At 39.2% G+C, this 72,089-nt stretch overlaps 2 protein-coding genes across 2 annotated transcripts; one reads left to right on the top strand and one right to left on the bottom strand.

Annotated features, from left to right (window-relative positions):
• Positions 1-33,140: 33,140 nt before the first annotated feature.
• Positions 33,141-34,943, top strand: LOC106091637 (uncharacterized). The gene has a single exon (XM_013258224.2). It carries the CDS (start codon positions 33,141-33,143, stop codon positions 34,941-34,943), a length of 1,803 nt encoding a protein of 600 aa, XP_013113678.2.
• Positions 34,944-39,271: 4,328 nt separating this feature from the next.
• LOC131994804 (uncharacterized) lies at positions 39,272-41,110 on the bottom strand. Its single transcript, XM_059361691.1, has one exon. It carries the CDS (start codon positions 41,108-41,110, stop codon positions 39,272-39,274), a length of 1,839 nt encoding a protein of 612 aa, XP_059217674.1.
• Positions 41,111-72,089: the final 30,979 nt, after the last annotated feature.

The raw sequence follows: 72,089 nt of genomic DNA, 5'->3' as shown, positions 1-72,089 counted from the left end.
AATAATGCAATTTGAGTACATTTTCTCAAAAACAGAACATTTGTACAGCCTACGATATTACATTGGCGTGATAGAACTTTTTGGTATAGAAACTAAAATTTGTTGGCTCGGTAAGGTATTTGTTAGCATTAAGCTTTAGACATACACCATTAAGCACTTGACACTTCATTGCTCTGCAAATAATAGCCTGACTGGCGAATTCGCTTGCCTAACTTTTAATAACAATGATATAAATCCGGAAAAAGATACATATTATCAAAAGGAAAAATAACCAATTTTAATCCAAAACCTATAAGGCTGGACTAAATTAGACCAAAAACGGTCTTATGATATCCTAAAACTAAGTGGCTGTTAATTCAAGGTTGTTTTAACAAGTAAAAACGAGCTAAGTATGCCGGGACCAAATATTGGGAACCCACCACCATGGATTCTGCGTTCGTGATTTCCACTGATAGACGGACATGTCTCGATCGACTTACAATGTCAAGACTATCAAGAATTTATATACTTATTGGGGTCACATATCAATATGCCCATTGGACATATTGTCATTCAAAAACAAGTAAAAAGGCGATAAGTTCGGCCGGGCCTCGGGTATATATGTAAACCACCTTCAATCAAAATCCGGGGAAAATTGCATACCTTATGTCTCATAGCAGTTAGATCGAAATATATGCCGATTTGGACCAAATACTAATGAGGACAACTCATTGTTCAATTGTGTATAACAAAATATTGATCTTTTTAGTAGCTATATCTAAAAATAAATGGATCTGAATCATATACTTCAGAGATGTCGAAAAGCCTAACATAAGTCACTGTGTCAATTTTCAGTGAAATCGGACAATAAATGCGCCTTTCATGGGCCCAAAACTTTAAACCGAGAGTTCGGTCTATATGGCAGCTATATCCAACTCTAAACCGATAAGGTTCTAATTGAAAAACAAGTAAGAAGGCGTTAAGTTCGGCCGGGCCGAACTTTGGATACCCACCACCTCGGGTATATATGTGAACCACATTTCGTCAAAATCCAGTGAAAAATGCATGCCTTATGCCCCATAGCAGCTCTATAGATATCATCCGATTTAGACCAAATGCTTATAAGTACAAGTCATTGTTCAACCGAGAGATCGGTTTATATGGCAGCTATATCCAAATCGGGGCCGATCTGAGCCAAATTGAAGACAAATATCGAAGGGCCCAACACAAGTCATTGTCCCAAATTTCGGCGACATCGGACAATAAATGCGCTTTTTATGGGCCAAAAACCTTAAATCGAGAGATCGGTCTATATGGCAGCTATATCCAAATCTGAACCGATCAGGGCCAAATAGAAGAAAGATGTCGAAGGGCCTAAGGCAAATCACAGTCCCAAATTTCATCAAAATCGGATAATAAATGTGGCTTATATGGGCCTAAGGCCCTAAATCGGAGGATCGGTCTATATGGCAGCTATATCCAAATTTGGACCGATCTGGGCCAAATTGACGAAGGATGTCGAAGGGCTCAACGCAACTCACTGTCTCAAATTTCAGCAAAATCGGATAATAAATGTGGCTTTTATGGGCCTAAGACCATAAATCGGAGGATCGGTCTATATGGCAGCTATATCCAAATCTGAACCGATCTAGGCCAAATTGACAAATGATGTCGAAGTGCCTAACACAACTCACTGTCCCGAATTTCAGCGGAATCAGAAAAAAAATTTGGCTTTTATGGCCCTTAGACCCTAAATCGGAGGGTCGGTCTATATGGCAGCTATATCCAAATCTCAACCGATCTGGGCCAAATTGACGAAGGTTGTCGAAGGGTTCAACGCAACTCACTGTGCCAAATTTCAGCAAAATCGGATAATAAATGTGGCTTTTATGGGCCTAAGACCCTAAATCGGATGATCGGTCTATATGGTAGCTATATCAAGATATAGTCCGATATAGCCCATCTTCGAACTTAACCTGCTTATGGATAAAAAAAGAATCTGTGCAAAATTTCAGCTCAATATCTCAATTTTTAAAGACTGTAGCGTGATTTCAACAGACAGACGGACAGACGGACGGACATGTCTAGATCGTCTTAGATTTTTACGCTGATCAAGAATATATATACTTTATAGGGTCGGAAATGGATATTTCGATGTGTTGCAAACGGAATGACAAAATGAATATACCCCCATCCTTCGGTGGTGGGTATAATAATGTCGAAGGGTGTAAGACAACTCACTATCCCAAATTTCAGCAAGATCGGATAATAAATGTGGCTTTTATGGGTCTAAGACCCTAAATCGGAGGATCGGTATATATGGCAGCTATATCCAAATCTGGACCGATCTGGGCCAAATTGACAAAAAATGTCGAAGGGCTCAACACCACTCACTGTCTCAAATTTCAGCAAAATCGGATAATAAATGTGGCTTTTATGGGCCTAAGACCCTAAATCGGAAGATCGGTCTAGATGGTAGCTATATCCAAATCTGAGCCGATCGCGGCAAAACTAATGGAGGATATCGAAGGGCCTATCACAACTCACTGTCCGAAATTTCAGAAAAATCGGATAATAAATGTGGCTTTTATGGGCCTAAGACCATAAATCGGCAGATCCGTCTATATGACAGCTATATCTAAATCTGGACCGATCAACACCAAATTGATGAAGAATATCAAAGGGCTTAACACAACTCACTGTCCCAAATTTCAGCGAAATCGGATAATAAATGTGGCTTTTATGGGCCTAAGACCCTAAATCGGAAGATCGGTCTATATGGCAGGTATATCCAAATCTGCACCGATCTGGGCAAAATTGATGAAGGATGTCGAAGGGCCTAATACAACTCACTGTCCCAAATTTCAGCGAAATCGGATAATAAATGTGGCTTTTATGGACCTAAGACCCCAAATCGGCGGATCGGTCTATATGGAGGCTACATCAAGATATAGTCCGATATAGCCCATCTTCAAACTTAACTTGTTTAAAAACAAAACAAGAATCTGTGCAAAGTTTCAGCTCAATATAGCTATTTTTAAAGACTGTAGCGTGATTTCAACAGGCAGACGAACGGACTAGATGGTCTAAGATTTCTACGCTGATCAAGAACATATATACTTTATGTGGTCGTTAAGGGATATTTCGATGTGTTGCAAACGGAATGACAAAATGAATATACCCCATCCTTCGGTGGTGGGTATAAAAATAGAAAAACCACGTTCTCGAGGCGATTGGTCACATGGACTGTAACGGCCTTGCTCAGCGAAAGGATCTTCAAAAAATCGCCACTTCTATTGGGTTGCCCAAAAAGTAATTGCGAACTTTTCATATAGTATAGGCTCTGTATTTGCATTCTTTCTTCTGTCAGTTATCAGCTGTTAATTTTAGCTTGCTTTAGAAAAAAAGTGTAAAAAAGTATATTTGATTAAAGTGAATTCTAAGTTTTATTAAAAATGCATTTACTTTCTTTCAAAAAATCCGCAATTACTTTTTAGGTAACCCAATATATGGCAATACGTGGTTTTAACAACGACAACAATATCTCTTGCATTAGAAGGTTAATTTGGTTCTTAAATAGACTTCTGTACGGATGGTTCTAGATAAGACGACCAAGTGTGCTTTGGCTGTATGCTAAAGATCTACTACTGGTTATATCGGAGATTCTTGAAAATAAAGAAGTGGTGTATTGGCTAAGTCATATCGACGATTGGCATAAACATCTTCTCAAACAGCAAGGCGGGCACAAAATCTCTGGGGAACGGATTTCTAAATTCAAGGGCAGCCCTCTCTCAACAAAATTCAGAGGAATCTGTAAATGGGCCATATCGGTCCATGTTTTGATATAGCTGCCATATAAATCGGTCTTGAGTCTTGACTTCTTGAGCCTCCAGAGGGCGCAATTCTTATCCGATTGGAAAAAATTTGTGCATGACGTGTTTTGTTATAATATCCAACAACTGTGTCAAGTATGGTTCAAATGGATCCATAACCTGATATAGCAGTCATATAAGCCGATCCGGGAACATGACTTCTTAAGCTTCTAGAGAGCGCAATTCCTATCCGATTTGGCTGAAATTTTGCATGACGTATTTCATTATAACCAATGAGCCAGATAGTTGAGCCAGATATGGTTTAATTTGGTTCATATCTTGATATAGCTGCCATATAAACCGATTTGGGATCTTGACTTCTGGAACCTGTACATGTCGCAATTTTAATCCGATTTGGCTAAAATTTTGTACAACGACTTCTCTCATAAATCGGTCTATAGCCTGGTAAAGCTCCCATATAAATCGATCTCCCTCTTTTACTTCTTGAGCCTCAAAAGGGCGCAATTTTAATTCGAATTGGCTGAAATTTTACACAATGACTTCTACATTCAGTTTAATTATGGTCCGGAACATCGGACCGTAAGTTTATATACAATATCATAGCAATATTTATACCCGCCACCGAAGGATGGGGGTATATTAATTTTGTCATATCATTTGCAACACATCGAAATATCCATTTCCGACTCCGTAAAGTATATATATTCTTGATCAGCGTAAAAATTTAAGACGATCTAGACATGTCCGTCCGTCTGCCTGTTGAAATCACGCTACAGTCTTTAAAAATAGAGATATTGAGCTGAAACTTTGCACAGATTCTTTTTTTGTTCATAAGCAGGTTAAGTTCGAAGAAGGGCTATATCGGATTATACTTGATATAGCACCCATATAGACCGATCTGCCGATTTAGGGTCTTAGGCCAATAAAAGCCACATTTATTATCCGATTTTGCTGAAATTTGGGACAGTGAGTTGTCTTAGGCCCTTCGATATTCTTCATCAATTTGGTGTTGATCGGTCCAGATTTAGATATAGCTGTCATATAGACGGATCTGCCGATTTATGGTCTTAGGCCCATAAAAGCCACATTTATTATCCGATTTTTCTGAAATTTCGGACAGTGAGTTGTGTTAGGCCCTTCGATATCCTACATCAATTTTGCCGCGATCGGTCCAGATTTGGATATAGCTGCCATATAGACCGATCCTCCGATTTAGGGTTTTAGGCCCATAAAAGCCACATTTATTATCCGATTTTGCTGAGATTTGGGATAGTGAGTTTTCTTAGGCCCTTTGATATCTTTCTTCAGTTTGGCCCAGATTGGTCCAGATTTGGATATAGCTGCCATATAGACCGATCCTCCGATTTAGGGTCGTAGGCCCATAAACGCCACATTTATCATCCGATTTTGCTGAAATTTTGCACAGTAAGTTGTGTTAGGCCCTTCGATATTCTTCGTCAATTTGGCCCAGATCGGTCCAGATTTGGATATAGCTGCCATTTGGACCGATCTCTCGATTTAAGGTTTTGGGCCCATAAAAAGCCCATTTGTTTTCCGATGTTGCCGAAATTTGGGACAGTGGGTTGTGTTAGGACCTTCGACTTTTTTACAATTTGGCTCAGATCGGTCCAGATTTTAATATAGCTGCCATATAGACCGATCTCTCGATTTAAAGTTTTGGGCCCATTAAAGGCGCATTTATTGTCCGATGACACTGAAATTAGGGACAGTGAGTTGTGTTAGGCTCTTCGACATTTCTCTGCAACGTGGCCCAAATCGGTCCATATTTGGATATAGCTGCCATGTAGACCGATCTCTCGATTTAAAGTCTTGGCCCCATAAAAGGCGCATTTATAATCCAATTTCTCTGAAATTTGACACAGTGCCTTATGTTAGGCTTTTCGACATCTGTGTCGTATATGTTTCAGATCGGTTTATTTTTAGATATAGCTACTAAAAAGACCAATATTTTGTTATACACAATTGAACAATGGCTTGAACTTATAAGTATTTGGTCCAAATTGGAACCTATTTTTGGATATAACTGCTATGGGACATATGGTACGCATTTTTCACCGGATTTTGATGAAAGGTGGTTAACATATATACCCGAGGTGATGGGTATCCAAAGTTCGGCCCGGCCGAACTTAACGCCTTTTTACTAGTTTCTTTTATCATATGTTTCCCTAAAAGGAGATAGCGGGAAAAGAACTAGACAGATGCGATCCGTGGTGGAGGGTATATACGATTCGGCCCGGCCGAGCTTAGCACGCTTTTACCTGTTTAACGATCTGAATGGTTCAACAAAAATAAGAAGAAGGCATTTACGTTCTCCTGTTCCTGTGGTATCGCAATGGACGAAACTCTCTAAGTGAGTCGGATGATATCTTAAATATAATTTAACCTATTTTCCAAATCGGCGAATAGTCTGATATATAACTGATATAAAACGATCTCTCCATTTGATCTCTTGAGCCCCTGGAAGCCTTCATTTGTAACCGATTGTGCTAAAATATTCAAAGTAGTATCCTGTTTTAACAACCGTGCTATGTACTGTCCAAATAAGTCTATAACCTGTCAACCTACTTTATGTAACGGTACGACCATGGTCTACGAGCATACTGTTTGCATGGCCACGGCTCCTAGGCAGCTTCCGAAATCTTTTCTCGATTATAAGTCGTATTTATTTTGAAGCCAGGCTCAAACACAGTTGCCCATTTTATCACTTGAGATGGAAAATTACTTCGGTTGGCCGTTAGTAGGCCAATATATTTATATTCCTTGGGATCATAATGGCTCCAGTCGCCTTATGTTGACTCCACCTAAAGAACTAAGATTTATATTTTATGAATATATAAAGAACATCATTCAGCGGTTTGTAAATCTTTCAACCCAAAACTTTAAGCGTCGTCTCAAATCAGCGCTGCTACAAGTGGCAAGAAAATACTTCTGGCTGTTGCCAGTAAAACGAAATACATGATGCACACTGCCTAGTTCCAACGTGGGAGTTTTTTTTTTCGTTTTCTTCCTATTGCTCACTAACTGCAAGTATAGCTGTGTGTAACACAACAAAGAAGCTGTAGCTTTTGTAACAAATTTGGCTAAAATAGACTTTTAGCAAATGCATACTTGTCTCATTTGCTCATGTTGAGTTTTTTTTTTGGCAAATAATGGAATTTATTTAGCAGTTAAATTAAACATTAAATTAAATAATAATAACAATAACATGCTAAATAAAAATTAATTATTTGCAGTCATACACTCAAAGTTGGGTGTCTGTCTCTCTGTGTAACTAGCTGTCTAGTCTTGAATATTACTACGATGAAGACTATGGTAGCATCAGTTAAAGTTTTAGCTGCATACAGCAGTGTGTCGGAACTTTAAGATTAATTATTGGTCTTTACATGATGAAATAAAGTTTAAAGTTAATTTTGCCTATAACAAATTACATTCGTTTGTCCTAAATGATTAATTTGTAAATTTGTTTTCTAAGTCTTTGTTTTTTTTTTTTACTGTGCCTGTGCGGTGCTATGGTTTAGGGTACACTTCTCATAAATGTTATTGTTGATAACTTTTAATGCAATTATTTCAATGCTATTTTAAATTGAAAAATTTGTTATAGCTCAGGTTCGTAATATGCAATTTTATTTGTTTCTATTGAAAATTTTGACGATGTAAAATATTCCTGCTCAACTTTACATGAATTTTAGGGGAAATTTGTTTAAGCAAAGTATAGAAATTGAAAATGAGTTATATTTTTAAATGAATTTGTTATAAAAATTGAAGACCCTAGTTGAACGCAACATGCTAATTTCTAACGAATGGGTCATATTTCATTTACTTGAATTACTGAAACGACTTCTGCAAGGAAGTGTGTACAAAAATTTCCTATTCACTGTTGTTACCAAATTTGAACTTTCTTCTTTTTTTCTGCCCATATATTGTATTGTTTATGTTTAATTTGACGTCACAAAACGTGTGCAAAATTTCATAGAATTCGGTCCAGATTTAGATATACTCCATTTATCTTTCATCCGATACGGCCTTTTAAGGTTGTTAGTATCCACAATTTTGGTCCGATCTTTAAAAAATGTAGCACAACATAAATTATATCATGTCCCATCACGTGTGCATTTCTTCCACCATTGGGAATCTCTTCCACCAGCATATATTCGATATTGCATGAACACATTGCCTTGAAACAGTTTTGATCTCGTTGACAATCGTTGACCACTTTGACAATCGCTCAAAAAAAGGCTTTTGTTAATTAATGCAAAGATATGTGGAACAAGTAAAAAGGCGTTAAGTTCGGCCGGGCCGAACTTTGGATACCCACCACCTCGGGTATATATGTAAACCACCTTTCATAAATATTCAGTGAAAATTTCATACCTTATACTCATATACCTCATACCGATCTGAAAAGCCGAACATAAGTCACTGTGTCAAATTTCAGTGAAATCGGATTATAAAGGGTGATTTTTTTGAGGTTAGGATTTTCATGCATTAGTATTTGACAGATCACGTGGGATTTCAGACATGGTGTCAAAGAGAAAGATGCTCAGTATGCTTTGACATTTCATCATGAATAGACTTACTAACGAGCAACGCTTGCAAATCATTGAATTTTATTACCAAAATCAGTGTTCGGTTCGAAATGTGTTCATTCACCGTTCAGCGATGAGGCTCATTTCTGGTTGAATGGCTACGTAAATAAGCAAAATTGCCGCAATTGGAGTGAAGAGCAACCAGAAGCCGTTCAAGAACTGCCCATGCATCCCGAAAAATGCACTGTTTGGTGTGGTTTGTACGCTGGTGGAATCATTGGACCGTATTTTTTCAAAGATGCTGTTGGACGCAACGTTACGGTGAATGAACACATTTCGAACCGAACACTGATTTTGGTAATAAAATTCAATGATTTGCAAGCGTTGCTCGTTAGTAAGTCTATTCATGATGAAATGTCAAAGCATACTGAGCATCTTTCTCTTTGACACCATGTCTGAAATCCCACGTGATCTGTCAAATACGAATGCATGAAAATCCTAACCTCAAAAAAATCACCCTTTAAATGCGCCTTTTATGGGGCCAAGACTTTAAATCGAGATATCGGTCTACATGGCAGCTATATCCAAATCTGGACCGATTTGGGCCAAGTTGCATAAACATGTCGAGGAGCCTAACACTAAGCACTGTCCCAAATTTCGGCGAAATCGGACAATAAATGCCTCTTTTATGGGCCCTAAACCTTAAATCCAGAGATCGGTCTATATGGCAGCTATATTCAAATTTGGACCGATCTGGGCAAAATTGAAGAAGGACGTCGAAGAGCCTAACCAAACTCACTGTCTCAAATTTCAGCGACATCGGACAATAAATGCGTCTTTTATGGCCCCAAAACCTAAAACCTAGATATCGGTCTATATGGCAGCTATATCCAAATCTGGACCGATCTGTGCGATATTGCAGAAGTATGTCAAGGGGCTTAACTTAACTCACTGTTCCAAATTTCGGGGACATCGGGCAATAAATGAGCATTTTATGGGCCCAAAACCATAAATCAAGAAATCGGTCTATATGGCAGCTATATCCAAATTTGAACCGATCTGGACCAAATTGAAGAAATATGTCAAAGTGCCTAACACATCTCACTGTCCCAAATTTCAGCAAAATCGGATAATGAATGTGGCTATTATGGGCCTTACACCATAAATCGGAGGATCGATCTATATGGCAGCTATATCCAAATCTGGACCGATCTGGACCAAATTTAAGAAACATGTCAAGGGGCCTAAGGCAACTCACTGTCCCAAATTTCAGCGAAATCGGACCATAAATGTGGCTTTTATGGGCCTTAGACCCTAAATCGGAGGATCGGTCTATATGGCAGCTATATCCAAATCTGGACCGATCTGAGCCAAATTGACAAAGGATGTCAAAAACTTAAGACAACTCACTGTCCCAAATTTCAGCGAAATCGGACCATAAATGAGGCTTTTATGGGCCTTAGACCCTAAATCGGAGGATCGGTCTATATGGCAGCTATATCCAAATCTGCACCGATCTGAGCCAAATTGACAAAGGATGTCAAAAACCTAAGACAACTCACTGTCCCAAATTTCAGCGAAATCGGACCATAAATGAGGCTTTTATGGGCCTTAGACCCTAAATCGGAGGATCGGTCTATATGGCAGCTATATCCAAATCTGGACCGATCCGGGCCAAGTTAGCAAAGGATGTCGAAGCGCCTAACACAACTCACTGTCCCAAATTTCAACAAAATCGGATAATAAATGTGGCTTTTATGGGCCTAAGACCCTAAATCGGGGGATCGGTCTATATGGAGGCTATATCAAGATATAGTCCGATATAGCCCATCTTCGAACTTAACCTGCTTATGGACAAAAAAAGAATCTGTGCAAAATTTCAGCTCAATATCTCTATTTTTAAAGACTGTAGCGTGATTTCAACAGACAGACGGACAGACGGACGGACATGGCTAGATCGTCTTAGATTTTTACGCTGATCAAGAATATATATACTTTATAGGGTCGGAAATGGATATTTCGATGTGTTGCAAACGGAATGACAAAATGAATATACCCCCATCCTTCGGTGGTGGGTATAAAAAGGCGTTAAGTTCGGCCGGGCCGAACTTTGGATACCCACCACCTCGGGTTTAAATGTAAACCACCTTTTATCAAAATCCGGTGAAAAAAGTATACCTTATGTCCCATAGCAATTATATCGAAATATGATCCGATTTGGACCAAATACTAATAAGCACAAGTCACTGTGCTTATAACAAAATATTTGTCTTTTTAGTAGCTATATCTAAAAATAAACCGATCTGAACCATATACAACATGGATGTCGAAAAGCCTAATATAAGTCAATGTATCAAATTTTAGTTAAATCGGATTATAAATGCTCATTTTTTGGGGCCAAGATTATAAATCGAGATATCGGTCTATATGGCAGCAATATGCAAATCTGGATCGATCTAGACCAAATTGCAGAAATATGTGGAGGGGCTTAACTTAACTCTCTGTCCCAAATTTCTGCAACATCGGAAAATAAATGCGCCTTTTATGGGACTAAGCCCTAAATCGGAGGATCAATCTATATAGCAGCTATATCCAAATCTGGACCGATCTGTGCCATAATGCAGAATAATGTCATGGGGCCTAACTTAACTCACTGTCCCAAATTTCGGCGACATCGGACAATAAATGCGCATTTTATGGGACTAAACCCTAAATCGGAGGATTGATCTATATGGCAGCTATATTCAAATCTGAATTGATCTGAGCCAAATTGGCGAAGGATATCTAAAGGCCTATCACACTTCACTATCCCAAATTTCAGAAAAATCGGATAATAAATGTGGTTTTTATGGGCCTAAAACCCGAAATCGGAGGCTCGGCCTATATGGCAGCTATATCCGAATCTGAATTGATCTGGGCCAAATTGACAGTTGATGTCGAAGGGCCTAACACGACTCACTGTCCCCAAATTTCAGCAAGATCGGATAATAAATGTGGCTTTTATGGGCCAAAGACCCTAAATCGGCCGATCGGTCTATATAGAGGCTATATCAAGATAAGTCCATCTTCGAACTTAACCTGCTTATGGAAAAAAAAGTATCTGTGCAAAGTTTCAGCTCCATATCTCTATTTTTGAAGACTGTAGCATGATTTCAACAGACAGACGGACGGACATGTCTAGATCGTCTTTGATTTTTACGCTGATCAAGAATATATATACTTTATAGGGTCAGAAAAGGATATTTCGATGTGTTGCAAACGGAATGACAAAATGAATATACCCCCATCCTTTGGTGATGGGTATAAAAATTGGGTATTTGCCACATATGCAAATGCAAATTTGCCCATGAACATTCCATAAGGAACAGGCGCAAATTTTTCACATATGAATGAGTGCTATCCGATTCGTTTCTGGTTGCTGGTTTCGACAGGAGTTTGGTGTTAAGAATAAAATTATGCCCTTCAACAAAATTTAGTTTGTATAAATTTTTAGCAGTATTCATGTGGTGAGTTCTCAAAATTTGGACCTGCCGCGTTTACTTCGACAAGCCTTGTGTGGTTAGTTCATCCGGTTGGACTGGGCTCAAGGTGTGTGCTAGCGAGGAAGCACGAAACTCAATAAGTAATTCGACAGCAGCATCTAATGAATCATCTAAAAAAGAATCGTCCACACTGCAAGTGTACAATGTCCTGAGGAAGAGTGGTTCCACTGCTTTCTCACCTGCCCCTGGATGCCTTCGGAAGCTCATCATGAAAAGATCGAACGTATCTTATGAGGATGAACTCCTGCCAAACTCAGAAGATGAGGCTAACGCAACAGTGGATAAGATAAATCTTCACGTTTGTAGGCCGCTTCGACGGCACAATAGGTCATTCTGATGGCAGGAGGATTTCACGTGGTTCTTATTAAGGAGCCATGGGTGTGTGGAGAAATGGTTCGTGGACTAAGAATTCCGGGATTTACACTACTCAAGGGTATGGGGAATGGGATACACAGAGCCTGTGTCTGTGAGGATATAGATATAGTGGGCAAGCGGATCACGAAGACCCTGAATGACTCTCTTGTGTTAGCATGCCCTAGTGTTAAGGCAAGGGGCAAACAGCGACCGCCATGGTGGACCCCAGAGCTGGTTGGTCTAAAGAAGGACTACAGAAACCTCTTCAACAGAACAAAAGCCACAAGAGCACCAAATGATTGGGACATCTATAAGGCTGAACTAAAAAAATATAAGGTAAGCTAAGAAAGGATCAGAACAAATACACCTGCTGCCGAATTATACCAAGGGGCCTCAGATGTATCCATGGTTACATGGATACATCCATGTACCCATGGATACATCTGAGGCCCCTAGGCTAATGAAGATTCTGTCCTCGAAACCTATTACTGTGGGTTATATTCAGAAGTCAGAGAATGTATGGACAATGTCTAGTGAGGAAACACTAGAACTACTCGTTGATACACATTTCCCGGGAAATTCTGCAACTGACAACGTGGTGCAGAAGAGGTTGTCACTGGTATGCATTCGTCGGAGGCTATTAGTGAAATTGTGTCTGAGCCGAAGATCCTTTGGGCGATTTCTTTCGATTCCTTTAAGTCACCAGGCCCTGCTGACGTGGCTATTGCCGTTAGGGGAAAGTTTCCCAGCATTCTAAGAGGTATAATTTAGGAAGCTCGAAATAGGCTGCCGAAAGTGGTGAACGCTACCTATACAAAGCATAGGTAGTTCTTTTTAGCAGGAAATACAAGTTACCTACAGTGGCACCTGTCTCCTTCGGATGAGAGAATGTTTCATTTCCTGAAAGTTCAAAATACATTGGTAGTTTGTTAGACGGGAAATTGAACTACAAATCCAACATTTTTAAAAGGGAAAGAAAGGCAACATTTGCCAAAAACATCTGCAAGAGAGCTATTGGCAAAATATAGAGGCTAAAACCACTTACTGTTCAATACCAACCGGATCCGAAGGATGGCTTTTTTGTGCATCACAGGCGCACTCAGGACGACACCACCTGATGCATTTAATGCTACATCTCTGTCTATGGACAATTTGGCTAGAAAAGTTGCTGCGACCACTACCGTGTGACTAAGGGAACTTTCTCTTTTGTCATGTGGCCGCTACGGACACTGTGTTATCCTTGGTACAATGTCCGATGTTCCAGGCAGTGTGGATTACACCCTACCTGAGCCGCTTTTTGATAAAATAAAGTACTGTATTTGATAACTACGATAGAAGTTACAAAGACTTATATAAGGATGGTTCCAAACTTGACGACCAGGTGGGTTTTATGATGTACTCTAAAGATCTAGAACTGAGATGGCTGAACAGTTCAAAATTCACCTGTTCTGGGTGCCGAGCCACAGAGATATGCCTGGGAAATGAAATGCGGACGTGCTTGCGAGACTAGGAACCACCATACACATTTTAGGAGAACTGGACTTTGTTGGTATGCCTCTAGCGACATATAATTTAAATTTTCAGAACCAGGCCCAAGGGGTCAGGTCACTGTCTTATCGGAAAACATACTGACAGACTAAAAGTTGCTTTTGCATAAGCTGTGAGGACATCGAAGATGAAGAGACTATAGAACACCATCTGTGTGTGTTTAAGCGATCTGGATGATTCAACGGTAGGAACTAGAAGGCATCTTACTTCTTCTGTTTCTGTGATATTACTATGGACGAAAACGTCTGAGTGAGTCTGATGGCAGACTGCTACTTAAATCTAAACTAACCTACTAGTGTTTAACTTTTTACGATTTGAAAACAGCAGAAGGTGTGTGCTGTTTTAGCAAAAAATTACTGCTGTCGCATTTTCAGCTGACTTTCTGCTGTGACAGTAAACATATTTTGCTATTTTTGAGTATCATGCTTCTGTGAGTGAGAACTATAGAACATCTGCTGTGTGGGTGTCCCGCACTGGCAGTTAGAAGGAGTTCCACTCTCATAGGTTCTCATTTCTTTTAAAATTTGTCCGATTTTGCGGGGGTGAACTTTCGCAAGTTGTTTGGAAACGATCTGGATGATTCAACGTTAGGATCTAGAAGAAAACGTCGAAGTGAGTCTGATGGCAGACTCCCACATAACCTAACCATGCCCACATTTAGTCCGATCTAGAGCACAGATGTGAAAATATTTATTAGACCACCCTGATCCTACTCTATGTTGAAGCTACATCCAACTATGGACCAATCTAAACCATATTCACCATGGATGACGTTGGATCTGAGATAAGACATTGTTCCACATTTAAGTGATATTGGATGATGGATGCGACTTTTAAAGGCGCAAGACCTAAAATCGGAGGATGCGTATTTATGGCACATTAACTGATAATTGTTGCCCAATATTTCAGTTTTTAAGTACTGTAGAGTGGTCGGACAGACACACCAACATCGTCCAATATAGAATAGCGAAGCCCACTCTCTCTCTATCCCCTTTTATTCGCTAAGTATATTTAATTCCCACGACCGATTCTCAATAGCCTTTCCAAAAATGTTATTTTGACAACAGTTGAAAATATTTCATGCAATATGACCAAACCCTAAAATATGTTTTCCTTCAATTTACCACAAAAAAAAATGTTTTCCCCTAACTTAGTATTATTTTTAGATATTTGGCCAAGCTACTTCACAGTATGGCCATTTAATAAGATCGATTTCTAATTAACAATTAGTTTTTAATGTTATAATTATATTTTCTAGCTACAGCTTGCTGCCTAAAAACGTGTTTGGAATTAAGCCAATTATTGCAGCTTTATTTCCAACAAAACAAAATTCCTACCAAATAGAACCAAATTACAGCCAATATGTTTGCACGTTTATTAAATTTGGAGTTTTCTTACAAATTAGTTTGTTTGGATTAATAAGCGCTGCAACATGATAACTTGAACAAGTAAAAGCGTGCTAAGTTCGGCCGGGCCGAATCTTATATACCCTCCACCATGGATCGCATTTGTCGAGTTCTTTTCCCGGCATCTCTTCTTAGGCAAAAAAAGGATATAAGAAAAGAGTTCCTCTGCGATATCAAGATATGGTCCAGTTTGGATTACAATTAAATTATATGTTGGAGACCTGTGTAAAATGTCAGCCAATTCGAATAAGATTTGCGCCCTTTGTGGGCTCAAGAAGTAAAATAGAGAGATCGATTTATATGGGAGCTGTATCGGGCTATAGACCGATTCAGACCATAATAAACAGGTATATTAATGGTCATGAGAGAATCCGTCGTACAAAATTTCAGGCAAATCGGATAATAATTGCGACCTCTAGAGGCTCAAGAAGTCAAGATCCCAGATCGGTTTATATGGCAGCAATATCAGGTTATGAACCGACTTGTACTTTATTTGACATAGTTGTTGAAAGTAACAATAAAAAACGTCTTGCGAAATTTCAGGCAAATCGGATGATAATTGCGACCTCTACAGGCTCAAGAAATCAAGATCCCAGATCGGTTTATATGGCAGCTATATCAGGTTATGGACCGATTTAAACCATACTCGGCACGGTTGTTGGATATCATAACAAAACACGTCGTGCAAAATTTCATTTCAATCGGATAAGAATTGCGCACTCTAGAGGCACAGGAAGTCAAGACCCAAGATCGGTTTATATGGCAGCTATATCAGGTTATAAACCGATTGGAACCATACTTAACACAGTTGTTGGATATCGTAACAAAACACGTCGTGCAAAATTTCATTTCAATCGGATAAGAATTGCGCACGCTAGAGGCTCAAGAAGTCAAGACCCAAGATCGGTTTATATGGCAGCTATATCAGGTTATGAACCGATTTGAACCATACTTGGCACAGTTGTTGGATATAATAACAAAACACGTCGTGCAAAATTTCATTTCAATCGGATAAGAATTGCGCACTCTAGAGGCTCAAGAAGTCAAGACCCAAGATCGGTTTATATGGCAGCTATATCAAAACATGGACCGATATGGCCCATTTACAATACCAACCGACCTACACTAATAAGAAGTATTTGTGCAAAATTTCAAGCGGCTAGCTTTACTCCTTCGGAAGTTAGCGTGCTTTCGACAGACAGACGGACGGACGGACGGACGGACAGACGGACGGACATGGCTAGATCGACATAAAATGTCGCGACGATCAAGAATATATATACTTTATGGGGTCTCAGACGAATATTTCGAGTAGTTACAAACAGAATGACGAAATAAGTGTACCCCCCATCTTATGGTGGAGGGTATAAAAATGCCAATGGAAAAAAATAGGAAATTCAATAACGACTACCTACCAAAAGTACACCAACACACTCTAAATGTCAAAACAAATCTTTTCAACCCAAAAATGAGAAGGCAAAAAAAATAATAAAAGGCTGGCAAGACTCTTACACACGTTCGTTACCATTTTCGAAATGAGTTTATAGCTCATGGCTTGGCACAGCACCAAATAAGTCGGCAGAAATGCATTTAGGAGCTAGAATTTTGCTATTCATGGGAATTCGAAGCTAATGGACATCATGTAAGCGATAAACGCTTCAAAATTTCATAATGAAATATTAGTGAAAACCCAACGGACCATTTAGGCATAACGTATGAAATATTGATGGCATATTGGACCGCTACACATCGGTTAAAGTTCAACCAAATATACACTCAGTCTATATGTGCTTAGAAAAGTTCATAAATGCAGATTAAGATTCTATTGAGATGACCTGCAAAGAATCTTCCATGGTCAAACGAAGTAAGTTTTTGATAGCACTTACGTCAATATTTGCTCAGAATACCACAAATTTTGCTGGGCTAGACAAAAATCAATCCAATCCATACAAATATTTAACGTTCTGTATTCATCACACTTGCTATGTTACTGGCAAGCGTGATTGGTCTAAATTTCCACACAATAAGGTGTGACTTTAGATGCGATACACAAAACTGACAGGCATCGACATAAATTGCACTAAGCATGACTTTAATGAGCGGTCTATTTGCAAGTATTCAAATAATGTTGCAAGACTGAGCGACAGCCGTGAGATAAAGGCTTTGTCACTCACAATGGAGCGAACACTCATTAAGTCACGTAACAAGTTTATTAGCAGCGACATGAACTAAACATGCCAATTAATGACACGAGCGATAGACGTTATGGACGAACATACTCCTTGAGAGAACTTTAGAGAAAAAACAATAAGGATGAATAGAGAATTTCGGCACAATCATTTAGACAGTTGCCATCAACAATATACACCATAATATAAGAATAAGTAACAAGTAAAAAAGCGTTAAGATCGACCGGGCCGAACTTTGGGTACCCACCACCTCGGATATATATGCAAACCACCTTTCATCAAAATCCGGTGAAAATTGCATACATTTTAACGAGATCCGATTAAAAATGCGCCTTTTAGGGGGCCAAGACTTTAAATCGAGATATCGGTCTATAGGGCAGCTATATGCAAATCTTGATCGATCTATACCAAACTGCAGAAATATGTCTAGGGGCTTAACTCAACTCTCTGTCCCAAATTTCGACAACATCGGACAATAAATGCGCCTTTCATAGGCCAAGAACATTAAATAGAGAGATCGCTCTATTTGGCAGCTATATCCAAATCTGGACCAATATGAGTGAAATTGAAGAGGAATGTCGAAGGGCCTAACACACCTCACTGCCCCAAATTGCGGCGAAATCGGACAATAAATGTGCTTTGTATGGCCCCACAACCTAAAACCGAGAGATCCGTCTATATGGCAACTATATCCAAATATGTTCCGATCAGGGCCAAATTAAAGAAAAGTGTCGAAGGGCCTAAGATAAATCACTATCCCAAATTTCAGCAAAATCGGATAATAAATGTGGCTTTTATGGGCCAAAGACCCGAAATCGGAGGATCGGTCTATATACCAGCTATATCCAAATCTGATCCGATCAGGGCCCAATAAACGAAAGATGTCGACTGGCCTAACACACCTTACTGTCCCAAATTTCAGCAACATCGGATAATAAATGTGGCTTTTATGGGCCCTAGACCATGAATCGGCGGATCGGTCTATATAGGGGCTATATCAAGATATAGTCCGATATAGCCCATCTTCGAGCTTAACCTGCTTATGGACAAAAAAGAATCTGTGCAAAATTTCAGCTCAATATCTCTATTTTTAAAGGCTGTAGCGTGATTTCAACAGACAGACGGACGGACATGGCTAGATCGTCTTAGATTTTTACGCTGATCAAGAATATCTTTATTTTATAGGGTCGGAAATGGATATTTCGATGTGCTGCAAACGGAATAACAAAATGAATATACCCCCATCCTCCCGTGGGGTATAAAAACAAGCTATTGATCGATTCAAACATATTAGACACGTATGTTAAAGGTCATGACAGAAGCCGTTGTACAAATTTTTAGCTAAATCGGATCAGAAGTGCGCCTTCTAAAGGCTCAATAAGTCAAGATACCGGATCGGTTTATATGGTAGCTATATCAGGTTCTATACCGATTAACGCCATACTTAGCACAGTTATTGGAAGTCATAAAAAACTTCATGCGCGGTGTATTGACTCAAGAAGTCAAGATCCAAGATCGGTTTATATGACATCTATACCAGTTAAATCGGACGACAATCGCGCCCTCTAGAGGCTCAAGAAGTCAAGACCCAAGATCGGTTTATATGGCAGCTATATTAGGTTATGTACCGATTTGAACCATACTTACCGCAGTTGTTGGAGGTGATACCAAAACACAAGGTGCAAAATTTCAGTCAAATCAGACGAGAATTGAGCCCTCTAGGGGCTCAAGAAGTCAAGACCCAAGATCGGTTTATATGGCAGCTATATCAGGTTATGTATCGATTTGAACCATACTTAGCGCAGTTGTTGGAAGTGATACCAAAACACCAAATGCAATATTTTAGTCAAATCAGACGAGAATTACGCCCTCTAGAGGCTCAGGAAGTCAGGACCCAATATTGGTCTATATGGCAGCTATATCAAAAAATGAACCGATTTGGCCCATTTACAATACCAACCGACCTACACTAATAAAATGTATTTGTGTAAAATTTCAAAATTTCAAGCTTTATTCCTTCGAAAGTTAGTGTGCTATCGACGGACAGACGGACGGACAAACGGACGGACGGACAGACGGACGGACAGACGGACGGACGGACAAACGGACGGACAAAGCTAGTTCGACTTAAAATGAAGTGACGATCAAGAATATATATACTCTATGAGGTCTTTGACGAATATTTCGAGGAGTTACAAACAGAATGACGAAATTAGTATACCCCCATCCTATGGTGGAGGGTATAAAAACAGTAAGGCATTGCACGCTTTCTCTTGCACTTTTATGAATCTAAGCGCAGCTTGAAACATCTATCATACCAGTTTGTCTCAAAAAATTACATTCAGTGGGCCATTTGACTCCAAAGTGAGTGGAAGAAATTTCAGCGAATTCGGATAATACATTCTCCCTTTATGGGCTCAAACCCTTAAATCCAAACTTGGTTTAATATTTCAGCTATATCTAAATATATCCATTCAAGAGCTTAACCTGCATATGGAAAATGGAATTTGTACAAATTGGATTGCAAATAACAAGCATATGGACTTTGTCTTGAAAGATATACACCTACACTGTTGTAATAAGGACTGGCTAAAAGAATATACCCTCACAACAACAAAAGCTATCAACATTTGTTCTTCCTTTCCTCAACAAAAAATGGCTATACAACTTTGACAAGAAATTAGAAAACCTACATACACACTTACATCTTTTAATATCCAGTCAACAATTTGAACGATGGAGAAACATCAAAAATAGTTGCTCTTTTTTAAGACGGTTGTTAACTCATATAACGTGACAGCTGCAGGCTTTAATGTGAAAATGAAAATGCCGCCCAAAGACCGAAAAAAATGAACTGGAAAAATGTTACATCGAAATACATGGAATTTGATAACGAGGGTGGAGTCATAAAGTCGCAGCCTTGTTTATGGTGTGTTCAATACAATTTTTTAAGTTCTTTGCAAGATTTCTCTAACTAAACTGAACTAGTAAAGACACGTAAAGCTTGGCCGAGTCCAACTGTGGGTCGTTTATAAACCCAAAGAAGGCTATAGAAGAAAAGTGTACAAGGGCTGCTATATAATATTCTGGCCTAATAATTCAAATGCTAATTTTTATAATAAAAAACGGTTTTATTTTATTTCAAAGTATCCTCCAGCTTGATTTCCAGATTTTTCCATATGCTCCAACCAATTGTCGAAGCACTTTTCACACTCCGATTGAGACACAGCCAAAACATGCTTATTAAACGCTTCAACAATATTTTCTGTCTACAAAAATCACTGATCACGCATTCTTATCTTAATGTGCGGGAAGAAAAAGAAGTCATTGGGTGCTAAGTCAGGGCGGATAACCCATCAATTCGTTTTAGTCGGTCAAAAACGTGCTGTTTTGAGCTGATGTGTGAGAGGTCACATTGTCATGGTGAACAATGGTTCTTCTTCTTTCCTTCGTTTTTCGAACTCCTCCCAAGACTTCTGGCAATCAAATTGTCATGTACCACTCAGAATTGACCGTGCAACGTTGCTCAAGTGGAATAGTCGCCACATGACCTGTTTTGCCGAGGAAACAAGTGTCCATTTGCTTCGAAGTACTGCATCCCCTAAAATCTTTCGTTGACTCTTCTTGGAAGACCCATGGTCGATTGTTGTTTTGTTTTGGGCTAATGCGCATAGATCCACGATTCGCCACCTGTGACGATCTTACGTGTCATAAAGCACTGCGAATTTTTCTACAATTCTTCGCACTAATCGACTGGAACCTTTTGTTGAGCGATTATCAAATTGTGCGAAATTCAACGAGAACAAACCTTTATTATGGCAAGGCGTTCATGCAATATCGAATGCATGCTGGAGAAAGAATCCATTCTACTTTTTTTTCAAATTAATTTTTTAAAGTCACTGTAAAAAACACAAATGATGGTTGTATGTCAAAAAGTTCTTAGTATGATTACGCTACAAAATGACAAATTTGCCAATGGAATTGTTAGATTGCACATGACTACACTTAGTGTTACCTAGGCTGGAAATATATATAGCAGCCCTCGTGATAAAGTCCAACAATCTCTCTTTTTATACCCTCCACCATAAGATTGGGGGTGTACTAATTTCGTCATTCCATTTGTAACATCCCGAAATATGCGTCTAAGACCCCATAAAGTATGTATATTCTTGATCGTCATGACATTTTAAGTCGATCTAGCCATGTTCGTCCGTCTGTCCGTCCATCTGTCGGATGCACACTAACTTTCGAAGAAGTCAAGTTTAGCGCTTGAAACTTTGCAAAAATACTTCTTATTAGTGTAGGTCGGTTAGGATTATAAATGGGCCAAATCGGCCCATGTTTTTATTTACAGAGCTGCCATATAAACCGACCCTGGGTCTTGATTTCTAGAGCTTCCAGAGGGCGCAATTCTTTTCCGATTGGAATGAAATTTTGCACGACGTGTTTTGTTATGATATCCAACAACTGTGCCAAATATGGTTCAAATCGGTACATAACCTGATATAGCTGTCATATAAACCGATCTTGGGTCTTGACTTCTTGAACCTATAGGGGGCGCCATTCTTATCCGATTTCAATGAATTTTTGCACGAAGTATTTTGTTATGATATCCAACAACTGTGCCAAGTATGGTTCAAATCGGTTCATGTTTGTAACTACAGAATGACGAAATTAGTATACCCCCCCATCCTATGGTGGAGGGTATAAAAATCAATTTGTGTTGTTTGTACGGTCCAAAACGGTCAAGAACATGATATAGTTTCCATGTGAATCGATCTCCCGATTAGATTTCTTGAGCCCTTACAAGCTGCGATGTTTAGCCGATTTGGTTGAAATTCGCATATAGTTTTCTGTTATGACTCTCAACAACTGTGCCAGGTACGGTCCAAATCGGTCTATAACCAAATATAGCTCCCATATTTTAGCAGAATCCATTGTGGTGGGTTCCCAAGATTCGGCCCGGCCAAACTTAGCACGCTTTCTCTGGTCATTAAGGCCAAAAATGTATACAGCAGCTCTCGTATTTTCCAGTATTATCCATCGAATTGTATTTGGATGGGGGTACCATATTGACCGATCTTCCGACACGGTTTATGTATGAGCACCACACAGGTTGGTACTTTGAGTTCTGATTTGAATAGCTTAGCTGAAAACTACTCGTCGCGTCCACCGGTTGCGGATAGTGTTCTTCTTCGTATACGGAATTGCTGAAAATGTAGTATCCGCTCTTGCTTAAACTCTGACTGCTTGTCAAACGCGATACGACAAGGCAGTTAATTGAGCCTTTAAATTACCAATGGTCATCCCGTTAGCGCAGCAAGCTTGGTCTCCTTTTAGAGTAGGACGAGGATCGCCAACTTTACCTGCGTATATGTAATTGCACCAACAACAACAACCAATCTTCAAATTTTATATCTTCATCCCATTAAACGGGCATTTATTACCCTATTTATTGCAGGTCAAAGTTGTATACGATAGGGCTTCAAGCAAATTTCATTTGCCAACCCTCGTTTATTGCAATTCATACATAAACTGTGGGCCCCACATAACTATACGTAAGCAGAGTGCATTTATTTTAAGACAGAACTAAATTTGACCATGCTTTTAAGTTGACCCGACCCCCTATCCTCAAGAAAGAAATAGTTGAATTTTTTTTCTTTTTTCCTAAGCATGTTGTTGGCTGGAATCTCTATAAAGCTGCTAGTATGGTACAATATGAAAAGAATGTACAAAAAAACCTACACCTAAGAGCTAAAAGCGACCAACAAAAACTTTAATATCTGACATTTAACGATGGAAATATGCTAATTTGCATAATTGCAATTTGATATATTTCCGAAATTGGTTTACTAATACCAATTTCGGTCCAGAATGGGAGCAATGAAATTAATGAATTATATTTACTAGCGCAGATATAACCAGTAAGGAAAGGCAAAAGTCGGGCGGTGCCGACTATATAATACCCTACACCACCTAGTGCATGTAGTACTTTTTATATATAGAACATATCTCGATATCTAGTCAGTCTTTAATTTAGATACCAATTTAAATAGCAATTTAGAACCTTGTAAAATTTCCCTACCATAGGACAAAGGATTTGGATTTCCACATCTTTAAAAGGCCATATCGGATAAAAGATTATATGGGAGTTATATCGAAACCTGTGGCAATTTTAATGACACAAACTGGGACGTCAAATAGAGCATCTCACGCCCTAGATTGTAGAGGACTCACAGACGGACGGACGGATATGGCTAAATCGAATCAGAAAGTGATTCTGAGGCGATCGGTATGCTTATCAATGGGTCTAGCTCTTCTCCTTCTTAGCGTTGCAAACAAATGCACAAATCTATAATACTGTGGTGGTGCAGGGTATAAAAAATTAATAAAACATTAAAAACATTGATCATGCATTAATAGATTGATTTTGTTCTCCATCATTAACGGAGAATACAACTGCCAAAATAAGTGTTGGGAATCATGTAGAATAAATAAATAAAAATCTTTCTATAAATAGATATTTGACACAAGACTTTACATATGGTGTTGACCTGAACGAAGTGGGATCATGGCTTGATTAGGTTAAATGGCTATAACAAAATGAGGCGGTAACTTCAAGGCGATTATTTATCTTTACTTGCACTGAGAATTTTCCAAGCTGAACGATGTTCAGACCGTCCATGGCTTACCATACCTATTTGTTCCGCACCTTAGGCGGGGCTAATTAAATTTTTCTGAGGTTATGAAAATAGGAGAGTCCAGTACTTACAATTTACACAACTTCTGATGATGATGTACATTTTTATACGCTACAACACTGCTGTGGTACAGGGTATTATATTAACTTACTAAATTTGTTTGTAACACCCAAAAGAAAGAGAGATAGACCCATTGATAAGCATACAGATCGAGTCGGAATCGCTTTTAGATTCGATTTGGCTATGTCCGTCTGTCTGTCTGTCTGTCCGTCCGTCTGTCTATGTTAATTTGTGTACAAAGTACTGGTCGCAGTTATCAACGGATCGTCTTCAAATTTCGTACAGGCATGTTTTTCGGCCTAGATACGAAGCCTATTAAAATTGGAATAAATCGGTTCAGATCCAGATATATATTCGTCCGATTTTCAGTAATATTGCAATAAAATGGTCATTTGTTAACGGATTCTCTCGAAATTTGGCAGGATTTTTTTTTACGAATATCGACATTACTGGTGAATTTCATGGAAATCGGTACATATTTAGATATAGCTTCCATATATATGAATCGCCCGATTTTTACTCCTAGAGCCACTGCAAGCACATTTATTGACCCATCTTGCCAAAATTTTGCAAAACGCTTTCCTCGACTACTGCCACAGTATCTGAGGAGTTTGGTCGGAATCGGTTCAGATTTAGGAATAGCTGTCATATATATGTTCTTGTAATATTGAGAAATATTGCAAAAAACGTGCTTATTTGTTAACCGATTCTGTCGAAATTTTGCAGAAAGGATTGTCTTATGACTCTCAATATTACTGGTGAATTTCATAGAAATCGGTTTAGATATAGCAGTCATATTTGTATATCGCCAGATTTTCACCGCCAGATTTTTTATTGTTTGACCAATCTTGCCAAATTTTTGCACATAGCTTTCCTCGACGACTACCACAAACTGAGAAGTTGAAAGTGACATTTCAATCTATCTATAACAAACGTTTGAGATAGTGATCCAAAATGCGTCACCAGTTCACCTGTAGAACGATAAAATAATGGGAGGGGTGTCGTGTTAGTAGCCCATCAACCGGAAGACTTGAACAATTACTTTAAAAACCCCAAGAAGATTCATAACGAAGCCCCTCATGTCGAAGACTCCCTTAAGGGCAATAACTTGCGTTTCTGCACCTGGAGTATCCGATCTCTTTATAGAAACCGTGCAGTTTATGCACTGGATGATGTATTATTATTAGTACAGGGCAGACAATTACACCATACAGGAAGTGCGATGGCTCGGGAAAAGCTCCACAACTACACCGAGAGGTGTTGCCCTATATAAAAGCTGTCATGAAGTGGAATTTGTAGTAAGTCGGAGACTCAAACACCTTTACTCCAGTTTTACTTCGGTGGATGAGATACAAGCCCATAAGCCTAGAAAGAGACCACTGTGGCGCAGAGGTTAGCATGTATCGCCTGCGACGCCGAACACTTGATTTCATGCATGAACATCAGCTAATTTTTCAGCGGTGGTTATCCCACTACTAATGCTGGCTACATTTGAAAGGTATCTTGCCATGTTAAAACTTCTATTCCAATTATTGTCGCTATGCGGCATGCCGTTCGGGCTCTGCATAAAAAATGAGGCTCCTTATCAAAAGGAGGCTTAAACTTTAATCGGACTGCACTCATTGATGTGAAAGAAGTATCCTCTGTTCCTTGATGGAAAGTTCATGAAAATTTAGTAGTTAGTCTTAACAGAGTATGACCGCTGTCTTGTCCATGATATTAAAATCGTTTTGGAAGATTTTAAATCTAAAATAGAGAAGGAAAAAATATTTGGCTGAACAGTGGGAAAATTTTGCCTACACGAGGCGACTTCTGACAGTGGTTTGAGGATAAAAGACTTGGCCGCGGCAAAGAACATGGTGTTAGCAGCACCACATTTCACCATCGAAGGATTCACACGGTCACATGGCTATCACCCAATAAAAACACGAGAAACCAAATATGTACTGTTGTGATGGATGGAAGGCATTCAACCAACGTGTTAGATGTAAAGGTTGATTTTTTAGCTATTATCTTTTTGGCAACACTGGTTTTAACAGCTCAAGCACGTTTCGTGTTTTGTTTCACTGACAAACATCTTCAGTTTGGTCTATAATTTAACCATGAATCGGCTTATAAACGAACAATGCTTGCAAATTATTGAGTTTTATTATCAAAAATGCGTGCTCTCTTACAAAAGTTCATCGCGCGCTTTTTCCATTGAACGACGAAGCCCATTTTTGGTCAATGGGTACGCAAATAAGCAGAATTGTAGATTTTTGAGTGAAGATCAACCAGAAGGATTGCAAGTGCTTGAAAAGGTCACAGTTTGGTGAGGTTTACGGGCTGGTGGGATCATTGAACCGTACATCTTCAAAGATAATGCAAATGCGGTGAGCGCTATCGTGAAATGATATTAAAATTTTTTTTGCCCAATATGCAAGAGCTTGACTGGCATGACATGTGGTTTCAACAAGACGGTTCCACATGCCACATAGCACGCGTATCAATGGACTTATTGAGGGGCGAGTTCGGTGAACATTTTATTTCACATTCGGGACCGGTAAATTGGCCATTGGCTAATGTCTCTATACACAAACCCGCTTCAATGAACTCCTTGGCAGTCACGGTCAACATTTGCATGAAATAAACTTCAAAGATTAAATTATATGGACCGTACTATCGATTCTAATATCGATTTCATGCATTTTTCTCAATTTAATGTGCTTTTTTATGCCCACCACCGAAGGATGGGAGTACATGCATTTTGCCATTCCGTTTGCATTGAAATATCCATTTCCGACCATATAAAGTATATATATTTTTGATCAGCGTAAAAATCTAAAACCATCTAGCCATGTCCGTCCGTCTGTCTGTTGAAATTGGGCTACAGTCTTTAAAAATAGAAATATTGAGTTAAAATTTTGCACAGATCCTTTTTTTGTCCATAAGCAGGTTAAGTTCGAAGATGGGCTATACTGAACTATATCACTATATATGATCGGCCGATTTAGGGTCTTAGGCCCATTAAAGTCACATTTATTATCCGATGTTGATGAAATTTGGATCAATGAGTTGTGTTAGACATCATTCGTCAATTTGGCTCAGATCGGACCAGATTTGGATATACCTGCCATATAGACCGATCCTTAAATTAAGGGCCTTAGGCCCATAAAAGCCACAGTTATTATCCGATTTTGCTGAAATTTGGGACAGTGAGTTGCCTTACGCCCTTCAACATCTTTTTTTCTTCAATTTGGCCCACATCGGTTCAGATTTGGATATAGCTGCCAAATAGACCGATTTCTCGATTTAAGGTTTTGGGACCATAAAAGGCGCATTTATTGTCCGATGTCTCCGAAATTTGGGACAGTGAGTAAGATTAAGCCCCTTGACACACTTCAGCATTATGGCACAGATCGGTCCAGATTTGGATATAGCTACCATATAGAGCGGTCTCTCGGTTTTAGGTTGTGGGGCTATAAAAGGCACATTTTTTGTCAGTGAGTTTGAGACAGTGAGCTTAGTTAGGCTCTTCGACGTCCTTCTTTTATTTGGCCCAGATCGGTCCAGATTTGAATATAGCTGCCATATAGACCGATCTCTCGATTTATGGTTTTGGGCGCATTTACTGTCCAATTTCGCCGAAATTTGAGACAGTGCTTTGTGTTAGGCTCTCCGACATTTTTTTCCAACTTGGCCCAAATCATTCCAGATTTGGATGTAGCCGCCATGTAGACCGGTATCTCGATTTAAAGTTTTGGCGGCATAAAACGCGCATTTAAAATCCGATTTAACTGAAATTTGATACAGTGACTTATGTTAGGCTTTTCGAAATCCGTATCGTAAATGATTCAGATCGGTTTATTTTCGGCTACTGTACTTATTAGTATTTGGTCATAATAGGAACATATTTCGATATAACTGCTGTGGGACATAAGGTAGGCAATTTTCACCAGACTTTGATGAAAGGTAGTTTACATATATACCCGAGGTGGTGGGTATCCAAAGTTCGGCCCGGCCGAACATAACCCTTTTTACGTTTTTTTTTTTTTTTTGAAAAACCACCAGGAGTGTCAAAGAGCTACTGTGAGTAAGACTGTCGTTTGCCATATGCAATGGTGAAGACACCATTTAAGAGTTCGGCTGCCAGGACCTCATTACTTAAAATTGTTGGGAACATTTCTAGCTTTAGTCCAAGCCTAAAAAGTAAAAAAAAAAAAAAATCTGTGGAGCTTTTTCGACAGTGTGAAACTTTTGAAATTTAGTAAAAATATTGGCGTGTTATCGGAATGGGTCAAATAACTATTTAAAACTTTTCTTAATACCTCCACTTTGTGAAAGTAAGAACAATTGATAGTGCTTTGAAGGGCAAAGTTTGGGAAGACTTGCGAGAAATAGGAATATCTTTTTTTTTTTTTTTGATAAAAGAAAATATTTGTCATATTGGAAACGATGCCATTTTTAAACCGCGAAAGATAATTACATGATTTTGTATTTTGTGCATACATATACTGGCACAAATTGTGTGAAATGTGAAGTTTATAGCTTAGAGATTGAAAGAGTTATTAAAAAACCACTGAAAAACAAACCAATTAAAAATTTTGATTGCTGAAATTAAACAACTAATAACTCGTTAATGGTGCACAATGGCATGGTGCATAATGTGTATTTTTTTAGAGCTCATCAAAATCTTTCTCTAGAGTGCTAAATCACGCAAATCGATTCAGTAGATCAAATGTTATGGCCCCCAAAAAGTTGGAAAAGTGAAAAGTGATCAACTTTGACACCCCGTATTAAAGATATGGACCCACGGCAGTAGCTAATGTCCTCCTCTACAAATGTCTAGAACATTTTTAAACGCTAAGATCAACTGATAAAAATACTTAGTAGACTTTTTCCAATTCTTTAACATTTGACTCACTGTGCGACGTTTCTGCTTGTCAAATGTCAAGAATTAAAGCTCTTGTTGGAAAACCGTTTATATTCAACTTATTTTACATAGGCTCCAACAAAGTCTCTTTTTATTGTTTGCCAAATTAAACGGCAGTAGCTAGAAAATATCTTTGCTACCATTTATTTTTAGACCATTTATTGATTTACAATCACGATTATTAACGAATAACACTACCCCACACCACCGCCACATCGATTTAAAATTATCCCAAAAAATTATCCCCATAATCTGAATATCGAAAATTTTTTTTTATTTTTTCACAAAACAAGATTTAAGATACAATGACGGCGCGTATTACAGTTGCAAAGTGGTAGCAAAACGTCGATAAGGAAAATTTGGCTTTGCAAAATACCTTCAACGCGACCTGTGTCTGATTTTGTTCATGCTGTGAGTGGCATAGTTAATAAGGCCCAAAATAATTTAAAATGCCAAAGAAATATTTACAGATTATTGATTATGACCAAAGATAGCCTGTGGAAACATATTCATTTTTCGTTTAAATAAAGAGAAATATTTTCAGTATGAAGAAAATTATTTACTGTGACATATGAGACTGGTAGGGCTGGTAGTAAACGAACCCGCTCTAGATGGGTTCACATGTAGGCCTGTTTGACCCTAATATTACTTAGGAGGAGGGAAAAAGGCAAAGAAAAGAGAAGAGAGCCAATACATTTCATTCTTGTTCTTATTGAATAAGATGCCAAGTTTAATTCAATCTTGTAACATAATTCAAACTCAATATTTCACCAATTATAAGCAGGTCTCAGTTGGTTATTCAAACTCCTTCATAGTTTATTTTGACTTATTTCGATGTAATAATACACAATTATATTAAAAGCAGCGATATCCAAATATTGAGTAATCGGAACCATAAAGCACTCCGATGTCGAAAGGACTAACATAAATCACTGTGTCAAATGTCAGCAAAATCGTACAATAAATGCGCCTTTTATGGGATCAAGACCTTTAATTGATAGACCGGTCAGCTACACCTAAATCTAGACCAATCTGTGCCATCTTCAAAAAGGATATATCGACGATCTAGCCGTCTGTCCGTCTGTCCGTTTAAATCACGATACAGTCTTTAAAAATGGAGATTTTGAGCTGAAACTTTGCACAGATCCTTTTTTTTCCACAAGCAGGTCAAGTTCGAAGATAAGCTATATCGGACTATATCTTGATATAGCTCTCATATGGACCGATCGGCCGATTTAGGGTCTTTGGACCATAAAAGCCACATTTTTTATCCTATTTTGCAGAAATTTGGAATAGTGAGTTCTGCTAAGACCTTCGACAATATTATTCAATTCGGCCCAGATCGGTGCAGATTTGAATATAGCTGTCATATAGACCGATCTCTCGATTTAAGGCTTTGGGCCCATAAAAGGCGCATTTATTGTCCGATGTCGCCGAAACTTGGAACAGTGAGTTAAATTAATCCCCATGACATACTTCTGCATTATAACAAAAATCGATCAAGATTTGGACATAGCTGTCATATAGACCGAACCGCCGATTTAAGGTTTTGAGCTCATAAAAGCGCATTTATTATCCTTTGGGCCCATAAAAGGCGTATTTATTGTCCGATGTCGCCGAAATTTGGGACAGTGAGTTGTGTTAGGCCCTTCGACATCCTTTTTCATTTTGGCTCAAATCGGTCCAGATTTGAATAGAGCTGACATATAGACCGATCTCTTGATTTAAGATTTTCGACCCATAAATGACGCATTTATTGTCCGATGTCGTCGAAATTAGGGACAGTGAGTTATGTTAAGCCGCTCGACAAACTTCTGCAATATGGCACATATCGGTCCAGAGTTTGAAATAGCTGCCATGTAAACCAATCTCTCGATTTAACACCTGGTCACATAAAAGGCGCATTTTTATATCCTCCACCTTAGGATGGGGGTATACTAATTTCGTCATTCTGTTTGTAACTACTCGAAATATTCGTCTCAGACCCTATAAAGTATATACATTGTATTTTTGATCGTCGTGACATTTTATGTCGATCTAGCCATGTCCGTCCGTCCGTCCGTCTGTCTGGCGAAAGCACGCTAACTTTCGAAGAAGTAAAGCTAGCCGCTCTAATAATACTTCTTATTAGTGTAGGTCGGTTGGTATTGTAAATGGGCGATATCGATCCATGTTTTGATATAGCTGCCATATAAATTCTTGTCCGATTGGAATGAAATTTTGCACGACGTGTTCTGTTGTGATATCCAACAACTGTGCCGAGTATGGTTTAAATCGGTAATGACCTGATATAGCTGCCATATAAACCGATCTTGGGTCTTGAATTCTGGAGCCTCTAGAGGGCGCAATTCTTATCCGATTGGAATGAAATTTTGCACGACGTGTTTTGTTATGACTTCAAACAACTGTGCTAAGTTTGGATCAAATCGGTCAATAACCTGATATAGCTGCCTTGGGTCTTGAATTCTTGAACCTCTAGAGGGCACAATTCTTATCCGATTGGAATAAAATATTGCACGACGTGTTTTGTTATGATATCCTACAACTGCGCCACGTATGGTTCAAATCGGTCCATAACCTGATATAGCTGCCATATAAACCGATCTTGGGTCTTTACTTCTTCAGCCTCTAGAGGGCGCAATTCTTATCCGATTGGCATGAAATTTCGCTCGACGTGTTTTGCTTTGCCTTCCAACAACTGTGCTAAGTTAGGATCAAATCGGTCAATAACCTGATATAGCTACCATATAAACCGATCTTGAATTTTGACTTCTTGATCGCAATTTTTATCCGATTTGAATGAAATTTTGCATGACGTGATTTATTATGACTTTCAACAACTGTGCCAAATAGGGTTCAAATCGGTTCATAACCTGATATTGGTGCCATATAAACCGATCTTGGATCTTGACTTCTTGAGCCTCTAGAGTTCGCAATTATTATCCGATTTGCCTGAAATTTTTTACGATGTGTTTATTATGGTCTGAATCGGTCAATAGCCTGATAGAGCTCCCACATAAATCGATCTCTCTATTTTACTTCTTGAGCCCCCAACGGGAGCAATTCTTATTCGAATGGGCAGACATTTTACACAGGTCTCCAACATATAATTTAATTGTGGTCCAAACCGGACCATATCTTGATATCGTTCTAATAGCAGAGCAAATCTTTTTGTGTAAGAAGAGATGCCGGGAAAAAAAACTCGACAAATGCGACTCATGGTGGAGGGTGTATAAGATTCGGCCCGGCCGAACTTAGCACGCTTTTAGTTATTTTCTCCGATTTTGGCGAAATTTAGGACAGCGAGTTGCATTAGGCCCATTCTTGAGCATGGCCCAGATCGGTCCAGATTAGAATATAGCTGCCATATAGACCGATCTCTCGATGTAAGGACTTGGTCCCATAATAGGCGTATTTATTATCTGATTTCGCTGAAATTTGATATAGGGACTCATGTTAGGCTTTTCGACATTCGTGTTCTATATGGTTCAGATCGATCTTTATTTGGATATAGATGCCAAAATAACCAATATTGAAACTAAATTGAATAGGTACGTATTTACAGACCACTCAATGTCAGTGCCGAATTTGGGTGCATAAATAATGCATTTTTAATCGGGCTATGACGAAAGGTGGTTTTGTATATATATCCTAGGTTGTTGGTACCCAAATTCGGCCCGGCCGAACTGAATGCTTTTGTTTTTGATTGATATATGCATACATTTTAGAGATGATTGGTTGAAGAAATCTTACTTCTATGAGAGCTGGTATGCCCTAGATGGCATTTAGTAATGATAATCGTTCCAATCCCACTAAATTTTGAAATCCTCATGAGATTAACAAAAATGTGTAATTTCAAACAAGTTGGAGTACAGTCATTTAATTTAACTTTGTCCCGAATAAACCACTAAACCTTGTTGGACATGTCACTGTAACATTAGACAACTTGTAGGTCATAAAATAAACACATTAGCCACAAGTGTAATAAGTGGATTCTATCGTTTAATACATATTTAGTCAAGTACTAGCTACCATTAACGCTCATCCGTTCAGTCAGAATAGTTTAGAAATGGCAAGCTCCATAAATTACACACTTTTCATGGGATTTCTTCAAACTGCTGCGTTGCAGAATGACATGGGCCTAGCTTTAGTGGAGCTCCTAAAATTCATAAAAGCGGAACGTTATTATGATACACTCATTTATATGGACCATGGCGATCTATTGGGCACTCAAACAATGCAATTAGATGACATATCAAAGAATTTGGTTTATCCTATGATGCAGCTTAAAGGGAACACTTCATATTTTCTGTGGCCTAATTTCAATCGAGAGTTTTTGGCTTTAGTTCCCATTAGTGGAGAAGAGTTCAAGGATCAAGAACTACTTCAAACATTATGGAAAACCCTGAGAAGAATTCGACGAACCAGATTGTTGCTAATTTTCAAAGAGGATCAAGATGATGATTACCTCAACAGTGTTGTGGAATTTTGCTGTGACAATAAGGCCGTCAATATTTTGGCCGTTAGAGAAACATTCATGGAAACATCAGCATTATATATGCCTCAAATATACCCTAAGTTTAGAATGACAACAAAGGTTTTCACATCAGGTACGTTGTATCTTGACCCAGTTCGAAACATGCATAGGTCTCCCTTACGCTTGGGAATTAACAAGGAAAGCCAGAAGGCTTTTGTGGCCAGGAAAGTTGGAGATGAATATATTTTAGGTGGTAATGTTGGTTTATTCTTCGGGGCCTTTGTAAAAGCCCGCAATGCTACCATAACATTTCCTCACTACAATTATTCGGATGAAATGTCCATGGTTACCTTGGAGAAATTTGTTGCAAATGGCACCTATGATATGTCCATGGAGCCCTACTACAACCTTTATGTGAGCGATGTGATCTACAGCGACATCTTGGACTTCATGGATTGGTGCATCATGGTGCCCATGGAGGAGGCCATACCGGCATATCTTTTCTATGCAAGAATATTTGATCTTATTGTAATTGCCACCATTTGCGGCACTGGTTTGATTTTGGCTATATTTGTAGCACTTACGTTTTTGCTGGAAGGGGCTTCGGTTTCCCTCTTGGATGTCTTCTTCAACATCAAGATCTTTAATGGAATGCTGGGGCAGTCCTTTTCAATGGAAACTCATTTCACTGGTGTTCGTAGTATTCTCTATGTCCTGACCTGTTTGGGTGGTCTGATAGTGAATACCACCTTTGTCACTTACTTGCAAACCTTCAATGCTCATCCGCCTACCTTCAAAGCGGTGAGCTCAGTTGCAGATCTTCGTTCTTCGGGTTTAAAATTGGCGATCTATAAAGAAGAATATCTTATGTTAAAGGCCAATATGGACGCAGCTGAGTATGAACCAGTGGTCAAAGCGATATCTTCTTACAAGGAGTATTTCAAGTTAAGAGATAGCTATGACTCCAGATATGCGTATCCAGTACCATCGGCCCAGTGGACGCAATACGAGGAGCAGCAGAAATTTTTCTCCAAGCCCAGATTTCGTTTGACAGATATGTGTTTTGTCAAAATGGTTGGTTTCATGATTCCAATGCAACCCAATTCCATCTTTGAGGAGGCTGTCAATACTATGATAGGTCAAGTGAATCAAGCTGGCTTAGTTCTACAATGGAAGACCATGGCATTTTTGGAGGCCGTTCAATCGAAACGTCTTACATTGATAGATGCAAGTAGAGTTGAAGCATTTGAGCCTTTGACCTTGGAAGATACCATCCTATTGGATTGCCTATTTCTGCTCATGATTTCTATTGCATTTCTATGTTTCATTGGAGAGTTGTACTGGCCACGGCGTGGTTTCTTGCTCAAGAGGATATGGAGAAGAATAAATTATTAAACTCGATCAAATTAATGTGAAAAATATTTTGTCTTATATTTTCGTATAGTGGAAGGGACTTTATTGAAATAAATTACTTTGGAAACAAAAATTTTATTTTAAATAAAAATTCACCAGTAAATTAACAAATAAGCTGTCATTATCAGAGCTAACCAGAGTTGTTTAATTAAGTTAAGCAAGTAATAACGTATTTACGTCGAATTTTGGATGCCCACCACCACGGATACCCAACTCTACAACTATATCCATACATAGTTGAATCTAAATTTGGGCTGATATACATCATATTTGATTCAAGCACTGAAATGTCTTATACAAGCCACAGTTTCAGCGAAATAGGGCAATAAATCTTTTTTGTGTTGGATTTAAGTCCTGATTTGGAAGATCAGTTTAAATAGAAGTTTCATTTATGTACGGTCCTATAAGAATCGTAATTGACAAAGATGTCAAAGGGTTGAATATAAGTCATCCATCACCGAAGGATGGGTGTATATTCATTTTATACCCACCATCAAAGGATGAGGGTATACTCACCATGGATTCTGCCAAAAATTTATACAGAGTAAATATGGCATAATTTTGTTCAAGAAACCAAACTTCTGTCAACCCAGCAAAAATTAAAGCTTCTAGGAACCAAACAAGGATGATTGAGAGACCAGTTTACACGGTAGTAATACCAGGTTATAAACTGATTTGAACCTTACTTGGTTAGGTTGAAAAGAGGATGCAGATATTAATCCGCCCCCGCCCCGCCCACCTAAGCCAGTTCATAGTGGCATGGGGCGGATTAATATCTGTACCCTTTTTAAACCTAACCTAAATGTCGATGTAGATCGTTGGGAATTGCAAATGGGCCATATCGGTTCAGATCGAGATATAGCCCCATATAAACCCAGCACCTGATTTAACATCTTGAACCCCTGGAAGCCGCAATTTTTGTCCGATTTGGCTGAAATTTTGCATCGACATTTAGTATCTCTATAAAATTTCAAGCGTGTAGCTTTACGCTTTCGACCTCTTCGTGATTTCGACAGACGGACGGACGGACATGGCTAGATCGATACAGAACGTCTAGAGGATGAAAAATATATATACTTTTTGGAGTCTTAGATGAATGACTAGATTAGTATATCCCATCCTTTGGTGGTGGGTATCCAATTTGGATGTACGTGGCACAGTTTTTGGAAGTGGTGGCAGAACTTTCAGCCAAATCGAAAAAAAATTACGGTGTGCATGGGCTACATGAATATCAATATCAAATTCGTTTTCTGCTCTCAAATACCTTTCATTTGAATCCCATATTGTCCAATAACCCATTTGACGCATCTTTAGGAGGAAAAGCGCCACCTAGACTTGAACGCAAATTTTAATGTCATATTCGTAATCTACTCCCTAATACCTTTCATTTGAGTCCCATTTAGCTGTGGTCGACCTCCAATTACTTAGACCCAATGCCATATTTGTAATCTACTGCCTAATACTCTTCATTTGAGTCCCATATTGACATGAACTTCGAATATATCTGTTTATAGAAGATTTATGGTTGGGGGAGGGGGCCCGCTGGGTACTTGGACCCAAATTTTAATACCATATTCGCTTTCTGGTCTCCAGTACCTTTCATATGATATAGACTGAAAAATGGCAGAACAGATTTTCTCGAATTTTTTCCATATTGTGCAAGTTGTTCTGAAGGGAAACATAGGCTATATAATTTTATGGTATCGGAAGGGGGACTAACCCTCCCCCTTATGCCAAAAACACAACCCAAAATCAAAAGTGGACCGATCGGGACAATATAGGTATCAAATGAAAGGTATTGGAGAGTAGAATACGAATATGGTATTAAAATATGAGTCTAAGTACCCATCGGGCCCCCCAAACTCCCCCAAACACACATATTGGACGTTCACTTCAATATGAGGCTCAAATGAAAGGTATTCGGGAGTAGATTTCGAAACTGGCATACAAAATGACATCGAAGTATAGGGGGTCACACCACCCCCCAAAAACGCCATTATAACCATTATGACTATATGATACTTGGCTGAACCGAGTTTCTTAAATTTTTCATAGATTGTGTACGTATGTCTGGAAGGCAACATAGGCTTTACAATTTTTATACCCTCCACCATAGGATGGGGGGTATACTAATTTCGTCATTCTGTTTGTAACTACTCGAAATATTCGTCTGAGACCCCATAGAGTATATATATCCGATCTTGGGTCTTGACTTCTTGAGCCTCTAAAAGGCGCAATTCTCTTCCGATTTGAATGAAATTTTGCACGACGTGTTTTGTTATGATATCCAACAACTGTGCCAAGTATGGTTTAAATTGGTCCATAACCTGATATAGCCGCCATATAAACCGATCTTGGGGCTTGACTTCTTGAGCCTCTAGAGTGCGCAATTCTTATCCGCTTAGAATGAAATTTTGCACGACGTGTTTTGTTATTATATCCAACAACTGTGCCAAGTATGGTGCAAATCGGTTCAAAATCTGGTATAGCTGTCATATAAACCGATCTGGGATCTTGACTTTTGAGCCTCTAGAGGGCGCAATTCTTATCCGATTTTATTGAAATTTAGATCCTGATATAAAGGGTGATTTTTTTGAGGTTAGGATTTTCATGCATTAGTATTTGACAGATCACGTGGGATTTCAGACATGGTGTCAAAGAGAAAGATGCTCAGTATGCTTTGACATTTCATCATGAATAGACTTACTAACGAGCAACGCTTGCAAATCATTGAATTTTATTATCAAAATCAGTGTTCGGTTCGAAATGTGTTCAAATTTTGACAAATTTTGTTCAGCGATGAGGCTCATTTCTGGTTGAATGGCTACGTAAATAAGCAAAATTGCCGCATTTGGAGTGAAGAGCAACCAGAAGCCGTTCAAGAACTGCCCATGCATCCCGAAAAATGCACTGTTTGGTGTGGTTTGTACGCTGGTGGAATCATTGGACCGTATTTTTTCAAAGATGCTGTTGGACGCAACGTTACGGTGAATGAACACATTTCGAACCGAACACTGATTTTGGTAATAAAATTCAATGATTTGCAAGCGTTGCTCGTTAGTAAGTCTATTCATGATGAAATGTCAAAGCATACTGAGCATCTTTCTCTTTGACACCATGTCTGAAATCCCACGTGATCTGTCAAATACTAATGCATGAAAATCCTAACCTCAAAAAAATCACCCTTTAGCTGCCATATAAACCGATCTGAGATCTTGACTTCTTAAACCTCTAGAGGGCGCATTTCTCATCCGATTTGGCTGAAATTTTGTACAACGGCTTCTCTCATGACCTTCAATATACGCGTCTAGTATGGTCGGAATGGATCAATAGCTTGATACAGCTCCCATATAAACCAATCTCCCGATTTTGCTTCTTGAGCCCGTACAAGGCGCAATTCTTATCCGAATGAACTGAAATATTACACAATGACTTCTACAATGTTCAGCATTCATTTATATAACTTGATAAAGATCCAATAGCAGAACTATTCTTATTCAATATTCTATGTTTGTCTAAAAAGAGATACCGCGCATAGAACTCGACAAATACGATCAATGGTGGAGGATATAAGATTCGGCACGGCTGAACTTAGCACGCTCTTACTTGTTAGATATCGGGTGAAGGCGGGATTTGGAAGTGCAGCACGAATTTGATATCCATATTTGAGTCGAAATGTCTGAGGTGCCATCCCTCCCCTAATAAGAACATTACCCTACGGAAGAACATTAACACCAGGAACCGAGAAGAGGCAAATTCTCACACATCAATGAGTGCTTTCCGATTCAAGCAAGGTGCCGCTGTGCGACACCTCTTTGGGAAACATTTCTTAAATGACCACGCATGGCACTGTACCTTGCAACTGTTGCCAATATAGTTCGATGTTTTCGCCAAAGTTCGAACGCTTATTCGAATTCGATATCCGCATTTAGGGCGAAGTGTCCCCACCCTAAAAAGATATTAGAGAGTTAAAGAGGGCGCAGCGCACCGGGACTGGTTCGGCTATATGTATATATAATTGTATGATCGCTAACACCTTAGCTGATATGCAAATAAAGAAGCTTGTAATAAAAGAAAATTGCAAATCCGTTTATTAATAATAAAAATTTTTTCATAGATCCGATTTTAGCAAAAAATTTAATTGAATATACAAATGTCTTAATTAAACCAAGGTTTTCATTTTTTCTGTGCACTAAGTACCCTGTACAACAGTAGTGGTGCAGGATATAAAAAGTTAAGATTTACATGCAAAGATGGTGGGTACAAAATTTCATTCGGGGACTGTAAAGCAGATTGCCACGTGTGATTAATCAACCTTGTTTTAATATATTTATTTTGCGAAATAAAACGCAGGCACATTCCCTTCGCTGGAACCAGCAAACCTCTCCAATAAAACATAGGCTAGAGATTGCAATCATTGCCACGTAAACCAAAGCGAATAATTTCATATCTTCAATCTTCATTGGAACAAAGCCTCTCAATATGCTGGTATCCAATAAGGTGATGCGTTTCATGCGAACGCCTTCAATGAATGCCAATGCTTTCCAATAGGTTAACAGGCCAGTTTCGAAAATTTGAGCACTCATGAAATTAACAGCCTCTTCAAACATCGAATTAGGTTCCATAGGTACTCTCAAGCCCGAAGTTTTAACAAAACAAATATTGGAGAGACGAAACTTTGGCTTGGAGAAAAACTTCTGTTGCTGATCATATATGGACCACTGCGGTGAGGGTACCGGGTAAACGTAGCGCGTGTCAAAGCCGTCTCTTAGTTCGAAAAACTCACTCTGATTTGAGTATATTTTTATCCTTATCCGAGTCAAGATGGTTTCATCAAAATATGCCACCGAGGCTATTTCACCCTCAAATAGAGCCATTTGAGTCTCAGACGCGCGAATATCATCCCAGGTATTTAAAGCCTTCTCGGCAGGGGGTTCTGTATTGTATGTTTGCAGATACGCCACATAGGTGGTGTTAATTATAATTCCCAGTAAGAAAGCCAGCAAGCATAGACAACTGCGAACTCCGGTAAATCGGGTATCCGTTTGAAACGACTGTCCAAGCACTCCGTTGAAAACGTAAACTTTAAGCGCAACAATTTTTAAATGCAGTGAGTAGCCTTCCAGCCAATATGTAACTGCTATCAAAACAGCCAAAATTAGTACCACACTCACAATTAGCAAAGCTATGCGACGGCTGAAAATTTTGCCATAGAACATGTAGGCCGGAAAAAATCTTTCCGTGGGGACCATTACGCACCAGTCTTCGAAATCGTAAATATTGCTAAAGACTATGTCACTGCCAAGGTTGGTGAGATACAGACTCATAATCATATTGTAGCTGCCGTTTGCCAAAAATAGTTCCAATATTTGAAAAGGTGCCGAGTCAGCATCAAGGTTGTACCCCGGTAACGAGATCGTAGCATTATGCCATTTGGCAAATTCCTCGAAGAAATGCCCCAGATGGCCGCCCAGGGTTAATTTGTTATCTGCATTTTCGATAATATAGGCTCTGGTGTTTTTCTTGTTTAGCCTTAAGAGCAAAGGAAACCCAAACATATTCTTCACTTGATCATGATATAGAATCTGAGGCGACAAGATCTCAAAAGTTCTCGTTAAAATTTCAAATTCGGGAAATAACTTTGGTGTGTAGAAAACCTGCGTATGCAAAAAGTTTTGCTTTAACGCCACCACGTTTATTGCACTATGGTCACAACAAAATTTCAAAATTCTCCAAATATATTCATCCTTTGCTGTTTCTCCAAACAACAGCAATAGACGACTTTTGACATTGTTTCTCAATATCACCCAAAGATTTTCAAGCATTTCTTCATCACGAGATCCTATACCGGACATTGGCATCAATGTAAAAACTTCTCTATTTAGCCAAGACGCCAAATGTAAAGAAGCATTCCATTTGATTTGAATCATTGGCACATTCAGCCCTTGGGCTATAGTGCTTATGTCACATGCTGGCAGCGTTGCTTGGCATTGAATTTCATCTTCACAATTAGCGTAGATAATTGTATGAAAATACTGTTCCTTTTCGGCATGCCTTATAAGTCCAATCAAAGCTTCACTAAACTCACGTTGTAGCGTAAGCAACTGCAAAAATCCAATAATATCCGAGGAGTTTGTTGAAGTGAACATTCTCAAAGCCTACTCAACTAATTATAACAATGCCTTAAGCCTTTTGTTTTATAATAACCAAAAGGATTTCCTCAACAAGTTTAAGGTGTTGATTAAATATTTTCATAACCATCATCATAGGTTTTGGTGGGGTATACCCATCTAATCCTTTACTTTGTTACACGTGCATTTCCCCATCCTATGAAATGTATGTTCTCTATCTTCTTGACATTTATGGTATATTTAGACATGTCCATTCGTCTGTTGTTGTCACAACAGCGCACAGTGGGAGAAAATCCAAAAAAAATTAGAAAATAAGTAAAAGCGTGCTAAGTTCGGCCGAGCCGAATCTTCTATACCCTCCGCCATGGATCGCATTTATCGAATTCTTTGAATAACTTTTTCAAATAGAAAAACTCCAGTCTAAGAAAAACACCACCTCAAAAATTTCAGTCAAATCGAGCAATAATTGCTCCCTCCAGAGGCTCAAAGAGCCAAGTTGGGAGATCGCTTTATATGGCAGCTATATCAGGTTATATTCCAATTTACACCATACTTGAAAAAGTTGTTGGAAGACATACCAAAACGACATATGCCATATTTCAACCATATTGGATAAGAATTGGGCCCTCTAGAACCTCAAGTAGTCTAATCGGGAGATCGGTTCATATGTGCACTGATATTTGACACAGTTGTTGAAAGTCAAAATAAAACACTTCATGTTAAATTTCGGTAAAATCGGATAAGAATTGCGCCCTCTAGAAGCTCAAGAAGTCAAGACCCTAGATCGGCTTATATGGCAACTATATCAGGCTATAGACCGATTTGAACCATTCTTTACACAGTTGCTGGAAATAATATCAGAACTCTTCTTGTAAAGTTTCAGCCAATTCGGATAGGAATTGCGCCCTCTAAAGGCTCAAGAAGGCAAATCAGGAGATCGGTTTATATGGCGGCTATATCAGGTTATGAATTAATTTAGTATGGTCTAAATTGACATTTATAAGGACACATTTATAAGGAATCATACCGTTGCATTCATGGAACATTTCAAAAAAATCGAATAAGAATTGCACCCTCTAGAAGCTCTAGAAGTCAAGACCCAAGGTCGGTTTATGTGGCAGCTATTTCAAATTATCAACAGATTTAGTCCATACTTGGCACAGTTGTTGGAAGTAACACCAAAACACCACGTGCAAAATTTCACCCTAATCGGAATAAGAATTGAACCCCTAGAAGCTAAAGAAGTCAAGACCATAGATCGGTTTATATGGCAGCTATATCAAAGCATGGACCGGTGTGGCCCATTCACGATCCCAACCGACCTACACTAATAAGAAGTATTTGTGCGTTCGACCTCTATCGTATTTCGACAGACTGATAGACGGACGGATATGTCTAGATCGATTCAGAACGACAAGACGATCGAGAACATATTAAATTTATGGGGTCTTCTCATGGTAGATCGTTTGGGATTGCAAATGGGCCATATCGGTTCAGAATTAGATATAGCTTCCTTATAAACCAATCTCCAATCTCCAATTGAGGCCCTAAAAGCCACAAGTTTCGTCCGATTAGGCTGAAATTTTGCACTTGGCGTTCCGTTATAACTTCAAACAACAGTGCCAAGTACTGTCTAAATCGGCCAAAAACCTGATATAGCTCCCATATAACACGATTTGAATTCTTGAGCCCTTTACTTTACTTTAATTGGCTATGACAGAATATTTGCTCAACTAGCCGAACGTAGAATAGCGTGCCGAACCCCTCGATCTTCTGCGCTCATTCTAAAATCTCTGACACCAAGTTTCGAGGTGTCTCCCACCACTTGATCTTTCCATCGTGCTTTTGGTCTTCACGGTTTTGCCTTCAAAAGACTTCTTTGCTGGAGCTTCTTCATCCATTCTGACAACATGACCTAGCCAACACAGCCGTTGTATTTTGATGCGCGTAACTATGCTATCGTCGTCATACAGCTAATACTGCTCGTGGTTCATACGTCACCTATATTCTCCATTAACGCATACTGGTCCATATATTTTACGAAGAATCTTTCTCTCAAATGCTCCAAGCACTGCCTCATCTGCTTTCACAAAAACCCATGCTTCAGAACCATATAACAGCCCGAGTAGTATCAGTGTCTTGTATAGTGTAATCTTTGTCTGTCGAGAGGTGGCCTTGTTTCTAAACTGCCTACTTAATGCAAAGTACCATCTGTTTGCCAGTATTGTTCTTCGCTCAATCTCAAAATTGGTGTCATTCGTTTTGGTTACGGCGGTGCCGAGATAGATAAAGTTACTGACTGTCTCAAAGTTGTGGTTCTCAACTTTCTCCATTTTCTTTATCTGCTCGATTGTGCAAGGCTTTTTGGGAGTTGAAACCATCCATTTCGTCTTATCTCCATTAACTACCAGATCCATTTTCACTGACTCTTTTTCGATTCTTTCAAAGGCTGCAGTTACTATTTCCGGTGACCGACCTATGATATCGATGTTGTCGGCATAGGCCAGTAGCATGTGTTCTCTTGTGATTAGTGTGCCATATCTATTCACATCTGCATCTCGTATAATCTTCTTCAGCAGGATATTAATGAGATCACACTATAGGCTGTCTCCTTGTCTGAAACCTCGTTTGGTATCAAATGATTCGAAGAGATTCTTTCCTATTCTTACTGAGGAACGCGTATCAGCAAGTGTCATCCTGCAGATTCTTATTCATTTTGCAGGGATACCAAACTCAGACATGGCTTGAAATACCTTTGAACTTAAAGGAGTATCGAAAGCGGCTTTTTGGTCAACAAAGAGATGGTAGGTGTTGATTGTCCTTCTCGGTTCTTTTCCAGGATTTGCCGCAATGTGAATATCTGGTCCAGGGTGGATTTACCAGGTCTAAAGCCGCATTGATAGGGCCAAATTATTTAATTGACTTTAGGTTTTAATATTTCACACAGTACGCTCGAGAGTATCTTGTATGCGATGAAGAAGAGACTTATTCCTCTGTAGTTGGCAGATTGCGTCTTGTCTCCTTTCTTATGTACGGGACATAGTATTCTGAGGTTCCAATCATCGGGTATGCGTTCTTCTAGCCAGATTGCGCAGATAAGCTGATGCATACGCCTTATCAGCGTGTCACCTCTAGTCTTAAATAGTTCAGCGGGTAACCCGTCGGCTCCTGCTGCTTTGTTGTTCTTTAGTCGGGTCACTGCTACTTGGACCTAATTCTGACTATGAGGTAAACATTATAAACCATCATCACGGATTGATTCTGCGGTATCTTTTTCGCCGCCAATGTCGGACACTAGCAGTTGGGTAAAATGTTCTTTCCATATCCTCAGCACGTTTTCTGTGTCAGTTATCAGATTTCCTTCTTTGTCTCTGCAGGAGGATGTGCTTGCACCAAAGCCATCGGTTGAATGTTTAATTCTTTGGTAGAATCTCCGGACTTCATTCTGACTCCTGTACATTTCAATTCGCTCACACACACGTCTTTCCATTTCCTTTTTCTTTCTGCGGAATAGACGTTTCTCCTACCTCCTTTTCTCCCGATATCTCTCCTTCATCCGGCGCGTTGCTACTGATTGCAGGGTAGCTCTATATGTCGCATTCTTGGCTTCAGTAGCATCTCGACACTCTTGGTCTTACCATGGGTTTCTTGAAGGAGGCTTCCGGTACCCAAGTACGGATTTCGCGGCATTTTCCATGGAGTGCGCAATAGTTTGCCACTGCGCCATTATATCATCGGAACAAAGAGTGCTTTCATCAAGCAGTTGGGTCAGTCGAGTGGAGTATGCCGCAGCCATTTGTTGTGTTTGCAGCTTTTCAATGTCCAGCTTCCGTGCAGGGTCAGATCATAATTTCCTCGCCATGTTCAAACGGGTGCGAACCTTTGCTGCAACAAGGTAATGATCCGAATCTATATTCGCTCCACGGATCGATCGATCTACGGACCGATCTGAAAAATTAATGTTTTAAGCTCGCTAAAACCACACTAAATATCCGATTTCGCTGAAATTTGGAACAGTGATATGTGTTGGGTATTTCGACATCCGTGTTTAATGCGTCCCAGATCGGTTTATAGTTGGATGCAGCTGGTATATACTCCCATCTCCCAATTTAAGGCCTTGGGCCCATAAAAGGCGTATTTATTATCCGATATCGCCAAATTTGGCACAATAAGTTTTGTTAGGACCCTCGACATTCGTACCGAGTGTGGTCAAGATCTAGCTTCATTTGAATATAGCTGACTTATATACCGATCTTTCGATTTAAATTCATGGGCCCATAAAAGCAGCGTCTTTAACTCTACATCGCTGATATTTGGTTTAGCAAGCTGTGTTTGTTTCTTTGACATCCCTGTTCAAGATGGCCCAGCTCTGTATATATATGGGTACAGCTGTCATGTAGATCGCTTCATGATTTAAGGTCTTGGGCCTATATCGACGGGTTTACTATCCCATTTTACTGAAATTTGGCACTGTGAGCTATGTTGTGTTGTTCAACCTTATATGGTTCAGATTGGTCTATAATTGAATATGGCTGCAATATATACCGATCTCCCGATTTAAGTTTTGGGCCCATAAAGACGCACTTATTATCATATCTCACTGAAATTTGGCAAAATGGGTTGTGTTTGGTTCCTCGACTTTCCGAGTATCGTCATCATCGGGTTATATTTGGATATAGCAGCCAAAAAATACCGATCTCCCCCGGCACGATAGCTATGGGCACCTCAGTCTGGAATATTGAGGTTCGATCTGTGTGGTGTTCATAGGTGCCAACAGAAAATTAGCTGCGAGTTACCGGGCGCGTATAGAGGTTGCGAATAGTGGATTGCTCCATAGGGAGTGGCTGCAACGGCAGTCGCAGACAATCAGCGGTATCGAGCGGAGAGTCTCAGTGAGGGGCCGGGCAGCACCGGCTGTTGCACAAATACTGAGTTCCTATGATGCTCGATGTGATAAGGCAGGTTATTGGCACCTTTAAATAACCAATGGGGACCCTGTTCCCGTGGCGATAGGTCCTTTGGACCCGAACGAGCTTGCTCACATACAGAAGCTTGATGAGGATCGCCACCTCCACGTGAAAATGTGGCTACAACAACAACAATCGATCTTCCGATTTAAGTTCTTGGACGCATAAAAACATCGTTTGTAACCCAAATTTGGAACAGCGAGGTTTGATCTTGGGTCCATAAAAGCGCGCTTATTATTCCATTTTGCTGCGATTGGGCACAGTGAGCTATATTGGGCTTTCCAACATCCGTGCCTTATATGGTTCACATTTATTAACCGATTTCACTGAAATTTGGTACATTGAGTTGTATAAGACCCTTACATATCTTTCACGAATATGGTGGAGCTCGAACCATACCTAGATATAGCTACCATATACACCAATTTTCTGTTTAAGCGTTTAGCGACTTGAAGATTGAATTGTACTAGACCCCCCGACGCTCGTGCCTAATGGGACAATATTTCGATTAAGTTGCTGTGGATTCATAAATGATGTTTAGTAATTAAAGGTGATTTTTTAAGGGATAAAGAAAAGTTTTTCAAAAAAGGAAAACATTTAAAATTAAGAAAAATAAATGAAATCCTTATTTGAATCGCTGGTACGGTCCATATAATTGAATGTTTGAAGATTATTTCATGGTCAATCCGCTTATTCCAAGTTTAGCATAATCTTTTCAATATTTCGGCCGGTATCTCATGCTTCAATGATAAATACATGTTTCAATGTTGTCTTCCAGTGCGTCAATTGAAGCGGGTTTTCTCTGTATAGACATGAGCTTTAACATAGCACCACAAAAAATAGTCTAAAGCCGTTAAATCGCACGATCTAGGCGACAAATTGACGGCCCCGAACGTGAAATAAAATGTTCACCGAACTCAACTCCCAGTAAGTCCATTGTTCCGCCTGCTATGTGGCATGTGACACCGTCTTGTTACAACTACATGTCATGCAAGTCAATCTCCTGCATTTTGGGCAAAAAAAAGTTGGATATCATTTCACGGTAGAGCTCACCATTCACTGTTACGTTACAATTCGAATCATCTTTGAAGAAGTACGTTCCAATGATGCCACCAACCCATAAACCGCACCTAACTGTGAATTTTCCTGGATGCATTGATAGCTCTTGCAATGCTTCTCGCTGATCTTCACTCCAAATTCAACAATTTTGCTTATTTACGTACCCATTGAGCCAAAAAGAGCTTCGCCCATAAAATGGAAGAAGCGTACGATGACCTTTCTTCACAGAGCAAAAATTTGGATGATAAAATTCAATAATTTTCAAACGTAAAATATTTCTGTCATTTAAACACTACAACAATGCATGAAGTGGTCCAAAATGTCTCTCCTACAGAAGAAGTACACGATGGTGGCCTTCCTCGATATTAGGGAGGTATTTAATAATGTAAAGATAGGGTCCCTAGTCACCGCCCTAGGCCGCACGGGGATGAACTTGAGTGTCTCCCATAGGACGGATAATATGCTTCGCGGCAGGACTATTATTGCGGATTTGGTAGAAAGGGTGGTCAGAAGGCGGGTGCCAAGGGGAACGACTTCATCCTATTGATTTGAGACAGATTTCTGATGACGATCAGCGACATTATGGAAAGGTAACTGTGGAGGCTATCGAGATGAGCTATGAGGATTGATTTGAGGTCCAACCTAAGGAAGACATAGCTGGGGCTCTTCATTAGGAGATATAAGATGCAGCTTTTGGACGGGACGACTATATTGTTGTCAAGGGCGACGAAATATCTAGGCCTATTCCTCGATTAGAAACTGTCGTGGAAAAGGAATACGCCGGAAAAGTACCGAAAGGCAATGTGCGCCCTCTACTCCTGCAGAAGGATGTTCGGTAGGAGTGGGTATTTAGCCCGAAGATTATACATTGGATGTACACGGCCATTGTGAGACCAGTGCTGGCATATGGAGCACTGTTATGATGGAAGGCTGTGGAGAAGAGTACTCGGACCAAGGAACTTTGAAAGGTACAGAGACTGGCCTGCGTCATTATCAAGGGGGCGTTAAGATCTGTACAGCATGACGTTGTGTTGTCCTGGATTTCCGTTCACATTGGTGTTCTGGGAAACGAGAAGGCGGACGAGTATGCCAGGATCGGATCCTCCACGGCAGGCAGACCTGTGGCCGATCTTGCCCACGTGCCATTTGTCTAATGTCTAATAATATGGACGGGACGACTATATTGTTGTCAAGGGCGGCGAATACCTAGGCCTATTCCTCGATTCCAAACTGTCGTGGAAAAGGAATACGCCGGAAAGATACCGAATGGCAATATGCGCCCTCTACTCCTGCAGAATGATGTTCGGTAGGAAGTGGGTATTTGGATATACATTGTAAGACCAGTACTGGCATATGGAGCACTGTTATGATGGAAGGTTGTGGAGAAGAGTACTCGGACCAAGGAACTTCCAAAGGTACAGAGACTGGCCTGCGTCATTAGCAAGGGGGCGTTAAGATCTATACAGCAAGAGGGTCTGTATGTCACGCTGAATTTACAACCTGTTGAGGTATATATTCCGGGCTGTGCCGCTATGATAGCGCATAGGCTGGGGAACTTGGCATACTGAAAGAAGGCGGACATAGCTACTGCTACATTCTGGAAACCATTAATGCAGAAGGTATGCTGAGGAGGGTCTCAGACTACCTTCTATGAGACCGACTGAAGAGAGGTTGTTCCGGATACGCTCTCTCGGTAGGGTGAAATGGAACGCTTAAAGAAGTGGTTTTTAGTTGGATAAGACCTCGGTCGTCACTAGCGGCTCCAGGATGGAGTCAGAGTGGGGATTAGGGGTCTACTCAGACTCCTCGACATCTACTAGACTACCGGACTAGTGTAGGATCTTTCAAGCAGTGGTCTGTGCCAAGAAGATCCGGGGGGTGGTCCTACCACCTTCGAAACTCAGAATATGTGAGGACAGTATGGCGACCCTCAAGGCCTTGAATTCAAAGACGGTGAGGTCGAAATGCGTGACGGAATTTTTTGGGAGCTTTGAATGAACTCATGACGTTGTGTTGTCCTGGATTCCCGTTCACATTGGTGTTCTGGAAAACGAGAAGGCGGACGAGTATGCCAGGAACGGTTCCTCCACGGAAGGCAGACCTGTAGCCGGTCTTGCCCACGTGCCATTTGTCTAACTACTAAAAATTGAAGAGGAGTTGGCCAGTGCGGAGGCGGTAGCGAAGTGGCTGTCTGTGGATGTCGAATTGCCAGGACACTATGGCTAGCTGTTGACCGGAAGACGATGATTGAGTTGCTGACCCATGGTAAGGGGTTACTCAGTACGATTACAGGAGTCATACACTGTGCGAAAGGAGATATGGCTGCGCTCATGGGAGCCCTGCACAACGACTACTGCACATAGAAGAGTAGATGGCCAGTACAGAGGCGGTAGCGAAATGGGTGTCTGTGGATGGTGGATGTCGAATTGCCAGGACACTATTGCTAGCTGTTGACCGGAAGAGGACGATTGAGTTGCTGACCCATGATAAGGAGTTGCGGAGTACGATTACAAGAGTCATACAATGTGCGAAAGGGAGCCCCGCACAACGACTACTGCAGACTTTGTCTTGTTGAGGATGAGGATGAGGAGGAGCCAATCGAGCACCTGCTCTTCTCATGCCCTTGTCTACAAAGCCACAGGCTTTCCATCCAAGGTCAGCGGTTTTTCTCCGATCTCATCCAACTTACAAATATGTCTCTGAGAGTCTCATCAGATACGTGGATAAGATGGATCTGATTTGACCAGGAAATCTTCAACACGCTGTAATGCATGTGCAGACGCGGAGCACTAATGCCTGACACTTAGGGAGTTAAAATTGGAATGATTGTGGGCTTATGTCCCGGAGAAGCATTCACGTGTTGGTGTTATATATAGTCAATTTCTCCCTATTCTATTCCCATATTTTTTGAACTTGAAATAAAATTTTAAACATGAGTTAAACTAACCCTCCCGTTGTCCTAACCAAACATTGTACAGGTCGTGTCACATTTGGATATGGCTTCTATATGGTAACGTAATAAAGCAACGAATAATACCAATGACCTTGGTATCTGATTCTATAGTTTCATGTCAGTCTGTTCTGAGGATTTATTAGTCCATCCATACAGGCCAGGACTCGTTGAGCAACATAAAACCAAGCATTCATTTCCCATTTCGATTATAGCATCCATGGCGATGTGTATCCAAGTTTCGACCTGGCTGCGCTTAGGGTGTTTTTCTTTGGTTATTTGTTGTTGTCAAACCTCTTTATTTGTTAATCTATTACAACTACCCACAAAAACTGCCTTCAACCATCATATACAACTTAAAGCACCATGGCTAATGTATTTGTTAATTATTCAAATGGAGAAAAAGCATTTGGCTTGTGCCGCCAAAGGACAAGCGGTTATTAGTGGATTCTCTGCTTTGGATAGACTTAATTGATATGATTGTTATAATCATTACAGGGATGGCTAGTAAGTATATAAGTATGCACTATACCAGATACAGTTGCATGGCTATATACAGTGAGGCACGAAAACTTTGTTTTATACCCACCGGCCCCCTAAAGTATATATTAGAGTGTCTTAAAAAAAAAAAAACACCTTTTTCGAAGCGCATATCCCCCATGTTCCTTCATAAATTAAAACACCATGGATCGCATTTGTCGAGTTCTATGTGCGGTATCTCTTTTTAGGCAAACAAAGAGAAGTCATTGTGTAATATTTCAGTTCATTCGGATAAGAATTGCGCCTTGTAGGGGCTCAAGAAGAAAAATCGGGAGATAGGTTTATATGGGAGCTGTATCAAGCTATTGATTGATTCAGACCATATTAGACACGTATGTTTAAGGTCATGAGAGAAGCCGTTGTACAAAATGTCTGCTAAATCGGATGATAATTGCAATCTCTAGTGGCTTAAGAAGTCAAGACCTCAGATCGGTTTATATGGCAGCTATATCTGGGCCATTTGGGCCATACTTAGCACAGTTATTGGAAGTAATAAAAAAACACCTCATGCAGAATTTCAGCTAAATCGGATGAGAATTGCGCGCTCTATTGGCTCATGAAGTCAAGATACAAGTTCGGTTTATATGACAGCTATACCAGATTATGAACCGATTTGAATTATACTTAATACAGTTATTTAAAGTGATGCCGAAACACTACGTGCAAAATTTCAGTCAAATCGGACGAGAATTGTGCCCTCTTGAGGCTCAAGAAATCAAGACCCGAGATCGGTTCATAAGGCAGCTATATCAAAACATGGACCGATTTTAAGCATACTTATCGCAATTGTTGAAAGTGATACCAAAACACCGCGTGCAAAATTTCAGTCAAATTTGACGAGAAGTGCGCCCTCTAGAGGCTCAAAAAGTCAAGACCCAAGGTCGGTTTATATGGCTGCTATTTCAAAACATGGACCGATATGGCCCATTTACAATCCCAACCGACGTACACTAGTAGGAAGTATTTGTGCAAAATTTGTGTTTTTTATACCCACTACCGTAAGATAGGGCGTATATTCATTTAGTCATTCCGTTTGCAACACACCGAAATATCAATTTCCGATCCTACAAAGTATATATATTTCGGATCGTCGTAAAATTCTAAGAAGCTTTAACGATGTTCGATTGTTTGTCCGCCTTCCGTATGTCCGTCCGTCTGTTGGAATCACTCTACAGCCTTCAGATCGGACTATATTTACATATAGCTGCCATATAGACAGATCTCCCGATAAAGGACCTGAAGCCCATAAAACTATATTTTCGAACCGATTTCGCTGAAATTTAAAACAGTGAGTAATTTTAGGTCTTGCAACATAGGACCTAAATATGGTTCTGATAGGACTATATTAAGATATGGCTGTCATATAGACCGATCTGACGATAAGGTGTCTGAAGCCCATAAGAGTTTAATTTATTACCCGGTTTTGCTTAAATTTGGAAAAGTTAGTAGATTAAAGCCTCTTAGCATCCGATCTTAATATGGTTCAGATCAGAGTATACTTAGATATAGCTGCCATATAGACCGATCTGCTGATAAAGGGTCTTTACTTTACTTTCTATCAGATTTCGATGAAATTTGAAAGAGTGAGTTGTTTTAAGCCTCCCGACATCCGCCCAAAATATATTTTAGATCGAACTTTATTAAGATACAGCTGCCATAGAGACCAATCAGCCGATAAAGGTAGATCTGAAGAAGGTCTGCTCATAAAAAGCTCATAAAAAACTTTAGTTATTAACCGATTTCATCGAAATTTGAAATAGTGAGTTGGTTTAAGCCTCCCGTCATCCGACCCTATGTATGGGCTTAAAAAGAAGGTTATTGTCTAAATATGTTATTATTATACCCTCCACCATAGGATGGGGGTATACTAATTTCGTCATTCTGTTTGTAACTACTCGAAATATTCGTCTGAGGCCCCATAAAGTATATATATTCTTAATCGTCGCGACATTTTATGTCGATCTAGCCATGTCCATCCGTCTGTTTGTCGAAAGCACGCTAACTTCCGAAGGAGTAAAGCTTGCCGCTTGAAATCTTGCACAAATACTTCTTATTAGTGAAGGTCAGTTTGTATTGTAAATGGGCCATTTCGGTCCATGTTTTGATATAGCTGCCATATAAACCGATCTTGGGTCTTGACTTCTTGAGCCTCTAGAGTGCGCAATTCTTATCCGATTGGAATAAAATTTTGCACAACGTGTTTTGGTATAATATCCAATAACTGTGCCAAGTATGGTTCAAATCGGCCCATAACCTGATATAGCTGCCATATAAACAGATCATGGGTTTTGAATTCTTGAGCCTCTTATCCGATTAGAATGAAATTTTGCACGATGTGTTCTGTTATGATATCCAACAACTATGAATTCGAATTGGTCCATAACCTGATATAGCTGCCATATAAACCGATTTTGCGATCTTGACTTCTTGAGCCTCTGGAGTGCGCAATTCTTATCCGATTGGAATGAAATTTTGCACGACGTGTTTTGTTATGATATCCAACAACTGTGCTAAGTATGGTTCAAATCGGTTTATAAACTGATATAGCTGTCACATAAACCGATCTTGGGTCTTGACTTCTTGAGCCTCTAGAGGGCGCAATTCTTATCCGATTGGAATGAAATTTTGCACGAAGTATTTTATTATGGTATCCAACAACTGTGCCAAGTATGATTCAAGTCGGTTTATAACCTGATATAGCTGTCATATAAACCGATCTGGGATTTTGACCTCTTGAACCTCTAGAGGTCGCAATTATTATCCGATTTGCCTGAAATTTTGTACGTCGGATTCTCCCATGACCATCAACATATGTGTTTAATATGGTCTGAATCGGTCTATAGCCCGATACATCTCCCATATAAATCGATCTCTCTATTTTACTTCTTGAGCCCCCAAAGGGCGCAATTCTTATTCGAATTGGCTGACATTTTACACAGGTCTCCAACATATAATTTTATTGTGGTCCAAACCGGACCATATCTTGATATCGCTCTAATAGCAGATCAAATCTTTTCTTATATCCTTTTTTGCCTAAGAAGAGATGCCGGGAAAATAACTCGACAAATGCGATCCATGGTGGAGGGTATATAAGATTCGGCCCGGTCGAACTTAGCACGCTCTTACTTGTTATATTTTTAAATCGATTTTAAACATTAATAGCTTATTTAAATTGATCTCAGATCATTATAATCGAAATAATCAATTTCAATTACTTGCCAAAAAATAAGCATTAATCATTTATGATTCTATGACATGGACTGTGGAAATTAACAACTGCCGTTTACTGTGCACAGTGTCGTGTAAGGTGAGCGCGCATGCGTATGTACCCCATGTCCATGGTAATGTTCAACAGTTGTGAGCAAACCGAAATGGATGTTTGTACATCAGAAACTGTGTTCGTCTCTGGTTCGATTTAATTAAAAACTCCTAGCTTTGACAGCTTATAATATATAGTGTATTTGTACATATGGTTGATATCATAATTATCGACGTTTTTAAATCGGTTGAGTATATCATAAATGTTTTTTTTTTTTGCAGGTTGTTGTTGCAGCCAGGTGGCGGCGGTGTTGGATAAGATGGCGACAGCGGCAATACAAGCAACTACACATATAGGAGTATTTAATAAATTTATTTGTGTACTAAAAACTTAAAAAGAATCGAAAATCTTTGGGGAAAAAATTATTGATAAAATAAGATTTTTTACAGCAACTGGTTTTATTCACTCCAACGCCGCAAATGTAACGATTGCCGCAAATGCCTCTATTGCCCAAAGAGCTGTTGAGTATCTCAATAAAATATCGATTAATCTTTGTCCAAGATTTATGCGACAAAATATTTGAATTAATTAAAATAAACACTTTATGCCTTTGGGTTTCACCGTTGATTGCCAATGAAGATACCATAGATGATTGCCTGCTATTGATTGAAAAATTCCAGCAAGGAAGTGTTGCCGATATCACAGCTTAAAGTTTAATAGCTGAGATAGACTTACAAAAAGGCAAGATTAGAGTAGATTTACTGCAGACAAAATGTTTTACATGCTTTTATGGAAATTCCTGCTAGACTACAATCAGCGATTTGATGTGTAATTACCACTTAGTATTAATTTAGGAAATTTGTATGTAAACCACTAATGTAGTAAAGAACATATTTGTTAATATATATTTATTATTTATGTCCTATAAAAATTGAAAAATAAAAGCTAAGCTCTGGTAATACCGTGCAGTAGAAATTTATTGAACAATTACAGTATTCAACGTTTAAAAATGTAACAAGTAATAATGAGTAAAGCTTGACCAGTCCATTTTTACACTTTAGAAAAATTCAGTTTTGTAAAATATAAAGAATATAACAAAAACAAATAAAAATGCATTAAGTTCGGCCGGGCCGAACTTTGGATACCCACCACCTCGCGTATATATGTAAACCACCTTTCATCAAAATCCGGTTAAAATTTCATACCTTATGTCCCATAGCAGTTGTATCGAAATATGTTTCGATTTGGACCAAATACCAATAAGTCATTGCTCAATTGTGTATAACAATATATTGGTCTTTATTGTAGCTATAACTAAAACCAGTAAGGAAAGCAAAAGTCAGGCGGTGCCGACTGTATAATACCTACACCTACACTATAAGTACAATGTTGGAGCTATATCCAATTCTGAACCATTTTTGATGGACCTCGGCGAGCAAAAATATGTTCAAATTGTAAAAACTACGGTTGACAAATGACAACATTATTGCAAATTACCCAAAATCTGACGAACATATATATGGGAGCCATAGCTAATATTGAACCGATTTCCATGAAATTCACTAGTCGAGAGTCACTAATGTCGAGAGTCATAAGAAAATCCTTCCTTCCAAAATTCGAGAAAATCGGTTAACAAATGACCATTTTATTGCAGTATTACTGCAAATCGGACGAACATATATATTGGAACTATATATAAATATAAAATTCACCTGTTATATCCGGAGTCATAAGAAAATCGGTCCTGCCAAATTTCCAGCAAATCGGTTAACAAATGACCATTTTATTGCAGTATTATTGCAAATCGGACGAACATACATATGAGAGCTATATCCAAATTTGAGCCGATTTTTTCCTACTTCAATTCGCTTCGTCTCTAGGCCAAAAAATATGCCCATACCAAATTTCGAGAAAATCGGTTAATAAATGACCTTTTTATTGCAGTATTACTGCAAATCGGACGAACATATATATGGGAGCTATATCCAAATCTAAACCGATTTTTTCCAATTTCAATGGGCTTCATCTTTAGGCTGTAAAACACGCCCATACCAAATTTGAAGACGATCGGATGAAAATTGCGACCTGTAGTTTGTACACAAATAACCATGGACAGACGGACAGATAGACAGACAGACGGACATAGCTTAATCGAATCAGAAAGTGATTCTGAATCGATCGGTATATCGGGTCCATCTCTCTTCGTTTTGGGTGTTACAAACTAATTCACTAAGTTATAATACCCTGTATCACAGTAGTGGTGTAGGGTATAAATAAACCGATCTGATCCATATACGACACGGATGTCGAAAAGCCTAACATAAGTCACTGTGTCAAATTTCAGTGAAATCGGATTATAAATGCGACTTTTATGGGGCCAAGACTTTAAATCGAGATATCGGTCTACATGGCTGCTACATCCAAATCTGGACCGATTTGGGCCAAGTTGCATAAAAATGTCGAAGAGCCTAACGCAAAGCGCTGTCCCAAATTTCGGCGAAATCGGACAATAAATTCGCCTTTTATGGCCCCAAAACTAAAAACCGAGAGTTGGGTCTATATGGCACCTATATCCAAATCTGTACCGATCTAGGCCAAATTGAAGAAGGATGTCGAAGGGCCTAACACAATTCACTGTCCCAAATTTCGGCAAAATCGGGTAATAAATGTGGCTTTTATGGGCCTAAGACCCTAAAATGGAGAATCGGTCTGTATGGGGGCTATATCAATTTATAGTCCGATATAGCCCATCATCGAACAGAACCTGCTTATAGACGAACAAGTTAAAGCGTGCTAAGTTCGGCCGGGCCGAATCTTATATACCCTCCACCATGGAGCGCTTTTGTCGAGTTCTTTTCCAGGCATATCTTTTTAGACAAAAAATGATATAAGAAAAAATTTGCTCTGCTATTAGAGCGATATCAAGATATGATCCGGTTTAGACCACAATTAAATTATATGTTGGAGACCTGTATAAAATGTCAGTCAATTCGAATAAGAATTGCGCCCTTTGGGGGCTCAAGAAGTAAAATAGAGAGATCGATTTATATGGGAGCTGTATCAGGCTATAGACCGATTCAGACCATAATAAACACGTATGTTGATGGTCATTGAGAGCATCCGTCGTACAAAATTTCAGGCAAATCGGATAATAATTGCGACCTCTAGAGGCTCAAGAAGTCAAGATCCCAGATCGGTTTTATGGCAGCTATATAGGTTATGAACCGATTTGAATCATACTTGGCACAGTTGTTGGATATCATAAAAAAACAGGGATAAGAATTGCGCTCTCTAGAGGCTCAAGAAGTCAAAACCCAAGATTGGTTTATATGGCAGCTACATCAGGTTATGGACCGATTTGAACCATACTTGGCACAGTTGTTAGAAGTGATACTTAAATAATATGTGTAAAATTTCAGTCAAATCGTATGAGAATTGCGCCCTCTAGATGCTCAAGAAGTCAAAACCCAAGATCGGTTTACGTTGCAGCTATATCAAAACATTGAGCGATATGACCCATTTACAATACCAACCGACCGTCGCTAATAAGAAGTATTTGTGCAAAATTTGAAGCGGCTGGCTTTACTCCTTCGGAAGTTAGCGTGCTTTCGACAGACAATGTCTCTAGCGTGATTTTAACATCGTCAAGATCGTCTTAGATTTTTACGCTGATCAAGAATATACATACTTTATAGGGTCGTAAATGGTTATTTCGATGTATTGCAAACGGAATAACAAAATGAATATTCCCCCATCCTTCGGTGGTGGGTGTAAAATTTTATTTGAAGGGCATAATTTAATTCTATGTACCAAACCGACATACCAAACATCAAACATACCAAACTTCTGTCAAAGCAAAAATTAAAGCTTCGAGGAAGCGAACAAGGGTGATCCAAAGACAGGTTTACATGGAACCGTATTTGGACCGTATTTTGCTCAGTTATTAGGTCGTAACAGAACACCGCATGGAACATTTCAGCCGAATCGGTCATAACTTGCGGCGTGTAACAACTCAAAAATTCAAATCGGGAGATCGGTTTATACGGGAGCTATATCAGGTTATTGACCGATTTGGAGCGTACATAACACAGCTGTTGGAAGTCAAAACAGAACACTACATGCAAAATTTCAGCCAAATTTGACAAAAATTGCGGCTTGTAAGGGCTCAAGAAGTCAAATCGGGAGATCGGTTTATATGGGAGCTATATCAGGTTATACACCGTACTTGGCACAGTTGCTGGAAATCATAACAGAACACTACATGCAAAATTTTAGCCAAATCGCACAAAAAATGCGGCTCTTAAGGGCTCAAGAAGTCAAATCGGAAGATCGGTTTATATGAGAGCTATATCAGGTTATAGACCGATTTGGACCGTACACAACACAGTTGTTGGAAGTCAAAACAGAACACTACATGCAAATTTTCAGCCAAAATGGACAAAAATTGCGGCTTGTAAGTGCTGAAAAAGTCAAATTTTGAGATCGGTTTATAGCTATATCAGGTTATAGACCGATTTGGACCGTACTGAACGCAGTTGTTAGAAGTCACAACAGATCATTACATGGAGAACTTCAGACGAACATTTCGGCTTGTAAGGGCTCAAGAAGTCAAATCGGGAAGTCGGTTTATATGAGAGCTATATAAATCTGAACCGATATAGCCTATTTGCAATCCCCAACGACCTACATAAGAACTAAATATCTGTGCAAAATTTAAAGCGGCTTGCTTTACGCGTTCGACCGCTATCGTGATATCGACAGACGGACGGACGGGCAAGGCTAGTTCGACTCAGAACGACAAGACTATTAAGAATTTATATACTTTATGGGGTCTTAGACGAATATTTCGAGGTATTAGAAAGGAGATGACTAGATTAGTATACCACCATCGTATGTTGGTGGGTATAAAAACACCCTAACCTAACACCACCAAGTCGGTAAATAATTCTGCAAATTGCAGCACATCATATCAAAGTGTCCTGCACTATGCAAGATAGCAAGCAGTACGTCATCCTGACCCGTTGACTTGTAAGCTTCCACCGAATTCACCGCCCAGACAATCTTCTCCTCCGTCATCATGTCCAAAACCGTGGACAGTGACTCGGGACTGTTTTCTGTAAGAGGGACATCGATACCGCCCGGGTTCATCAACCCACCAGCTTCGTCCGAGCAAAGTGCGTAGCAGCCAGTAGCTCGGGCGTCTCACAGCTAATCCAAGTTTCTATACCCTCCACCACTAATTTCGTCATTCTGTTTGTAACACCCCATAAAGTCGATCTAGCCATGTCCGTCCGTCCGCACGCTAACTTTCGAAGGAGTAAAGCCAGCCGCTTGAAATTTTGCACAAATACTTCTTATTAGTGTAGGTCGGTTGGTATTGTCAATGGGCCATATCGGTCCATGTTTCGATATAGCTGCCATATAAAACGATCTTGAGTTTTGACTTCTTGAGCCCTTAGAGGGAGCAATTCTCATCCGATTTGGCTAAAATTTTGCATGAGGAGTTTTGTGTCCATTAACTGTGCTAAGCATGGCGGAAATAGTTACATAACCTGATATAGCTGCCAAATAAACCGAACTGGGATCTTGACTTCTTTAGCCTCTAGAGGGCGTAATTCTCATCCGATTTGGCAGAAATTTTGTACAACGTCTCCTCTCTCGATCAATAGCTTGATACAGCTCCCATATAAACCGATCTCCCTATTTTGCTTTTTTCAGCCCCAAGGCGCAATTCTTATCCGAATGAACTGAAGTATTACACAATGACTTCTACGATGTTTGGCATTCATTTATGGTCCGAATCGGACTATAACTTGATATAGCTCCAATAGCACAACAGTTTTTATTGAACATTCTTTGTTTGCCTAAAAAGAGATACTGCGCATAGAACTCTACAAATGCGGTCCATGGTGGAGTGTATATAAGATTCGACCAGGCCGAACTTAGCACGCTCTTACTTGTTTCATCTCTTTCAATGCTATCAAGAGTTTTCGGATGCTTGGAGAGCAATCTGCGGAACCAGGTGTATTCATTCACTTATGTACACATGAGGCTCTCTTGGACGATTGCAACTCGCTCTTGTACTTGTTTAGGGACCTGTATAGGTCCCAGTACGCAAGCAACTTTGTTTCGTTCATCCTATTTTAGAGCCTCCTCGAATACTGTCATAGTCTCTTCAAGTCTTGTTCCACTAAACAGTATGCTGTCTCTTACCCGGATATGGCAGAGGGCAGTTCTCCTTATAACTACTAAACATGGCTCTTGTCGGCTCCTCCGCTATCAATTCGAACTCCTATATATCAGTAAGCCAGTTGTTTATGGCAGCATTTGTGAGGTACTATGCCATGTTAAAACTTCTTCCCAAAGAGGTGTCGCACTGCGGCACGCCGTTCGGACTCGTCTATATAAAGGAGGCCCCTTATCATTGAGCTTAAACTTTAATCGGACTGCACACATTGATATGTGAGGAGTTTGCCCAGTTCTTTAATGGAACATTCTTGGGCAAATTTGCATTTGCACTAGAAATGGCAACATTTACAACATAACACAAGAACAACATAAGAATCGATTAAAAAAATATCACATTATAGCAATATTTCTCATAACCAGAAGAACATATGTATTTGGGAGCTATATCTAAATCTGAACGGATTTGTCCTAGGAAGGTACACCTAAAAGATCTAATACAAATCTTCTTGATCTTTCGATATTCTCAATGACGACGCGACTATTTATGATCTGATTTTATTTCATAGATTTTATGGGATTTGGTTTTTCTTTTAATCACTGAAATGTTGGCTTTTGTGATTAGTGGCTCTAGCTGGCCTTTGCGTATGCCAGTTGCCAAATGGAGCGAATGAATGAATTCTAAGTGACCATTATCGAAAGACATATTTTCAAACAATGTTGCAATCGTTGTGGTCTGAAGCACACTTTATTTATTATTTGCATACTCTGTCATTAAAACCTACTTATGTTGCATACGTTTGTATGTTTGCCGTGCCGAATGCTGTACTAACAGCAGAAAAAAGTTGTTGAATTAGATTTTTATCACTTTTGCAGTTGCAGATAACAACGTGGCAGCTGAAAAATATCACGTCTACATATTTAACAACGAATCAGAAGATAAAAAAACCCGTACATTTAGTTGTTGATTAGTTAAGAGATGTTTTATGGCCAACTAGAAATGTGACAACACCAACGGCACAAACATCAAACGGCCAAAGAAAAAGACAAAAACATAAAAACAAAACACAGTGGGATAGATTAGGAGTACAATGTCAAATTTATCTACGAAATATCTGAAAACTATTTGCAATTAGTTTGGCCGGGCCGAATCTTATATACCCTCCACCGTGAAACGCATTTGACGAGTTCTTTTCCCGGTATCTCGTATTAGGCAAACAAAAGATAAAAGAAAAGAATTGCTATAATATTGGAGCTATATCAAGTTATGGTCACATGCGGACCACAATTGAATTGAGTGTTGGAGACCACAGTAGATGTCATTGTGTAAAATATAAATCAATTTAAATAACAAGTAAAAGCGTGCTAAGTTTGGCCGGGCCGAATCTTTTATACCCTCCACCATGGATCGCATTTGTCGAGTTCTTTTCCCGGATTCTCTTCTTAGGCAAAAAAGATTATAAGAAAAGATTTGCTCTGCTATTAGAGCGATATCAAGATATGGTCCGGTTTGGACCACAATTAAATTATATGTTGGAGACCTGTGTAAAATCTCAGCCAATTCGAATAAGCGACCTCTAGAGGCTCAAGAAGTCAAGATCCCATATCGGTTTATATAGCAGCTATATTAGGTACTGCTATTCTTAGTACAGTTGGTGAAAGTAAGAATAAAATACTTCATGCAAAATTTCAGCCAAATCGGCTCAAGAATTAAAGATTCAAGATCGGTTTATATGACAGCTATATCAGGTTATTGACCGATTTGTACCATACTTGACACAGTTGTTATATACAAAAGCGAAACAAGCCATGCAAAATTTCATTCGCCCTCTAGAGGCTCAAGAAATCAAGACCGAAGATCGGTTTATATGGCAGCTATATCAGGTTATTGACCGATTTGAACCATACTTGACACAGTTGTTATATTGTATATCACAACGACATCGTGCAAAATTTCATTCCAATCGGATAGGAATTGCGCCTTCTATTTAGAATTCAAGAAGTCAATACCCAAGATCAGTTTATATGGCAGCTATATCAGGTTATGAACGGATTTGAACCATACTTGGCGCAGTTGATGGATATCATAACAAAACACGTAGTGCAAAATTCCATTCCAAGCGGATAAGAATTGCGCCTTCTAGAAGCTCAAGAAGTCAAGACCCAAGATCGGTTTATATGACAACTATATCAAAACATGGGCCGATATGGCCTATTTACAATCCCAACCGACCTACCCTAATAGGAAGTATTTGTGCAAAATTTCAAGCGGCTAACTTTACTCCTTCGAAAGTTAGTGTGCTTTCAACAGACAGATAGACGGACAGACATGGCTAGATCGACATAAAATGTCACGACGATCAAGAATATATATACTTTATGGGGTCTCAGACGAATATTTTGAGTAGTTACAAACAGAATGACGAAATTAGTATACCCCCATCCTATGGCGGAGTGTATAAAAATTGAGGCTCAACAAGCCAATTCGAAGGACCATATTGTATGGGACCATATTGTATTCATTCAAATATGTACTCATAAAAACTATTTGCAATCTTCATCGACATACTTCAATATGAAACGTCTTAGAGAAATTTCAAATGGAAAGCCGTATTTATTTGACCTCTATCGTACACTTAACCGATGGACATACTTAGCTGATCTGTCCGTATGCATGAGCTTTAACATAGCTCCACAAAAATAGTCTAAAGGCTTTAAATCACACGATCTAGGCGGCTAATTGACCCGTCCCGAATGTTAATTGAAACGTTCACCATTAACAGTTACATTACAAATCGCATCATCTTTGAAGTAGTACGGTCGAATGATGCCACCAGCCCATAAACCGACTTTTTCTGGATGCATTGGTAGCTCTTCCAATGATTGTGACTGATATTCACTCCAAAATCCATGTCTAGTTTGAAAGATATAACGGTGTGAACTCGGTAACATTTCGTGTCAGCTACCCTGTCAGGATTAAAAGACGCACTGAGAATTCCGGCTTCTTAGCTCCCTATTCCCTTTCCAGGAAGGTTTCGGATCGAGGGCTATATTTACGTATTTTACCCCTTTCAACAATCCGGTATCTAATAACTAGAAGTGATCGTACCAACTTTTTTAAAATTTTACCAGAATAGGCGTTTGAAAGTATACATTTTGGGAAAAATTTTTATTGTTGTAAGACTCTTTGTTTCTTTAATATTCTATAGCGCTATCAGATATTTTTTAACTAATTTCATCCCAATGTGCACTACACATTCTGTGAAAGATCACAATCAAAAGATGTGCAAATTATTTGTAGATTTTCCTTCCTAACAGCAAACATGTAAATCAAATTTGTTTTGACATAAAGTGAATAAAAAGTTAATGGACTGTGACTAGTCTAACGACATGACCACAGATCAAATGCTCAAAAAATTATGTGTGTGTGTGTGTTTAAAAGGAAAATATGTCCATTAAAACCGCGTTTAATCTATTGAACTTGAAATATATAGAACAAATAAAGATGCAATTATTTCGGCCGGGCAGAACTTTGGATATCCACCACCTCTGATATATCTATACATTAAGCACATTTCGTTGAAGTACGATGAAAAAGCCCCGTTCATCAACCCATAGTATATATGTGCTTCTAACTGTACCAAACTTGGCACGGACGTCCACGGGTCTAACACAACTCTCAGACCCAAATTTCATCAAATCGGGCAATAAAACTAAGGATGTGTATGGGCTGAACACAACTCACTGTAACAAATTTCAGCTAAATCGGATAATAAATAAGCCATTTATGGGTGAAAGACTTTCTATCGAGATATCAGTCTATAGGCGGCTGTATCCAAATATGGTTCGTCTGTATCCACAACTCCCTGTGCAAGCTTTCAGCGTAATCGTGAAATAATCGTATATACAAATATAGTCAGATATTCATATTAGGTGCGTATGTTGAGGGACCTAACATAACTCACTGCGTGAAATTGGGCAATAAATGCGCCCTTTATGGATCCAAAACCTTTAAACATGAGGTCGAAATATATGGCAGCTGTATCAAATTATAGTCCAATCTAGAGCATACTCAACATGAATATCGAAGTACCTGATGCAATTTGGTGTGCAAAATTTCAACGATAATGGATGTTTAAAGCTCATTTTATAGGTGTAAGACTTTAAATCGGAAGATCGGTCTATGTGGGGCTATTTTAAGATATATTCCGATATAGTCCCATCGTAGAACTGAACCTCTATGGACAGAAAAAAAGAGTCTGTGCAAAGTTTCAGCTCACTTTGTTAGTTTTTATACCCTTCACCATAGGATGGGGGTATACTAATTTCGTCATTCTGTTTGTAACTATTCGAAATATTCGTCTGAGACCCCATAAAGTATATATATTCTTGATCGTCGCGACATTTTATGTCGATCTAGCCATGTCCGTCCGTCTGTCTGTCGAAAGCACGTTAATTTCCGAAGGAGTAAAGCTAGCCGCTTGAAATTTTCCACAAATACTTCTTATTAGTGTAGGTCGGTTGGTATTGTAAATGGGCCGTATCGGACCATGTTTTGATATAGCTGCCGTATAAACCAATCTTGGGTCTTGACTTCTTGACCCTCTAGAGTGCGCAATTCTTATTCGATTGGAATGAAATTTTGCACGACGTGTTTTGTTATAGTATCCAACAACCGTGCCAAGTATGGTTCAAATCGGTCCATGACCAGATATAGCTGTCATATAAACCGATCTTGGGTCTTGACTTCTTGAGCCTGTAGAGTGCGCAATTCTTATTCGATTGGAATGAAATTTTGTACGACGTGTTTTGTTATAGTATCCAACAACTGTGCCAAGTATGGTTCAAATCGGTCCATGACCAGATATAGCTGTCATATAAACCGATCTGGGATCTTGACTTCTTGAGCCTGTAGAGGTCGCAATTATTATCCGATTTGCCTGAAATTTTGTATGACGGATTCTCTCATGGCCATCAACATACGTGTTTATTATTATCTGAATCGGTTTATAGCCCGATACAGCTCCCATATAAATCGATCTCTCTATTTTACATCTTGAGCCCCCAAAGGGCGCAATTCTTTTTCGAATTGGCTGACATTTTACACATGTCGCCAACATATAATTTAATTGTGGTCCAAACCGGACCCTATCTTGATATCGCTCTTATAGCAGAGCAAATGTTTTCTTCTTTCCTTTTCTGCCCAAGAAGAGATGCCGAGAAAAGAACTCGTTCCATGGTGGAGGGTACATAAGATTCGGCCCGGCCGAACTTAGCACGCTTTTACTTGTTAAAGACTGTAGCGTTACTTCAACGGCCAGACAGCCAGACGTACGGATGGACAGACACAGGGACATAGTAAAACCGTCTTAGAATTTTAAGAAGATCTAAAATATATATACTTTGTAGCGTCGGAAATGAATATTTTGACGTGTTGCAAACGGAATGACAAATTAAATATACCCCCTTCCTTCGATGATGAGGTATAATAAACCTTTTTACCATCTCAAGAAGTTTAATCTGGAAATCAGTCTATGAAGGGCTATTACCCATATTGGCACTTCACATATCTATGGTAAAACTAATTCCTATACTCAAAGTTTCTGCTCATTATCTTCAGCTTTGCGAACGAATTTTACGAAAATCAAAAATAAATTCACATTAGGTTAGGGTGAAAAGAAGGTGCGGATATTAATCCGCCCCATGCCAATATGGGCATACATCTAAGCCTGTAATCGGCTTGTTGTGCGCTCCCAGTGCTAAACAGTAACCTTGAAATAGAAAATCGAAGTCAGGAATTCCGTGCTACATACAAAATCCCAATTTTTTTTTTCAATACCACACCGCTCATGATTCATGATTCATATCTGGTATTGTCTCCCTTCTAATAACCGATGTCTGTTAGCCGCGAAAGCCAGACAATGACATAGGAAATGCTTCAATGTCTCATCATCTTCCCCACATGCCCTACACATGCTATAACTTGACGCACCGATTTTCCATAAGTTAGTTCGTAGTCCTATGTCCCGTTATGACAACAAAAGCTATACTGACCTCCTTCTGACTTCCTTTCAGTAATACCCTCGTTCTCTCACGATTCGGATTTGCGCCGTCCTACCGACTGTATCGCTGTTCAACAGTGTTACACTCAACCAACTTTGTTATTCTAAACAGCAAAAACATTTGTTAAAACAGTTGTTTTTGTCGGCTGAAAATGTTTCAGCAAACATAGGGCTGCTGTATTAGCAAAAATTTTTTTACAGCTATTTCAAGTCTGCTGAGAAAAATAATGGAATGCTACTTTCTAGGGTTTGCCTGTTACTTGTTTTGATTACTTTAGCAATGTTTTAGAAGTATTTTTAGAAATTTTGTTAAAGAAGCTAACTGATTCATCCATTGGTATACATTTTGAAAAGTGCCTGAGCTAGCTGGCATTTTTATAACCTCCACCATAGGATGGGGGTATACTAATTTCGTCATTCTGTTTGTAACTCCTCGAAATATATGTCTAAGACCGCATAAAATATATATTCTTGATCGTCATGACATTTTAAGTCGAACTAGCCATGTCCGTCAGTCTGTCCGTCCGTCTGTCTGTCGAAAGCACGCTAACTTTCGAAGGAGTAAAGCTAGCCGCTTGAAATTTTGCACAAATACTATTTATTAGAGTTGGATTGTAAATGGGCTATATCGGTCCACGTTTTGATATGGCTGCCATATAAACCGATCTGGAATCTTGACTTCTTGAGCAGCTAGAGCGCACAATTATTATCGGATTTGGCTGAAATTTTGAATGAGGTGTTTTACTATGACTTCAACCACTGTACTGAGTATGGTTGAAATCCGTCCATAACCTGATATATTGGGATGCCCAAAAACTAATTGCGGATTTTTTAAAAGAAAGTAAATGCACTTTTAATAAAACTTAGAATGAACTTTAATCAAATATACTTTTTTTACACTTTTTTTCTAAAGCAAGCTAAAAGTAATAGCTGATAACTGACAGAAGAAAGAATGCAATTACAGAGTCACAAGCTGTAAAAAAAATTGTCAACGCCGACTATATGAAAAATCCGCAATTACATTTTGGGCAACCCAATAGCTGTCATATAAACCGATCTTTGGTCTTGACTTCTTGAGCCTTTAGAGGGCGCAAATCCTATCCGATTTCGCTAAAGTTTTGAATGACGTATTTCTTTATGACTTTCAACAATTGTGCAAAGTATGGTTCAAATCGGTCCATTACCTGATATAGCTGCCATATAAACCGATCTTGGCTTCATGAGCCTCTATAGGGCGCAATTATTATCTGATTTGGGTGAAATTTTGTACAACGCCTTCTGCCATGACCTTCAACATACGTGTCAAATATGGTCTGAATCGGTCTATAACCTAATACAGCTCCCCTATAAATCGTTCTCACTACTTTACTTTTTGAGCCCCTAAAGGGCGAAATCCTATTTGATTTGAAATTTTACACGATGATTTCTGCTGTGGTCTCCAACTTTCATTCCATTATGGTCCGAATCGGACCATAACTATTTTTAGCTCCAATAGCATAGCAATTATTTTCTTTTCTCCTTTCCTTTCCTTTGTTTGCCTAAAAAGAGACACCGGGAAAAGAACTCGACGAATGCGATCCATGGTTGTGGATTACTTGTTTCTTCTAACATCCCCTCCATAATTAAACAGCAGGCATTTTCAGCAAACAACAGACTTTTCAACGGTAACTCTGATATTACAGTACAACTGCTGTAATAGCAGAACTGCTGCTACAATAGCAGCAAAATTAACTACTAATATTCAGCAGACAGTGTTAGCTATTTTTTGCAAAACTTTCTTCGATGAGTGTAGTATATATATCGATATATTCTTCTTACTGTTCAAAACTTGGTATGGATATCACCGGTCTTATACAACCTGCAGTTCCAAATCGTGCAATGTTCAGGAAGGGTGATCATGGACCAAATCTCAGCTGAAGTAATAAAAAAGCCATCAATGGGTAAAATACTTTCTATCAGCCAAATCGGGCATCTATATCCGATTTTGACTATACTAGGAATGGATGTCAAGGGATCTAACACAACTCGCTCACAATTAATGACCTTATAAAATTGTCAGATACTGTGTGGGACGACATATGACATCCCTATATCGTTGATAACTTTATTTAGACTATTGCTGAAAGCCTATTATGTGGTAGACTTAGTTAAAAGTTGTGTGGTCTGGTGAGACCCATTTCTAAGTATAAGTGTCGGACGTGCCTATGTCGATTTAAATGGTCAAGACAGCCAAGAAAATACATATGCTTTCAAGGCGATTCAAATGAAATTAGGAGATTATTACGTCTGGTTATACATCTAAAATGCTTTGAAGACTTTTTTTTAAAAAATTTATGTGAACTCATGCCTACCTGGGCCCAAATTATTAAATTGTCCCTATTTCCAGCCGGTTATGTCAAAGTCTCCCCTTAAATAATATATCTGAAAAAATTTGCTTCATGCTTATTCGCATTGGAAAAGTGTGACCATCTGCAAGCCAGTAAATATTATGATGTTGACGATAGTTGTCGACAAATTTAAAATTAATGAATTTGCTTACTTAGCTGGACATCATGTCAACACTTGCGCAGATAACACTGCAAGTGTACAGTTTATTTGGTCATGATGGGCCTTCATTTCATACGCTGGCTCAGGAGAGCGAGTGCTCGTTTGTTTGTTGGACCTGCGTGTGGATAATTTACAATTTCTTAAGCAAATGCCGGCAACAATTGTCGAAATAGAAATTCGCAAGACGATGTTAGTATTTTCAGATGTTGGTGGTCATCCCCTTGCATGGTTAGTTTTTACTGCAACAAGAGGAAACACAAAACAAAACCTTTCATCACTGACACGCATAAAATTCAAGATGTAATTCTTCTATTTTTTATTTATTTTTTCCATTACTCCCACTGCAACAAACACAGCTAAGGTCTGAAACCTGGAAATTGAAATGCTGGACTTTGCAAATAGCATTGCGTGTAAACATGGACATGATTAGATCCGTGTTAAGTGTTGTTTGGTATTTAACATACAGGCAGATGTCTGCCAACGAAAATGTTTTAAGTGAAAACTTTTAACCCATGTTGGTTGAGGTTTTGATACAGTATCTTAATAAGTTTTTCTTTGTCGGTACCACAGTTTCTGAATAAAACATAATTAAATCGTACCAGCAGTGATTCCAGTTCCATAATTTTTCTCTATGCCTTTAAATGCAAAATCATGACCTTTATCATAATGATGGTGTGGCGTCTAGATTCTAAGATAACTAACTGCAAGACATATACTTTTCGTATGATGATTTAAGAATGTAGGATAAATAGATAGCTTACGCGAAGTTTAACCAAGGTCACACTGGTATATCTATCAAACTAGAATGACAACTACGCGATATTTGTTTTGTTGATAGCTCATTATTATATTTGTAGTCCACAAATAGCATTTGCTCGTGTATTTATTTAAAAACAATTGCTGTCCTAAATCTCGGCGAAATCGGACAATAAAAACCTTAAATCGAGAGATCGGTCTATATGGCAGCTATATCCAACTCAGGAACGATCTGAGCCAAATTGAAGAAGAAAGTTAAAGGGCTTAACACAACTCACAGTCGCAAATTTCGGCGACATCGGACATTAAATGCGCCTTTTATGGGCCCAAAACCTTAAATCGAAAGATCGGTCTATATGGCTGCTATATCCAAATCTAAACCGACATGTGCCATAATGCAGAAGTATGCCAAGGGGCTAAACCTTACTCATTGTCTCTAATTTCGGTGACATCGGACAGTAAATGCACCCTTTATAGGCCCAAAACCTTAAATCTATGGATCGGTCTATATAGCAGCTATATCCAAATCTGAACCGATCTGAATCAAATTGATGAAGAATATCGAAGGGCCTAGGACAACTCACTTTGCCAAATTTCATCAAAATCGGATAATAAATGAGGTTTTTATAAGCCTAAGATCCTAAATCGGCGGATCGGTCTATATGGCAGTTATATCTAAATTTTAACCGATCTGAGTCAAATTAACGAAGAATATCGAAGGGCCTAAGACAACTTACTTTGCCAAATTTCAGCAAAATCGGATAATAAATGGGGCTTTTATGGGCCTAAGACCTTAAATCAGCGGATCGGTCTATATGGCAGCTATATCCAAATCTGAACCGATCTGAGTCAAATTGACGAAGTCTATCCAAGGGACTAGCATAACTGACTGTCCCAAGTTTCAGCAAAATCGGATAATAAGTGTGGCTTTTATGGGCCTAAGACCCTAAATCGGAGGATCGGTCTATATGGCAGCTATAACGACATCTAGACCGATCCGGGCCAAATTAACGAAGGATGTCGAGTGGCCTAACACAACTCACTGTCCCAAGTTTTGGTGAAATCTGACATTAAATGTGCTTTTAATGGGCCCAAGACCTTAAATAGATAAATCAATCTATATGGCAGTTATATCCAAATCTGGACCGATCTATGTCATATTGCAGAAGGATATCGACTAGCGTAACGCAACTCTCTGTCCCAAATTTCAGAGAAATCGGATAATAAATTTGGATTTTATGGGCCTAAGACCCTAAATCGGCGGATCGATCTATATGGGGGCTATATCAAGATATAGTCCGATATAGCCCATATTCGAACTTAACCTGCTTATGGACAAAAAAAGAATCTGTGAAAAGTTTCAGCTCAACATCTCTATTTTTGAAGGCTGTAGCGTGATTTTAACAGACAGACGGACGGACATGTTTAGATCGTCTTAGATTTTTACGCTGATCAAAAATATATATACATTATAGGGTCGGAAATGGATATTTCGATGTGTAGCAAACGGAATGACAAAATGAATATACGCTCATCCTTCAGTGGTGGGTATAAAAAGAGCCAACTGGATTATAAAACGCTTTTTCTGCCAGAAGATCTAAGCTGAGAGACCCTATTTTCGCCGGAGTGACAACGGAATTCTTGCAACTCGGATGGAAACCCTTATTCTAAGATAGTAATTGACATTAAAGGCTGTTTTTGTGTTTAAAGTGGTCTGAATTAATATTTCCACGAGTAGAAAATAGGAAAATAGTGCATAGTTTGTATTGAAAACACCTAAGAACATTATACTGAAATCACATTATTCGAGTCATATTCGTATTCCGAATATTTGCCTCAAACAAATGAATGCTGCGCCAAGTTGTAATTTAATGTGCTATTTTGGCAAATTACAATTTATTTTCGTAAAAGTATTGATAAGTTAGGTTACGTGGCCCTAGCTAAAAATGTCGATTTAATAAATTTGTCATTTATTGCTATTACAAAGCAAATGACACTTGCTTATCAAGCGGTCTGACACGGCATGTTGTTCTTTCTTGTGTGTTTCACATCTTCTTTTGGTCCTCCAGTCAGCCGGGCTGTCTGGTGTTATATGTCGCTGATGACACTGAAGCCAGTCCTACCTCTTGAATAGATGGTGATTTGCATGCAACCGGAGTTGTTGCCTTCTTGCCCATTTTGGGGCTTTTCATTAAATTCCTAACAATGCTTGTACACACTCGTTGTCGCCCGTAGACAGGTGAAATGAACCAACAAGATCTACTAAATGAGATATCAGACATTTGTGCGGTAATAGAGACTTGCTGTCTTTTTGCCTTTGCCATGTGTTGTGGCTTAAAAGGCAACCAACAAATTGCTTTGGCGGGGTCAACAGTTGTCTGCAATCGGCAAATGAAGTTGTTGCCGTAATACATCAATTTATGGTTAGCCACATGCAGAACCAAGAAACTTGAATACAATTTGTAATTAAACAAAACGCCAGAGATTGCCATCCGCAGAGAAAACATTTCCCAAAAAGGAAATATAACTAAGCTGCAGGTTTCCATCACGAGTGCCACTTTACACAGTGAACTGACGAAAATGCTTTTGCTAATAGTCCGTCCTGTTCCAAATGTCCCTAATGAAAATTCAGAACTCCCCAGAGATCGCTTAATATATGAACAGAAAAAGT

Source organism: Stomoxys calcitrans, chromosome 2 (assembly GCF_963082655.1).
Source record: "Stomoxys calcitrans chromosome 2, idStoCalc2.1, whole genome shotgun sequence".
In the NCBI taxonomy this organism is placed as follows: Eukaryota; Metazoa; Arthropoda; class Insecta; order Diptera; family Muscidae; genus Stomoxys; species Stomoxys calcitrans.
This window is presented reverse-complemented; position numbering and strand designations above follow the sequence as displayed.

Bases quoted from the DNA above. Each gene is read 5' to 3' on its own strand.
- LOC106091637 (XM_013258224.2), top strand. From the start codon at position 33,141: ATGGCAAGCTCCATAAATTACACACTTTTCATGGGATTTCTTCAAACT.
- LOC131994804 (XM_059361691.1), bottom strand. From the start codon at position 41,110: ATGTTCACTTCAACAAACTCCTCGGATATTATTGGATTTTTGCAGTTG.